The 71,844-nt window shown below is 37.0% G+C and overlaps 6 protein-coding genes and 1 pseudogene across 6 annotated transcripts; 2 read left to right on the top strand and 5 right to left on the bottom strand.

Annotated features, from left to right (window-relative positions):
- Positions 1–10,806: 10,806 nt before the first annotated feature.
- LOC129247870 (odorant receptor 33b-like) lies at positions 10,807–12,169 on the top strand. The gene is made up of 2 exons (XM_054887230.1): positions 10,807–11,564; positions 11,622–12,169. Exons 1-2 carry the CDS (start codon positions 10,807–10,809, stop codon positions 12,031–12,033), a joined length of 1,170 nt encoding a protein of 389 aa, XP_054743205.1. The 3' UTR covers positions 12,034–12,169.
- Positions 12,170–12,550: 381 nt separating this feature from the next.
- LOC129248971 (odorant receptor 33a-like) lies at positions 12,551–16,121 on the bottom strand (annotated as a pseudogene).
- A 6,337-nt stretch (positions 16,122–22,458) lies between these two features.
- On the bottom strand, positions 22,459–25,997 carry LOC129248970 (odorant receptor 33b-like). Its single transcript, XM_054888577.1, has 3 exons — positions 25,279–25,997; positions 22,935–23,666; positions 22,459–22,870 (listed from the first exon to the last, which is right to left on the bottom strand). Exons 1-3 carry the CDS (start codon positions 25,995–25,997, stop codon positions 22,459–22,461), a joined length of 1,863 nt encoding a protein of 620 aa, XP_054744552.1.
- A 7,841-nt stretch (positions 25,998–33,838) lies between these two features.
- On the bottom strand, positions 33,839–37,377 carry LOC129248969 (odorant receptor 33b-like). Its single transcript, XM_054888576.1, has 3 exons — positions 36,659–37,377; positions 34,315–35,046; positions 33,839–34,250 (listed from the first exon to the last, which is right to left on the bottom strand). The coding sequence occupies exons 1-3, from the start codon at positions 37,375–37,377 to the stop codon at positions 33,839–33,841; spliced, it is 1,863 nt and encodes a 620-aa protein (XP_054744551.1).
- A 9,289-nt stretch (positions 37,378–46,666) lies between these two features.
- Positions 46,667–47,867, bottom strand: LOC129249116 (odorant receptor 33b-like). The gene is made up of 2 exons (XM_054888767.1): positions 47,143–47,867; positions 46,667–47,078 (listed from the first exon to the last, which is right to left on the bottom strand). Exons 1-2 carry the CDS (start codon positions 47,865–47,867, stop codon positions 46,667–46,669), a joined length of 1,137 nt encoding a protein of 378 aa, XP_054744742.1.
- A 9,829-nt stretch (positions 47,868–57,696) lies between these two features.
- Positions 57,697–58,893, bottom strand: LOC129248968 (odorant receptor 33b-like). Its single transcript, XM_054888575.1, has 2 exons — positions 58,175–58,893; positions 57,697–58,111 (listed from the first exon to the last, which is right to left on the bottom strand). Exons 1-2 carry the CDS (start codon positions 58,891–58,893, stop codon positions 57,697–57,699), a joined length of 1,134 nt encoding a protein of 377 aa, XP_054744550.1.
- Positions 58,894–66,672: 7,779 nt separating this feature from the next.
- Positions 66,673–67,889, top strand: LOC129248967 (odorant receptor 33b-like). The gene is made up of 2 exons (XM_054888574.1): positions 66,673–67,415; positions 67,478–67,889. The coding sequence occupies exons 1-2, from the start codon at positions 66,673–66,675 to the stop codon at positions 67,887–67,889; spliced, it is 1,155 nt and encodes a 384-aa protein (XP_054744549.1).
- The last annotated feature ends 3,955 nt before the right edge of the window (positions 67,890–71,844 follow it).

Here is a 71,844-nt window from a genome sequence, read left to right as displayed (position 1 = left end):
TCTTTTCATAAAAAAACTTAAAAATAAAATAAAAAAAATTATTTTACTTGATATATATTTTTTTCAAATTGTTTTTTAATTTTTCTCAATACTGGAAATGTTCAATTGTTCGTTTCTCTAACTTTGCTCTTCATAAAAAAAACTCACAAATAAAATTAAAGATTTTTTTATTTAGTATAGGTTTTCAATTTTGAATGTTCTTGTTTTAAGGTTGCTCTTCGTAAAAAATTAAAAAAAAATAAGAAAGGAAAATTAAAAAAAATTTTTTTTTGGTATTCACACATACACACATGTATTTTTAAAATTTTTTTTTTTTAATTTTGCTCAATAAATGAAATTTTCGATGAGTTTTTGTTTCTTAATTTTGCTCAAATGTATGTATGGAATTTTTTCTTTACATGATTTCTAAGTAGCTGGAGAAAAAAAAAATCCTCATGGAATTTTGACCTTGAACGAAATCTCCCGTCATTTCGCTGTACATTCGATCAACGTACATAAATCAAAGCAAGTTTGGCCGACGCACCTCGATTTGTTCTGCCCTGTTTCAGGATGTCGCTCTCGCCTAGCCAACAATACAACATCACTCTTTGTTGAGTCCCCGGCCACTCTGGAGTGAAGGGAAATGAAAGAGCGGATGAGTGTGCAAGGAAAGGTTCTGAACTTGACATTCAGCGACCGGTAGAGGACATAAGCATTCCTTTGAACTGTGCGCTGCGATTGACTTGAGCGGTAGCGCGCAACCAATAGAAGGTGGTCGCTGACTACTGACTGCAGGGTGTCTAAAGCGATCTGGCCTAAACTGAATCTTAAAAGGACAAAATGTCTGTTTAGTCGCTGCATTATTGGGATCCTAGACAGTAGAATGGGTGTACCTCACAATGGCTTCTGCAGAAGTGGTGGAGATGAAGAGGGAATTGAGTCGTTACAAAACCTGCTTTGTAAATTTCCTACAGTTCAAATCATATCCTGGCTATTATTTCTTTGCAGACCTGAGGAATTTGTGCAATGCCTCACTGCAAAGAATAGTTAGCTTCTTAAAAAGATCTAAAAGGTTTAAGCAACTGAGTTAGGGGCTGTAAATGAAATACAGATTTCACAACGTGTTTTAGGGCCACCGAGTGTCTTGCCTTAGACAAGAAACCTGGCTAATTTACCTCTTTCATGGTCCAGAAAAGCGCAAGCGATCCAGAAAAGCGCACTGTTTATGCCACCTTGATGGAAGTATGCGCCATGGCGTATACGTAATGTACTTCCTATCACACAATCCCTCAACGCTCGTTGCTTCCCTGTAGTGCTCCTTCACCTTTATTTCTCGTATACCTTAGATAAATACATATAGTAATTTTTATTGCGAATGTTAAACACCATTTATCCTCATATCTTTTTTTTACTTTTTACTTTTAATTTTTTTCTTTTTTAAATTTTTTTTTATTAATTCCACGTTGACACAATTGCATTGCGGCTCCAGTTATATTTTATTATCGGTCGGTGATTTTAATTTACACAGTTTTACACTCCCGCGTGGATTCCGCAGCGCGAGTACGCAAGGTACTTTCGAACTTAAGTACACATGTTAAAATTTCACATTAATATGCATTTAATTAAGAGGCGTCATTCAAGTAGAAGAGGCACCGCATTGAGTGCTGCCTTTGCATAACTCAACGCTTACGCGCCGCGTAACTGGTGGCTTAATGTTCAAGTGAATGAATTTAAGTGCGTTTGTATGAAAGTGTCCACATGCAAATCCACACATACCTTCGTGCATGTGGGTTAAGTCCTTGGTAATCATGAAATTACGAGTTTTTTTTTTTTTTTTTTTTTTTTGGAGGTGGCAAAAAGCATTGAAAGCCGAAAAGTGTGAGACTTGTCTTTCGACTCACCCACTAAAAACCCCACCCCAGCTCCGTTTCCCTCCCGCGGGACGACCGTTAGGTAATACTTCACGGGAGGGGGAGCGGCCTATTGCCTCTTCATGAAATTCTGCGCTGATGTTCAGCACGTCGCACTTTGGTATTTACTTATCGTTAAGTGTTAATTCTGGGAGGTGAGCGGCCTATTGCCTCTACTTGAAAATCTATGCTGCTGTTCAGCGTGACGCAATTTGGTGATTCCTAATACCGTTAAGTATTACTAGGTACTACTTCACGGGAGGGGGTGTGGCCTATTGCCTCTACGTAACAATCTGCGCTGCTGTTCATTGCGACGCAGCTTGGTAATTACTATCCTTGCCATGTTACTGACAGCGGACCAATGTTCTTCTGAGTCAAGCATGATGTCTACTAGGTTGCTAACCATTATTGGCTTCCCCACCCTATCACTCAATTCTACTCTTTCCAGCTCGAAACGAGGGCAGACAAAGAAAACATGTTCTGCATCTTCAACTAGACTGTCGCAAAAGGTGCAGTACGGGTCATCTTCGTGCTTAAATCTATGCAGATAAGCCTTAAAGCATCCATGCCCACTAAGTACTTGGGTCAGGTAGAAATCTATCTGACCATGCTTTCGATTTATCCATCTTGCGATATTCGGGATCAATCGATATGTCCATCGTCCGTTCGTCGAGTTCCTCCATTCCTCCTGCCAAGTACGGATGCTTCGCTCCCGTTCAGTCCTTCGGTTAGACAGCTGCGCTGGATCCGCTCGATGTTTTTTTATTTCGGCGAATTCCAGTGCAGTCAGCTTAACTGGTAGCATACCCGCGAGGACTAATACAGCATCTTCCGATACTGTGCGGAATGCACAGCACACCCTGAGGGCACATAACCGGTATACCGAATTAATGCCTTTCATGTATGTGCTGCAGTTACTTGAAATTACGAGTGAGTGAAGCTGAGTGTCGCAGCACGCTGTAAAAGTGAGTAAATGTTGTAAATAATTGAAAATGAAAAAAATCTTGTATCGTACAGGTGTAAGTGCATATCTTTAACAGCAGCATTCACATTTTATATGTGGAAGAAGTGACCTTAATTTGCATATACTCCATGGCGTATGAGTAATATTTACACTTGAGATTTTATAAAAGTATGAGTATGTAAGTATGTATGTGTGTATACAGACACTTGAATTTGCTTCTACCTGAATGATATTCTGCGAACTGGAAATATAATGCATACTCAATTCAAATAAAACAAAAGCTGATTTACAGAAAATGATTGAAAAAATCCTTTTATTCGAGAGCATTTCGGAAACTGTGTCAATCACAAGAAAGAATTGCTAAAAATCAGTCCCTGTTGTATAAATATTAGTTTTTGTTTTGAATGTGATAAAGGTATGAACATTTATGAATTGACAGCTGTCAAGTTGAAATGTTTGTGTTTTTGTGCCGGCTATTGTGCCTTGATGGAAATCTTAATTGCTTAAATATAGATTTTGTGCCCTAAAAGCTTAATACTGTGAGTGTAAAAATAAGCTAAAATGATGAGAAAAAATTAATTAAAAATTGACTCATTTTTGCTCAAAAGATAGCTTATTTGATAAAAAAGGTATACTGAAAAGGTTGCTGGTGGCAAAATGTTTTAGTTTCGTATTTCGAACTGTGGCACAGCCTCTCTCATACGTGCTGCACCGAAAACTTTGAACACTTTTTTCACGAAACTATATTTTTCTACATGAACGGATTTACAATTTGCGCAAGTCCTAACCTGAAATTTTATCTATACTTATGTATGTATGTTAATTAGGTTAGAAGAAATATTTGTGAGATAAGCGAATCAACCAAGCAGATAGATTATTTGCATACTAGATTGAGTAAGATTGAGATTGACTAAGATCACATAAAGGACACAAAAGGTTCAGAGGGTGAGTCCACAATACGGTGGCATAGAAATCGCTTTTTTCAGCTTAAACAGTAACTTATTGCTCCGAAAACATTGTCCTGTTGGATCTACACTACGTTAAATAATTACAATGCTAAGCCTTGTTGAAAAGTTTTGACTTTTTTTTCAGCATTTTTTTATAAAAGTTTAGTGCATATTCATATAAAACTTACAAGAATTCCAGTTTTAACCCTTGGTCAAATTAGAAAAAAAAATTGTTTTAAATTCCATGAAAAATGCACATCTTTTAATGTGAGTTTTTAGAAAAATTTTGAGTACGCAGATTTAAAGGCCATTAAATCTTGTTTTTTAAGTTGTACCTGTAAGTTAGAAATGACGAAAAATTATCCAGACTTTTGAACTTTGTTTCTTTGCAGGCGGAATTATGCATTTTGTCCTTTTCTTAGGTAGAGTTTTTTTGAAATATTTCCAGTTTGCAGTTTTATACTCCCTTTAATTTTTTACGATAATAAGGTGGGAATTTCAAGTGACACAAAAATTTCATTAAGTTTTGATACTTTTTTTAATGCAGGGTCGGGTATTGTCTTCCATGGAAAAAGAATTCGAAATTTTGTTTCAAACGTGGCTAAAGATTTGATAAAAAGTTGGCCTTGTGTACTTTCATAGGCCGTAGTACTTCTATAGATTATTACAAATATTTGCCTTACACTTTACTGGACAGGACTCGTGTAGAAATTTCAAAGATTAGCTCTGCCAGCATCATTTTGCATTGGAATAATAAGACACATTTTTTTATTTATCAATCCCTTGAAAAATGAACCCCTTTCGTATTTCCATAGTATTTCGTTGGGGGGCAATTCGAGCATTACACTCAACATCAGTTACTGTCCTGATGCATTGCGTCACCCAATGTCCCTCCTGTTACTACCAAGCGTAAAATCATTTTAGGAGTGAGTCACCCTTGTCGGATCTGTATACCGAAGAAGTGTATGTGTATGTGTGAGCACAAAAATATTTAAATAAATATTAACCCCCCGTTGTACACCCTGCTCTGGCTAGATCTTTTTTGACTTTGTACGTGAATTTAACATATTTCTTTTATAGTTTACGACTTGTGCTTCTAGGTAGCCTCCTAAAAATTAATTTTCTATCCACGTATGAATGCAACTATTTTAACAGGATCTTCGAACAGGACGAAAAAGAGGATGTGAAAAGTTGCACCTTTGGTTGTGCACCTCGAGCTGGACTCCTATACAAAATGCATAGAAACATATGTGATATGATACATTTTGACTATTTTACCTGCTTTTTTCTTTTTCATGAAAAATCTAAATCTATGGGGTGTAACACACAATAATACGCAGAAAGCGGTAGTTTTGTGGCGCTCAGATTCATTGCCCATTTTTCGTTCAGCTATGTCTTATCATCAGTTCAGAATTTTGGGACAATATATTCGTTTTGATAATAGTCAAACTGTGAACCAACAAAGATGCGCCTATTCGTGATCTATGGAATATCTTGAATGAAAACCTCAAAGATAATTATGGCTCGCATGAAAATATTACTATCGATGAGCAACTATTTCTATATGGAGGCCGAACAAAATACACGGCATAAAAATTTGGTGGGCATGTGACTCCAAAGCAAAATATCCGTTGCAAGGAAAGTTGTATTGTGGCCGAAAAGAAGGAGAAGAGCGTGAAGTTGATCAAGGGGAAAATGTGATGCTGCAATTATCCAACCGATATGTAAAAAGCGGCCGTACTAATGCCGATAATTTTTTCGTCACATTGAATGGAGCTAAGCGTCTCGCTGATATAGGACTCGCATTAGTTGGCACCAAAGGATCTAACAAACGTTGTCTTCCACCAGATACGAAAAAGAACAATTCTCGACCAGTGCTTTCGTCATTATTTGGTTTTCATGAAAACCTTGTTTCAATCAGCAGCTATATACCAAAAAAGAATAAAGCGGTCAATTTACTTTCCACTGTTCATTTTACTAAAGAGTCTGAAGGCGAGGCAAAAAACCATAACCACATAAAGCTGGCGTCGATTGTATGGATCAAATTGTCACACATTTCACATCAAAACGGCCAACATGTCGATGGACCTTTCTTCTGCAACATGTTGGATGTCATGGCCTTGGCACCTTTTTGTATTTGCAAGGAAGTCGATGGGCTTAGAAAAAGTGATGCTAGGCGTAATTTTTTGACGACTTTATGGAATACCTGCATTGCAAACATCAAATATCGTATGAATAATCAAATCATTATTTCTCAATTTACTACTCGCGTGGCTGTGGAATCATTTTTCAACAAAAAAATAAATATCCCTGTGAATATCGTAGTTATCAACCAACCGGTGCCGATATAGCCTCAGCAAAAAGAGATTGTCGTCTTTGTTTACAAGGGGGCGATAAAGTTCGTCGAAAAACTCTTTTTTATTGTACTGCATACATGAATCCAGTATGTAAACAGCACTCAAAAGTCTCATATACATGTTTTGCTTGCCTTCCCCCGAGCCCATAATAAAGATTATTTCATATTTCATCATAAATTTTATTGCTATCGCATTTTGTTTCTTCAACCTGCATCGAAATGAGTCAAAATAAAGAACACAAAAAAAAAACAAAAACTAACAAAAAGGTTTTTCTTTACAAACCGAAATATTTTCAGCGAATATTTTTTCTTCCGTATGTAGCTCAATGCATGCCAAAACCAATGAGAAAGGTAAGAAATTAAAAAAAAAAATTGCCTGCGATGCTTATAAATGATCGCGCATTTGCCATATATTCCCATACGAATGCATGTAAATGCATAGGGTTCTAGTTAGACCCGAGGTGTACAGTTAAAAAGTGGTGTATAACGGAGGGTTAAATATCAAATCGCCTATACCATATACTACCACTAACCATTTTCAATTGAATATTCAAAAAAGCACAAGGAGGTATATAATAAAAGTATTGAACAAACGCTTACACAGAAGCAAGGCGGATATGTAGACAGTGGCTCACTCGAAAGACAACAAATTTTGTGCTGGTATCTAATGCTTTTTGACCTTCATATTTTAACCTTTAGTAATATTAATATTGACGTTTGACTGCTTGACAGACTGTCGAAGATTTCTACGCTATTAATTGTTGAACACTTCATTGGGAATTTCCAAGTTAATGGCGGTATTGGCGTAGTACGCGGGAATGCAGACGATGCGCCAAATAGCAAATGGGTATGCGTGTCTCAATTATGCCGGAGATTTTTATCTTTTCACGTGGGAAAATAAAGATTTAAAAAAAAATATTGATGCGAATTTATAATTAAAAATTGTATCGTCCAAATTTCAGGGCCCGAATTCCCTTCTACAGGGTTGCCCATATTCCACGGACCCATCTGGAAACCCTGTATCTTTTGACAGAGACGTCAGATCGCTTGATGACATACCGCGTTGGAAGCGTCAATCCAAGCAGATTTTTACCATGGAACAGTACACGTCACGCTAGCGCTCCAAAATTGTTGAAATTTACATTCAACAAAAGAAGTCAAAAGAAGAAGAAAAAGAACAAAATCATCACGTAATGCCACTGAAAATCCTCATGAAATTCAAGAGGTACCTCTTTACGACGAAAAAGTCACTGTTTCGTGCGGTGTTAGTGCGGAAACGATTATTGGGCCGTTTTTCTTCGAAGATGAAAATGGTCAAGCTGTTACCGTCAATCAGGAGCGTTATCGCGATATGATAACCACTTTTGTGATGCCAATTATTCGTCGAAAGCGTATGAGGCAGTTATAGTTTTAACAAGACGGCGCTCCACCACACACAGCTTGCACCTCAATCGATTTTTTGAAGATATTGTTTCCTCGTCGTTTTATGTCGAAAAATGGCGATTTTGACTGGCCACCTCGTTCGCCCGATTTAACGCCACCTGACTTCTTCTTGTGGGGATATTTAAAATCAAAGGTTTATATTAATAAGCCAAAGACCATAGAAGAGCTCAAGAACAACATCCGTGAGGAAATAGCCGCTATTCTAGCCGAAATGTTAGCTAAAGATATGGAAAATGCTGCAAAACGGGCACAATACGCCATACAGGCTCAAGGCGGCCATTTGAGAGATATCATATTCAAAAAGTGATGCCAACAAATCTACTTGAACCAAATAAAACGATTATTATCGTCAACATAAAAAAAAAGTGTTTTTCTTTGATTTACAATAAAAAAAAACATGGGTGGGTAACCCAGTATGTCTTACATCGACTGAAACAGGTGTCTTATGGTGATAATTTGAGTTTTGGAAAAAACAAATATCAGCCGGGATCACAGCGGGTGAGCATGGCTCGTTAGGTGATATTTGTTGAGTCCTTGGTGAGACATTCATTCATAGTCCCGTGAGTTAGTGAGTTTCGTGATGCGAGTTTTCTGCTTCTTTAAATATTTAATTCTGCTTCAAACTCAATAAATCTGCTTCTTTCTACAAAAATTCTATTTAAACGTTGTGTAACGTCTAGGTCATATACTTTATTTATCGTCTGACCTGTTTCTTTTTGAATTTGAGATGATTTTTAAATAATAATTTTTCAATACTTTCCTGGCCGAATGTACATTAATTTCTAGTAAAGCGTTTTTCAGTAAGAGCGCTTCAACTTTTTTTTTAATAAAACACAAACGGTTTGACTTTTTTAACTAATTTTTTTTATTATCGAGTTTGAACATATACATTTAAGTATGAAATTCGATTTCTTTTGCATGACCACCGCGTGTACGTTTTACGAAGTCCAATCGTTGAACCCAATTCTCGACCACTCTTTTGCATAAATCGGCCGAAATTCCAGCAATTTCGTGTTCAATATTGGCTCTGAGCTCACAAATCGTCGCCGGCTTGTTACTGTAGACCAATGACTTCACATAACCCCAAAGAAAATAGTCTAGTGGCGTCAAATCACACGAGCGCGGCGGCCATTCGACCGGTCCATTTCTGGAAATAATGCGCTCATCGAACTTACTCTTCAACAAATCAATTGTAGCGTGTGCTGTGTGGCTTGTGGCCCCGTCCTGTTGAAACCACATGTCGTCTAAGTCCATACCATTCAATTGCGGCCAAAAATAATCGTTTATCATGTCGCGGTATCGATTTCCATTCACAGTAACGTGGCGATCGTTCTCGTCAACGAAAAAATATGGGCCAATTACGCCGCCGGCATCTAAACCGCACCAAACAGTGATTTTTTCGGGATGCAACGGTGCCTCATGAATAACGTGTGGATTGCTTTCTGCCCAGTAACGCATATTTTGCTTGTTGACAAAGCCATTGAGCCAAAAGTGAGCTTCATCACTGAAGATGATTTTTTGGAAAAAAGTAGTCTTAAAGTAGCAGCAACAGAACGATTATTTTCATAAAAAATTTGCACGATTTGCAATCGTTGCTCAAGTGTGTAGCGTTCCATGATGAAATGTATACTAATGAAGTTTACAAATGACAAGCGAAAAATAAAAAATATTGCGTTGTTCGCCCTCCCTATCGGAAAAAAGTTGAAGCGCACCTATTGAAAAACGCTATACATATAAATGTATGGGTCTTAACACATGAGCTGAAAAGTCCGGAGCCTTACACATAGGTGTCCTCTAGTTTAATTATATTGACCTCTTTTTCAGATAGTACCAACCTTAAAGAGTCGGCTGTTAAAATTTGATGATATCCTGTTTATTAGGTCGTGAGTTATTGTGCTAAGAGGGACGCTACTTTTGTTATTTCCAAAGAAAGGATCAAAAATAATTTTTTTAATTTTTTTAATTTTTTTAATTTTACAGTGCTTGATGGGAAAATATAGTTCAAGCAAAGGATTAGCTAGAAAAGTTTTATGGGAAGTCCGCTCCATTAGAAACAACAATAAATCGCTGGTTTACTGACTTCTTATGCGATCGTAGAGACCCCGATGATGAACGTCCAAATGAGGCGGTAACACCAGAAAACATCAAATATACCCACAAAATCATTTTGAATGATCGATAAATGAAGTTGTGTGAGTTCGCTGACATCGTAGAGATAGCAAAAGAACCGCTTGGCTTTAGATTGCATGAGCATTTGACAATGAGAAAGATTTGTTCAAAGTGAGTGCCGTGTTTGCTTACTGTTGACCAAAAACAAGACATTTTGATGAAGCTGAGCAGTAGCAAAACTACATAAATTGAACCTTGAATTTCACCCACATCCACAGTATTCGCCAGATTTGGCTCGGGCGTCTGACACGCTTTTCGTCGTTGACATCTTCTCGGCCTTCTGAGAACATTTGGTACCACCGATAAACGTTGCTTTGGTCCAAAGTAGCCTCTCCGTATGACACCGTCAACATTCGGAATGCATCCGCGCACTTATATTCGTTTTTCACACAAAATTTGATACGGGTTCTTTGATCCATCTTTTTGAATAGGTAAAAATCGAAGACGAGCCGAAACACGTGCAAGCAAAGCAGCTTTCAACAACTGAACATTCAATACGACCGAACTCGTTGGCATGAGTGAGACATGAGTACCAACATATAGCCAAAAAAAAAAAAATCGAAATGCGAATATACGTAAACTGCGAAAATTAAAAATTGGCGATACTTTTTGAACACACCTCGTATGCAAAAAATTATCTGTGGCAATGCTTTACTTCCCTCCACATTCTATAATTCCATAATCCCTGAGTATGTCATGCCATATAATTGCTTAATTTTTTGCAGCCATAGCCAGTAATTTTAAATCCATTTGCCTGAAGCCAGACCAAAACAGTAATTAAAAATCAATGTACGCGCTGGAGTATATGGAATTCTAATACAAGTCCACAACTGTGGTTCTCACAATAATCAAGCACACGCAGCTACTTGACTTGGAAACAGTATAAAATAGAAATTCCACCATTTCTAGCTGTGCAGGTCGAAATAAACTTTAGCGAGTTTTATTCAAAAAAAAAAAAAAAATTATATATATTAAATATTAAAAATAAAATAAAATAAACTAATAAAAAAAACAAGAAACTGTTCTACAAATTCAAAAATGTTGCGGGATTTGTTTATATCTAAAGCTGTGCGCAATGTACCAGTGGATTCTGACTCGTTCTTCAAAATTTTCTGGATGTGTTGGAAGTTGATGGGTATCGGGATCGAGTCCAACAAATGGTACATCTGGGTCTACGATATCATGGTGAACCTCTTCATTACCATATTTTATCCGATACATCTGACTATTGGCCTATTCCTGGTACCAACACTTGCGGATGTCTTCAAGAATTTGACCATAAACATAACCGATGTCACCTGCAGCGTAAAACATTATCTATTTCGCTACAAGCTGGGAAAAATACGCAAACTTCAGGGTCTACTGAAGCAGCTGGATCAGCGAGTTGTGGCCGAAGAAGAACGCGACTACTTCCACAGAGACATACGCATTGCCGTGCGAAACATTATGTGCGTTTTTTGCATCTCTTATTTCGCCGATGCGCTGGCCTCCACCGTGGATGTGTTGACCAAAAAGGAGCGAGAGCTGATGTACCCAGCTTGGTTTCCATTCGATTGGGCCGCAAACAGGTACAGATATTACGGTGCGGTCTTCTATCAGATCTTCGGCGTGTCCATGCAGATCACACAGAATTTGGCTCACGATACTTTTGCGCCTATAAGTTTGTGTGTGATGTCGGGCCAAGTGCGTTTGTTGGCCATGCGCGTGTCAAGGATCGGCTATGATAAATCAAAGTCGCGTTTGACACATGAGCGTGAGTTGAACGAGTGCATTGAGGATCACAAGATATTGCTAAGGTTAGTTGAAAGAAAATGTATGTATTCTATTTTCATAAATCACAAATTTTTTTAAAGGAGTTTCGACTTGTTGCAAGACATATTTTGGTACACTCAAATGGTGCAATTCTCCTCGGTTGGGCTGAATATTTGCATGACCGTTGTGTTTATGCTGCTGTTCGTGGACAATCTTTTCGGTTACGTCTATTATTCGGTCTATTTTTTCTCCATGGCTATAGAGCTGTTGCCAGCCTGCTATTATGGCAGTAAAATGCAGGAGGAGTTTCAAGATCTGCCCTATGCAATTTTCAGATGCAATTGGTTGGAGCAACGCAAGAGCTTTCAGCAAAACCTACGAATCTTCACGGAGCTTTCGAGGAAGCAACTAACGCCCACTGCTGGAGGAATCATCAACATACATTTGACTTCATTTGTGGCTACTTGCAAAAGTGCTTACTCACTTTACACTGTGCTAATGAATATGAAGTAGAGTTGTTGTCGTGGAGTGGTAAATATGCAATGTTTTATTCAACTATGAGTTGGTGTAGAAATCGAATGTAGTTTGCACCGAATGTAGATTAATCAATAACTTTGTTTCAGCACTTGAAGTAGAAATAAAATAAATGGAAACCAGTAAAAAAATATTTTTCAATCAAAAGAGGAATAGAAATCGAAGAACTCCTGCTTACTATTGTACTTAATGTGAAGTATTTCTATTTTATTTTACTTTTTCGTTTTATATTTTTATTGAAATGTTGCCAATTATACCTAGAAACAACTAGCAAGCAATATTTTTCTTTTAATTAGAATGCGACAGTATTTACAGGAAATACATAAATATACTGAAAGACAACTGATAGAAAATTACATTTCCTGGCCACTCATTCAAATTTCTGGTGCGAGGTTATGCGTTTTTTTTCGTTTAAGTCTTCTGGGTTGGCAAATCGCCGGGCCTCTGGGTTGGTATGTTTTACGAGTTTTTTGGATATGAGCTGCTGCATACTGTTTCACAACTTCAGATATCGACCTCTAGGATCACGATGCCCAGAAAGCATACATAGCACCACCATTAGCCATAAGCGTCGTTAGCTATATTCTGCACGATTTGTAGCGAAACGCCCGCGAATTGAAACAGTATGGCCACAATATATTGCGAAATCGAGGTGCGCCAGGCCAGCGGCACAAATGCGGGATAGAGCAGCTCGCCGGTGACTAAGGCCGTGAGAAGCGCCGTTATGCTGACCGCGAAGTAGCAGCGCGTGAAGAAATTGATCATAAAATTACACGGGTGCTCTATAGTCCGTATTGGTGTGCACGCGTTCAACCAGACGTGCAAGAATTTCATTTACCATAAGCATTTCACTCAGGCGATATCGCAGCAACAAATGCTTTAACGTGAATAAACGCTCGCAATGCCGATGACCAGATTGATGAAGAATTGCTCCTGAGTACTGCTGAAAATGATGCTTAGCACCAAATGCAATGGAAAGCCGAAGGTAACGAAAATGTTCATCAACAAATCGTAGACAATGCGCAGATATTTATTGAATGGCCATAAGATGATGCCCAGTACGCGCCATGTGATAAATAGACGACGGAAGATGGCTATTGTGTCGATTTGACGCATCAGCATTTTGTGGCTGAGTGAGTTCAATGCGAGTCCAAATAACTTAATAGAGAAATATTGCAAATTTTCTTGCTTTTTATATGAATCAATAAAGTCATTAGCGCGAAAATGCTTTTATAGGCTGTAATTAAGGAATGAAGGCGTGGAGCTATTTGCTAATATGGGCTGCAAACTTGACTTTTCGTACACTCATGGGAAGATAGTAATTGGGCGCAATTTGTGCAATATTTATTGGCGCACTTTATATTGCATTGCAAACGACGAAAATAAAGCAAAATTCCCAAAAAAGGAAGTAGTTTAAGTAGAATGCTTTGAACTTTTATTTCATTGACTTACATTAAATTTGAAGCCACAAATTTGAATGACGAGTGAGTTTTTGGTACTCTCGACAAATATTTATTGATTAATATCTATTGGGTCCTCGTTCAATTATAATACACTCGTGCCAACGTTTTTTCCAATCCTCAAATCAACTCTGACCAAAAAGTGCTTTTGTATGGCCATACAAGACCACGGGGGCTGGTGGAATCCGCCCGGTAGTACTACAGCAAAGCGAAGAGCTAATTACACCACATCTCGTTGGATAAGTGCGATACAGTTTTGCGTTGGCATACATACCAACAGTGTGGAGAATACGTCTGTATTTAGTAAAAAATATATTTGAAAATAATAATAACAACGAAATAAAATGAATAATAAAAAAATAATTTTAGTAAATAAATAAATTTTGAATAATTTATTGTTTTTTTCTTAGTAAAAAAATTAACAAAAGCTTGCAAACTAAACAGCAGCCGCAAGAAAAACGGAAACATTGTTTTTTGTTCTATTTAGTAGAGATTTTATTTAGTTGGCGCAAAATTAGTCATCCAATGTGCTTTTGAACAATTTTTTTTTGTTTAGTATAAATATTTAAATAATAATGATAATATGAAACAAATAATAAAAAAAAATTTAATTTACAACCTTTTGAATAATATTTTACGAAATAAAAAAAAATCTAAATTTTAATTTTAAATTTTAATTAAATTTTTGTTTATTTATTAAAAAAATATTCAAAAGGCTGAAAACTATGCAGCTGCCGCATACCTCTAAAAAAGCAGTGAAGCGTGCAAAAGTCAGGATAAGCGTAAAATATTTTTCGTGTTTATTTAGATGGCACAAAATTAATCACCCAAGAATTGTTTTATTTAAACAACATATTTTGCTTTTTATATTTAATAAAAAATATATTAATTGGGTAGCGTAAAATTTTTGATTTGCATTCAAATTTGCATTTAAAAAACTTTTTTATTACTTTTGCAGTTTTTTTTATTCTTCTATTTAATTAGTAAAAAAAAATATTCTAAATACATTATCTTTTGTTTAGTAAATAAAATATTCAAACTATTTGAAAACATTTTTTTTATTTTTTTTTACTAAATAGAAGAATAACAAAAACTGAAAAAGTAATAAAAAAGTTGTTTAAATGCAAATTTGAATGCAAATGAAAAATTTTGCGCCTCTCAATTAATATTTTTTTATTAAATACATTTTTTTACTAAATAAAAACAAACATTTTTTTTGCGTGATGGTAATCTTTATTTTGACTGTTTCTACATGGCAGCTGTTTAGTTCACAAGTGTCAAATATGATTCACGTACGACGCCATTTACAAAAATTATAAATCTTCCGAAAGGATGACTAATTTTGCGCTACCCTGTGGGATAATTTCCTTGAAAAACTACACAACTGCCACTAATCGATACGCCTTCACTGTCACATCACTATTTCAGACTCTGCAAGACGGTGAAAAAGGAGTAACCCATTTTGCAGGTCTTAAAAAATGAATCCAAATGTATCCGCATCATGCCACCCGCCGTTACTGTGACATCCATCAAAGATAGCTCCACAAACGTAATAAGATTGCGATGGTAGGGACGTGGCTGTGTCAACCAATTACTGGTGAAAATGGCATACGACAGCGCATGAAATTCCGCCTGCACCAAACTGCCATAGTAGCAGCAAGGGAAAATTTCGATCATTATGGCCAAAATATGAAAAATATAGTAGCCATAAGAGAAGATATTATCCGCATAGAAAAGCAGATATATCAGACAAACCACGACATTAATTCCAACAGCAGTAAACTGCACCATGTAGCTGCTCGAAATGATGCCTTCCACGCGCTTGGTTGTGCTGAGAAAAGAGAAAAAAAGTGGGAGGAGTAATATAATATTTGATTGGTATTTGTACCTCATCAGCAGTTTGTAGTCCTCAATGCAAATCACAAGTGCTCTGTAGTTTTCATCCATTTCGCTTGTGATCTCATGACCTATACGCGCAACACGCCTGGAGAGCAAGTGCACATGGCCGGCGAGTAGGCATAAAACTATTGGCCCATAAGCATCGTTGGTGAGATTTTGTGCGACTTCCATATTGAAGCTGTACGATTGATAAAGCATTACCACCAAATATTTCCACGTCGTGCTGCGCCAGTCCACGATCACATATCCGGGGTATAGTATTTTTCCAGTCCACAAAGCTGAAAGCACCGCCATGACGCCCACCGAGAAGTAAACGTAGACGTAAAAACGCATCATAAAAACTGAACGGTTGCGCATATATTTTATGTAGTAGTGGGTGTCCTCATCACTTCGCACTCGTTCATCTAATTGTTGGAAAGTTTTATTCAAAGCAACAATTCGTTTCAAGTGCGGACGTAGCATGAAATGTTTAATTGTGCAGGCAATTGAGGAAATGCCAATTGCTAAATTGCTGAAAATGTCCTCTCGCTCGTCAGTAAATATTGCGCCCAGAATTAAATGCGCAGGAAAGGCGAGAGAGACGACGATGGTCACAAATACGTCGTAGAGGCCGATGAGGTACTTATTGCAGCTGGTGGTGAAACCCAAAATGCGCCAGAAAAATAGTAAAGGGCTAAATATTTTCACTGTATTGATTCGCGAGTCCATTGCGGAGGTTTAAACTGCCTGTTGACCGATCGGATTACGCAAAGATTGTGAGATGTCATTTGTGATGCGTTGACGTATTTATGTCGCTGTTTTAGGTTAAGGAACTAGAAGAGGCTGAGAAATGTGTGTCTGCGTTTCAAAATTACAATGTGAAAGCATGTAATTAATACGCATAAATACTGTTTTCAATCAGCAATTCAGCAGCTGCAATTAGTAAATATTCGACACTCTTAAAATACTCCAAGGATATAGGCACGTGTACCCCCATGCCACTAATTGAAGCAGAAGCGTTGCCTGCTCATGCAATTCATTAATGTAGTGATAGAGAATGGAGAATAACCAGAGTCAGAGAATAGTTGGGGGTACTAATCGGCGTACTTGAAGTTACATTTTGATACTAAATTTTCTTTTATATAAGGGGTCTTTCAAAAGTGTCGCCAGATGCCAGACGGTCGGTACCTTTTACACGTAGTTTTGCCATTTTTGACATTTGTCAAGTAGACATGTTCAATTTTACGCCATAGCACAACGCGTTGCAATTATTGAAACTTGTTATAAAAATGGTCGATCTTTAAGAATAAAATATCCCAAAATTCCTAATTTTTTTGAATGAAATAATCATCCCACTGTGTCGTCAATTTAAAGGTTGGTAAAAAAATTTGAAGAAACTGGTTCTGTTGAGGTTAGAAAAAGGACTGGCTGGCTAAAAACTTGATGCTCTGTTGAGAAAATTCCTGATGTAACGCAACGAGTTGCTGAACCACCTTCAAAATCGATATTTCGACGTTCTCAACAATTTGGCATTCTTGAATCGACTGTTTGGAGGCTGAGTTTAGCTGTAGAGGTGCTCATGGTGGTCACTTAAATGATGTCATTTCATAATTCTTTCCAATATATAATAATTCCATCTAATTCCTAAGAGCTCTATTTTGAATAAAAGTAGTGAAACCTGATGGAATCTAAACTTTTACATGTTTTATTTTAAAACAATGTCTAGGCGCGTCTTTTGAAGCACCATTTGTAACTGCGATAGTTGGGCGCATGTCTGGGAAAGTTTATGTGACCCATTGGTTATGGCTGGGGTCAAGATATTCATACAAAATCATATCTATAATCCACTTTAGTCTTTTTTATTATCCAATAAACATTTTGGCATTGCGCTTGAAACTACAGAATAAATTTTACTATTTCACGGTGATGTACAAGGTGGTGGAAAATAAACCAATCAATTTGTTTCTGAATAACTGTTTTTATTAAATAACAAAAAAACAAAACGATATCCTCCCCAGTATTAGACTAGAATGCGAAAGGGGAGACCAGTCAACACTTGGAAACGGCAGATTGACGCAGAAGCGCAGAAAGCAGGCCATTTACGGAGACAATATAATTTTCTATCTATGAAAAAATCAAATTATGAAGTATTTGTTTAAACCCTACGTTCCACCTAGGACTCGATTTATAAAAATTATGAAATTTCCGATAGGGTGACAATTTTGCGTCCATACATTAATCACCTAGAGGGGAATGTTTATACTTGAATAAATAAATAAAATATATAAAAATTTTTGAGAAAAATATGCCCGCAGAGTGGCGCTGGGGTCGAGATACTCTAAAGAATTCTATTTATGGATGGATTGTGGCTTGATGTGACTTGTGCGACTTGAAATGGTAGAAAAAGTTTTTCCTAAAAGCCGTCGTCCCTCGACGGGTATTTGCAAGTTTCCGGGTGGTTTTCTGCCACATAAAACTCCTCACAAAAATTCATCTGTCGTATGGAGGCGGCATAAAACTACAGATATCGACCTCTAGGGTCACGATGCCCAAATCATTCAATTTTCTTGAAATGTGTACCGTCAGCGAAGGTGGCCGTTCTGTTCTTTTTAGAAGTCGGAAGGTCAGATGTGAAAAGCATTTAAAGTATAAGTCTAAGAATACTTCCTTGTGAAATTCCGGCATTTATTGGCTTAAGGCTTGAATAAATGACATGGCACTTCATCCCGAAATATCTATTGCTTAGATATGAAGTTAAAATGTTCGAAAATTACTTTGGAATGATTTTGCCATTAGCTTAGGTTGCAATCCGTCATACCGTACTTTATAGAAGGCCGGAGTAACACCGATAAAATGGAAGGGCATACGTTTTTCTTTCCGATTGCTTCTTTTACGGTTGTGATTCAATTGCTGAGTGCTTTTTTCGAAATCCGAAATGGGTTTGAATAAAAAGGTACAATCACTGCAAAATTATTTTTTCGAACAACTTAGACATTATAGGTAGCAAAGAGATCGGACGGTATGACGAAACTTCGTCAAGGCTTTTGCCAGGTTTTTCTATCATTATTACAGTCAGTGTCAGAAGAATGGAGCCGCGATTAATCATGAAGTATAAAATATATACATATATTTAAAATTTTCTTTACATGAAAGTGTGTACTAAACAAGGAGTCGCAATTACTTAATACGCCGTATAGTCTCCAACGTTGCCGAGTATAGCCTGGCATCTTCTCGGCATGCTTTGAACTAGCTTTTCTGCGTAGCTCGTCGACCAAGAGGACCAGATCTTGTGAACTTGACGCACGATATGCTTTAAATCAGGGGCTGGCTTTGAGGCAAGATGGATTTTCATAATTCTCCACACATTTTCAACGGGGTTAGTGTCTGGAGACTGAGAAGGCCAGTCTATTACTGTGACGCTATTTTCTGGTTTCCAGGCCTTACAGAGTCGACTTTGGTGTTTTGGGTCATCATCCTCTTGCACGATCCAATCATTGCTTCTTCCTGGATACATCTTTTTCACCGGAGAAGCAACACTAAAAATTCACTTTCACCGGGTGTTTAACAGTGCGCTGTACGATATTAGTATGGCTCGTGGACCCAGCTCGCTTAAGTGGAACCCAAGCCCAAAAAGTTGCTGCATCCGAGGAAACAACCTTACTCCAATCGCGTTCCATGTTTTCGGTAGCCCAAGACTTGCGATTCTCAGTGTAATTTTCCGAGAGCAGTGGTTTTGATGATGTGGGACGGTAGGATACGTTCGCCTCCTTCAGTCGTTGTTCGCTGGTGTTGATACTCACATCTATTCCATCTATTCGGTATTTTAACTAGAATTGTGTGCGCTTAGTGTAGTCGCAAAGAAGGGTCCCATTTAAAAAGTTGGACGATCATTTTATTCTTTATCACTTTATTTTTTGTCAACATTTTTGTGCTCTTTGTACCACTGATTCCACATCACAACAATGTTTTTGATTTTTTTATTCTTTTTGCAGCCGCGGCGTAAGATACTTTGGAATGCGGGCATAAAAATACCGCCTCGAAACGCTTCGCGCGCTTCTCACTAATTTTTGTTTGGTTGCGTTTACGGGAAAGTTTCGAACGACACTAACCTGTGTTAGCACTGGCGTCATAGCCGTTGAGAGGGACTGTTATGCAGCAAAAAGCAGAACGAAATATATTTTGAAGTTACAAGAAAGAAACCGGTTCTTTGATATTTAATTCGATTTTATGAGTTAAAGCTATATTTTGAACTCGTATGTTTAGAAATTCTACCTTCAGGGACTTTAGTGATGGCTGGGTATTTCGTTGAAAAAAATCCAGTGAAGCACTAAAGCAGAAAGAATTGATTTAAGAAGTGAATACAAAGAGTAATATTATCAGTTTCAAACGCCTTAGTACAATTGGATGGTAAATTACACTTGATTTGGAGAACCAGATATCCTAAGAAGAACCGAAGCTATTATTTTCCAGAGTTTCAACTCACGTTTTTCATATATTCCGGGCAGAAAAACCAGAAACATAATTTTTGGATATATTTGAGGTTATGTAACATCAATCAATATTTTTTAAGGGTTGCAATAGTAACAGCAGCCGCCGTAATCCAATTGGTTTTGCAACAATGTTTGGTACGTTTGATTGTTGAATCAGAAGCAAAGTGTTGACAAAGTAGAAAACGAACAATGAATTCGCCTTGTTTCCTTCTAAGCTGACAACCATATGAACAAGGCGAAAAAAAACAAATCAACTGACTTACCGCTAACACCTTCAGCATTTTGGCGTCAGTAAAACTACAATACGGCGCATTTTAAAGGATGATTTACACTTTTTTCCGTATAAAGTACAATTGTCACAAATAATATTGCCGACAGAGCATGTACGTCGCTTGGAATACGGCCAAACAATCGCTCGAATGGTTGACACTGACCCAATTTTTGGAAGCAAATTTTAATGACTGACGAGACACATTTTAACCTCTCTGGCAGCGTGAATAAACAAAATGCCGCATTTGGGGAACTGAGAATCCACACGAGACACATGAAACGCCATTACATGACCGGAAAGTACCTGTTTGGGCCGGCATTTGTGCCTAAACCATCTTTGGGTCATATTTTTACCGGGAAAGCGAAACGGTCGATGGTGCCAACCGATATCGATGGATGTTGCCTCATTATGTCTGCCCGCAAATGCGTGAGAGAGGTTTAGACGGTTACTGGTTTCAACAAGACGGTGCGCCATACCACAATGCGAATGCAACAATTAAATTTCTGCAACGAAAATTCTCGGGACGTCTAGTGTCAAAAAGAGGCGACATCGACAGGCCCCCCAGATCAACTGACTTAACCCCCTCCCCCCCCACTGCTTTTTGTGGGACTATCTCAAAAATAAGGTTTACGCCAACAAGCCGCAGACTATTGACCAGCTTAAGACACATTTTCGTGCCGAAATCGACGCTATAAAACCCGAAATGCTTGACAAGGTGAGGACAAATGCAGAAAAAGATTGCAGTCTGTGATTGCTAATAAAGTTTTAATAAATTGTTAATAACCAAATCAAATAGAAATACCTCACTTATACAAATCAATTGCTGTTTTTTCAAAGTTATTCAATGTTTTCATACCGACATAAAAGATGGTGCACCCTGTATACAGTAGCGGGCACTGAAATCCGGACAACTGTGTAGCTTTCAATTACAAATTAATTACAAATACAAATTAAATTTTCACGGAATCTAGTGAGCTTACACATTTTTTATGCCACTTGGTTCACACGACTTCCACTTTACGATACCAAAATGTAATAAGCCATGCAAGTACATATTTGAAATTTTTTAAGAAATTAAAAGGATTGAATTTTCGATAAAAATTTTCCGAATTTTTATAAACTCTGTACAAAGTGTGAAATTTCGCTTCATATGTATTTTGCAGTAGTCAGAACTATAAATAAATAGTTAAAACTTGTTAATATGTGGTGTATACCTTCTTTTGATGTTGACTGTATATGCATTTCTAAAATTAATTTAATTTCAACCCATGTGTTATATCAGATGTACAAAAATGGAACAAAAATTTTGTGGATTGCATATTCAATTATTTATTTATGTCTGATTTATACAAAATACAATTGAAACTTAAGTACCAAATAAAAATTAAAAAATTGTTACACGAAAACCCCTTTTTTATTTCTAATTGTCTTAAAAATTTTGTATAAAATATATGTAAATCAAAAAAATGTTGGGTTTGGTTAGGTAAGCCAGGTTGCTTGTCTAAGACAAGACAATCGGCTCTTTGTGATACCTGCATTTGCTTTCCTTCCCCTACCTAAAATGCTTAAACCACTTGGATATTTTTAATATGATAAGTAGTTCCTACAGTGAGACATGTTGCAAACTGCCCAGGCCTTCAAAGATATAATCGCTTAGATATTTGGCACGGCTTCTTTGAAGTGCAGGACATTCACAGAGGAGGTGTTGTACTGACTCAATTTCTTCTTGATACAAAATTTTAGAAAAAGGTAAGCTGACTTAGAGTTTCATTTTTCAGGGTGTTAGTATCGTAGACTATCTGTACATCCTGTGATGCGTATTTGGCAGAGCTCCTCCATTAGTGGTGTGCTTGTTGATGTTTTTTCACAAACGGAGAAATCCACAGTTTAATGCCACCTCTGATGTTTTTTATTTGGAGCTTTTTCATGGCAGAAATACACTATTTTCCACCGAGTGGCGACCGTTAAAAAAAAAAATTTGGTGTTTTATGTAATTACACAAACCTATTCCTTTACGGTGACAGCTGAATAAGTAATATATAATAAAAAAGTGGGGTAGAAAAAAATGTGTCACATATGAAACGTACACAGAGTTTTAAGAGCTTCGCTTCTTATTTAATTTTTTTTCAAACTGCGTGCCGCTAATTAGTATATAAGTAATTGCATTACGAACTACGATCTATGAATCTACTTGTGTTTTTTTAAGATTTTTTAATTTTTCTTCATTCTTCATTCTTCATTCTCCATTTGCAATTTGTTATTTTCTTTTTGAGTCTCCCCCTTGTCGATCTCACCCCATCTCTCTTTACTTCATGCTTTGTATAACGGTGAAGAATGAGTACCCCATTTTACATGTGGCAAAGAAGGAATCCAAATTGATTCGTATCATACCGCCAGCATACAGGGTGACCTCTCTTAGCGTCAACTCTGTAAAATTAACAACATTCCGCCGAAATGCGCGTGGCTGAGTAGGCCAGTTGCTCCTAAAAATTGCATAAGATAAATCGTGAAATTCACATTCCAGCATACTGCCAAAGTAGCAGCAAGGAAATAACTCAATCATTATGGCCGTTACGTGTAGGCTGTAGTAGACATAGGCAAAATAGTTGTCAGCGAAGAAAAGCAAATAGACGAGGCCAACGCACAGATTGATGCCAACACCAACAAATTGCACCAGATAACTGGCCGAGACGATGCGCTCCACTGTGTTGGAGGTGCTGTGAAAAAAACGGAAATGATCACTGACATATGAAACACACTGTACATTTAGTGGCACATTACCTCCGCAGCAGTTTGTGATCCTCGATGCAAAGTGCCAAATCACTACTATTTTCTGCGATGTTTTCTTCGCTGCTATGGCTAACACGCGACACCCGATTCGCTAGCAGGTGCACATGCCCAGAAAGCATACATAGCACCACCGGACCATAAGCGTCGTTAGCTATATTCTGCACGATTTGTAGCGAAACGCCCGCGAATTGAAACAGTATGGCCACAATATATTGCGAAATCGAGGTGCGCCAGGCCAGCGGCACAAATGCGGGATAGAGCAGCTCGCCGGTGACTAAGGCCGTGAGAAGCGCCGTTATGCTGACCGCGAAGTAGCAGCGCGTGAAGAAATTGATCATAAAATTACACGGGCGCTCTATAAAGCGCTTGTAGTAGTCATAGTCCGTATTGGTGTGCACGCGTTCATCCAGACGTGCAAGAATTTTATTTACCATAAGCATTTCACTCAGGCGATATCGCAGCAACAAATGCTTTAACGTGCACGAAACGCTCGCAATGCCGATGACCAGATTGATGAAGAATTGCTCCTGAGTACTGCTGAAAATGATGCCTAGCACCAAATGCAATGGAAAGCCGAAGGTAACGAAAATGTTCATCAACAAATCGTAGACAATGCGCAGATATTTATTGAATGGCCATAAGATGATGCCCAGTACGCGCCATGTGATAAATAGGCGACGGAAGATGGCTATTGTGTCGATTTGACGCATCAGCATTTTGTGGCTGAGTGAGTTCAATGCGAGTCCAAATAACTTAATAGAGAAATATTGCAAATTTTCTTGCTTTTTATATGAATCAATAAAGTCATTAGCGCGAAAATGCTTTTATAGGCTGTAATTAAGGAATGAAGGCGTGGAGCTATTTGCTAATATGGGCTGCAAACTTGACTTTTCGTACACTCATGGGAAGATAGTAATTGGGCGCAATTTGTGCAATATTTATTGGCGCACTTTATATTGCATTGCAAACGACGAAAATAAAGCAAAATTCCCAAAAAAGGAAGTAGTTTAAGTAGAATGCTTTGAACTTTTATTTCATTGACTTACATTAAATTTGAAGCCACAAATTTGAATGACGAGTGAGTTTTTGGTACTCTCGACAAATATTTATTGATTAATATCTATTGGGTCCTCGTTCAATTATAATACACTCGTGCCAACGTTTTTTCCAATCCTCAAATCAACTCTGACCAAAAAGTGCTTTTGTATGGCCATACAAGACCACGGGGGCTGGTGGAATCCGCCCGGTAGTACTACAGCAAAGCGAAGAGCTAATTACACCACATCTCGTTGGATAAGTGCGATACAGTTTTGCGTTGGCATACATACCAACAGTGTGGAGAATACGTCTGTATTTAGTAAAAAATATATTTGAAAATAATAATAACAACGAAATAAAATGAATAATAAAAAAATAATTTTAGTAAATAAATAAATTTTGAATAATTTATTGTTTTTTTCTTAGTAAAAAAATTAACAAAAGCTTGCAAACTAAACAGCAGCCGCAAGAAAAACGGAAACATTGTTTTTTGTTCTATTTAGTAGAGATTTTATTTAGTTGGCGCAAAATTAGTCATCCAATGTGCTCTTGAACAATTTTTTTTTGTTTAGTATAAATATTTAAATAATAATGATAATATGAAACAAATAATAAAAAAAAATTTAATTTACAACCTTTTGAATAATATTTTACGAAATAAAAAAAAAATCTAAATTTTAATTTTAAATTTTAATTAAATTTTTGTTTATTTATTAAAAAAATATTCAAAAGGCTGAAAACTATGCAGCTGCCGCATACCTCTAAAAAAGCAGTGAAGCGTGCAAAAGTCAGGATAAGTGTAAAATATTTTTCGTGTTTATTTAGATGGCACAAAATTAATCACCCAAGAATTGTTTTATTTAAACAAGATATTTTGCTTTTTATATTTAATAAAAAATATATTAATTGGGTAGCGTAAAATTTTTGATTTGCATTCAAATTTGCATTTAAAAAACTTTTTTATTACTTTTGCAGTTTTTTTTATTCTTCTATTTAATTAGTAAAAAAAAATATTCTAAATACATTATCTTTTGTTTAGTAAATAAAATATTCAAACTATTTGAAAACATTTTTTTTATTTTTTTTTACTAAATAGAAGAATAACAAAAACTGAAAAAGTAATAAAAAAGTTGTTTAAATGCAAATTTGAATGCAAATGAAAAATTTTGCGCCTCTCAATTAATATTTTTTTATTAAATACATTTTTTTACTAAATAAAAACAAACATTTTTTTTGCGTGATGGTAATCTTTATTTTGACTGTTTCTACATGGCAAATATTTGATTGGTATTTGTACCTCATCAGCAGTTTGTAGTCCTCAATGCAAATCACAAGTGCTCTGTAGTTTTCATCCATTTCGCTTGTGATCTCATGACCTATACGCGCAACACGCCTGGAGAGCAAGTGCACATGGCCGGCGAGTAGGCATAAAACTATTGGCCCATAAGCATCGTTGGTGAGATTTTGTGCGACTTCCATATTGAAGCTGTACGATTGATAAAGCATTACCACCAAATATTTCCACGTCGTGCTGCGCCAGTCCACGATCACATATCCGGGGTATAGTATTTTTCCAGTCCACAAAGCTGAAAGCACCGCCATGACGCCCACCGAGAAGTAAACGTAGACGTAAAAACGCATCATAAAAACTGAACGGTTGCGCATATATTTTATGTAGTAGTGGGTGTCCTCATCACTTCGCACTCGTTCATCTAATTGTTGGAAAGTTTTATTCAAAGCAACAATTCGTTTCAAGTGCGGACGTAGCATGAAATGTTTAATTGTGCAGGCAATTGAGGAAATGCCAATTGCTAAATTGCTGAAAATGTCCTCTCGCTCGTCAGTAAATATTGCGCCCAGAATTAAATGCGCAGGAAAGGCGAGAGAGACGACGATGGTCACAAATACGTCGTAGAGGCCGATGAGGTACTTATTGCAGCTGGTGGTGAAACCCAAAATGCGCCAGAAAAATAATAAAGGGCTAAATATTTTCACTGTATTGATTCGCGAGTCCATTGCGGAGGTTTAAACTGCCTGTTGACCGATCGGATTACGCAAAGATTGTGAGATGTCATTTGTGATGCGTTGACGTATTTAAGTCACAGCTTTAGGTTAAGAAACCAGAAGAGGTTGAGAAACGTGTGTCTGCGTTGCAAAATTACAGTGTGAAAGCATGTAATTAATACGCATAATTACTGTTTTCGATAGCAGCTGCAATTAGTAAATATTCGACACTCTTAAAATACTCCAAGGATATAGGCACGTGTACCCCCAATGCCACTAATTGAAGCAGAAGCGGTGCCTGCTCATGCAATTTATTAATGTAGTGATAGAGAATGGAGAATAATCAGGTATTCAAATGATTCGGAAAATAGTTGGGGTATGTATCTGCGTGCTTGAATTTACATTTTGATACTAAATTTTCTTTTATGTAAGGGGTCTTTTAAAAGTTGCGCCTAGATGCCAGTAGTGAATCATTCCTAGACGGTACCTTTTATTTATGTCATTTTTGGCATTTGTCAAGTAGGGGGAATGTGCAATTTTACGCCATAGAACAACGTGTTACAATTATTGAAACTTGTTATAAAAATGGTCGATCTTAAAGAATAAATGGCAAAACTTTCCTTTGCTACCACGATATATTTGTATGGGGGGCGGGGGGAGAGGGGGCGTGGCACCCCCCACCAGGTCCATTAGAAAGAGCAAGGTCACACCATTTTAACTGTGAAAGTCCCAACCTCCGAGGGTCCCTATAGAACCCCCAGGAGAAGTTTAAAAATATGGGTTTTTCCGACCGCATTTGCAGTTTGTACTGAAATACAGTTGAAGAGAAGAGTATACAGCAGTCGTCAACCCAGCAAGCATTTAACTTAGGTTTTATAATTCATAGCACTTATGGAAATGTTGTTTTATCGTAAAAGTTATGAGTGAGGCCAAAAATTGTCCGATTTTGCACTATTTCACTATTTATAAAAAATTTTTTTTGTAACATGTATGTATGTATATTTGAAATCAGAAAAGCGCCGCAGGCGAAAATTTGGACTAAAAAGCGCGCGATTTTTATTCCACATTTTCAGTATTTGTAAAAATATTTGTTTTTGTAGTATATATGTATATTTAGGCAGCCGCCGTAGCCGAATAGGTTGGTGCGTGATTACCATTCGGAATTCACAGAGAGGTCGTTGGTTCGAATCTCGGTGAAAGCAAAATTAATAAAAACCTTTTTCTAATAGCGGTCGCTCCTCGGCAGGCAATGGCAAACCTCCGAGTGTATTTCTGCCATGAAAAAGCTCCTCATAAAAATATCTGCCGTTCGGGGTCGGCTTGAAATTGTAGGTCCCTCCATTTGTGGAACAACATCAAGACGCACACCACAAATAGGAGGAGGAGCTCGGCCGAACACCTAACAGAAGTGTACGCGCCAATTATTTATTTATTTTATGTATGTATATTTGAAATCAAATCGCGCGATTTTTATTCCAAATTTTCAGTATTTGTAAAAATATTTGTTTTTGTAATATACATGTATATTTGAAATCAAAAAAGCGCCCCTATAAATAATAAAAATAATAATAAAAGAATTGTTCCCTTTTGGTTGACTGGGTTTTTCTTATTTCGCTCTGTTCTTCTCTCTCTCATGGTTCGTTTGACAGTTCGCATCTCACATTTATTCTGCACGGTATTACAAACGGTTAGAAGAACATTTGTAATAATAGAATTTTAATAGAATTTGGAGTATTATTTGGTAAAAATAGCTTTAAATCGAGTCCTAATCTAATAAAGAATGTTTATAAGTGATTTTTTTACTTTTCTGTGTTTGTATTTAAGTGAAATAAGCGTCTGTAATAGGGTATTTTTTCAAGCTTATGCAAAAACGATGCATTTTTAACGTTAAATATTGCTATTAATTCTTAATTTTAATTTATAAAAAGTAATATAAATCAAAAGGCTGATATAGTGACTACATTTGCGTGTTATAATGTTTTAATTCAGTCCACGCACTTAGACATTATAAGCAAATATATCGTGGTAGAAATGGAAAGCACAGCCGAATAAAATATCTCAAAATTCGTAATTTTTTTGGTGGAAATAATCGTTCGGCTGTCATTAATTTAAAGGTTGGTGAAAAAATGTGAAGGTTCTGTTGAGGTTAGAAAAAGGACTGGCTGGCTAAAAACTTGATGCTCTGTTGAGAAAATTCCTGATGTAGTGCAAAGAGTTGCTGAACCACCTTCAAAATAGATATTTCGACGTTCTCAACAATTTGGCATTCTTGAATCGACTGTTTGGAGGCTGAGTTTAGCTGTAGAGGTGCTCATGGTGGTCACTTAAATGATGTCATTTTATAATTCTTTCCAATATATAATAATTCCATCTAATTCCTAAGAGCTCTATTTTGAATAAAAGTAGTGAAACCTGATGGAATCTAAACTTTTACATGTTTTATTTTAAAACAATGTCTAGGCGCGTCTTTTGAAGCACCATTTGTAAATGCGATAGTTGGGCGCATGTCTGGGAAAGTTTATGTGACCCATTGGTTATGGCTGGGGTCAAGATATTCATACAAAATCATATCTATAATCCACTTTAGTCTTTTTTATTATCCAATAAACATTTCGGCATTGCGCTTGAAACTACAGAATAAATTTTACTATTTCACGGTGATGTACAAGGTGGTGGAAAATAAACCAATCAATTTGTTTCTGAATAACTGTTTTTATTAAATAACAAAAAAACAAAACGATATCCTCCCCAGTATTAGACTAGAATGAGAAAGGGGAGACCAGCCAACACTTGGAAACGGCAGATTGACGCAGAAGCGCAGAAAGCAGGCCATTTACCGAGACAAAATAATTTTCTATCTATGAAAAAATCAAATTATGAAGTATTTGTTTAAACCCTACGTTCCACCTAGGACTCGATTTATAAAAATTATGAAATTTCCGATAGGGTGACAATTTTGCGTCCATACATTAATCACCTAGAGGGGAATGTTTATACTTGAATAAATAAATAAAATATATAAAAATTTTTGAGAAAAATATGCCCGCAGAGTGGCGCTGGGGTCGAGATACTCTAAAGAATTCTATTTATGGATGGATTGTGGCTTGATGTGACTTGTGCGACTTGAAATGGTAGAAAAAGTTTTTCCTAAAAGCCGTCGTCCCTCGACGGGTATTTGCAAGTTTCCGGGTGGTTTTCTGCCACATAAAACTCCTCACAAAAATTCATCTGTCGTATGGAGGCGGCATAAAACTACAGATATCGACCTCTAGGGTCACGATGCCAGTCAGTGCTCTTCACGTGCAATGCTTTACTGCGGTTTTTCGAAACATCTTTTCAAATCGTTCAATTTTCTTGAAATGTGTACCGTCAGCGAAGGTGGCCGTTCTGTTCTTTTTAGAAGTCGGAAGGTCAGATGTGAAAAGCATTTAAAGTATAAGTCTAAGAATACTTCCTTGTGAAATTCCGGCATTTATTGGCTTAAGGCTTGAATAAATGACATGGCACTTCATCCCGAAATATCTATTGCTTAGATATGAAGTTAAAATGTTCGAAAATTACTTTGGAATGATTTTGCCATTAGCTTAGGTTGCAATCCGTCATACCGTACTTTATAGAAGGCCGGAGTAACACCGATAAAATGGAAGGGCATACGTTTTTCTTTCCGATTGCTTCTTTTACGGTTGTGATTCAATTGCTGAGTGCTTTTTTCGAAATCCGAAATGGGTTTGAATAAAAAGGTACAATCACTGCAAAATTATTTTTTCGAACAACTTAGACATTATAGGTAGCAAAGAGATCGGACGGTATGACGAAACTTCGTCAAGGCTTTTGCCAGGTTTTTCTATCATTATTACAGTCAGTGTCAGAAGAATGGAGCCGCGATTAATCATGAAGTATAAAATATATACATATATTTAAAATTTTCTTTACATGAAAGTGTGTACTAAACAAGGAGTCGCAATTACTTAATACGCCGTATAGTCTCCAACGTTGCCGAGTATAGCCTGGCATCTTCTCGGCATGCTTTGAACTAGCTTTTCTGCGTAGCTCGTCGACCAAGAGGACCAGATCTTGTGAACTTGACGCACGATATGCTTTAAATCAGGGGCTGGCTTTGAGGCAAGATGGATTTTCATAATTCTCCACACATTTTCAACGGGGTTAGTGTCTGGAGACTGAGAAGGCCAGTCTATTACTGTGACGCTATTTTCTGGTTTCCAGGCCTTACAGAGTCGACTTTGGTGTTTTGGGTCATCATCCTCTTGCACGATCCAATCATTGCTTCTTCCTGGATACATCTTTTTCACCGGAGAAGCAACACTAAAAATTCACTTTCACCGGGTGTTTAACAGTGCGCTGTACGATATTAGTATGGCTCGTGGACCCAGCTCGCTTAAGTGGAACCCAAGCCCAAAAAGTTGCTGCATCCGAGGAAACAACCTTACTCCAATCGCGTTCCATGTTTTCGGTAGCCCAAGACTTGCGATTCTCAGTGTAATTTTCCGAGAGCAGTGGTTTTGATGATGTGGGACGGTAGGATACGTTCGCCTCCTTCAGTCGTTGTTCGCTGGTGTTGATACTCACATCTATTCCATCTATTCGGTATTTTAACTAGAATTGTGTGCGCTTAGTGTAGTCGCAAAGAAGGGTCCCATTTAAAAAGTTGGACGATCATTTTATTCTTTATCACTTTATTTTTTGTCAACATTTTTGTGCTCTTTGTACCACTGATTCCACATCACAACAATGTTTTTGATTTTTTTATTCTTTTTGCAGCCGCGGCGTAAGATACTTTGGAATGCGGGCATAAAAATACCGCCTCGAAACGCTTCGCGCGCTTCTCACTAATTTTTGTTTGGTTGCGTTTACGGGAAAGTTTCGAACGACACTAACCTGTGTTAGCACTGGCGTCATAGCCGTTGAGAGGGACTGTTATGCAGCAAAAAGCAGAACGAAATATATTTTGAAGTTACAAGAAAGAAACCGGTTCTTTGATATTTAATTCGATTTTATGAGTTAAAGCTATATTTTGAACTCGTATGTTTAGAAATTCTACCTTCAGGGACTTTAGTGATGGCTGGGTATTTCGTTGAAAAAAATCCAGTGAAGCACTAAAGCAGAAAGAATTGATTTAAGAAGTGAATACAAAGAGTAATATTATCAGTTTCAAACGCCTTAGTACAATTGGATGGTAAATTACACTTGATTTGGAGAACCAGATATCCTAAGAAGAACCGAAGCTATTATTTTCCAGAGTTTCAACTCACGTTTTTCATATATTCCGGGCAGAAAAACCAGAAACATAATTTTTGGATATATTTGAGGTTATGTAACATCAATCAATATTTTTTAAGGGTTGCAATAGTAACAGCAGCCGCCGTAATCCAATTGGTTTTGCAACAATGTTTGGTACGTTTGATTGTTGAATCAGAAGCAAAGTGTTGACAAAGTAGAAAACGAACAATGAATTCGCCTTGTTTCCTTCTAAGCTGACAACCATATGAACAAGGCGAAAAAAAACAAATCAACTGACTTACCGCTAACACCTTCAGCATTTTGGCGTCAGTAAAACTACAATACGGCGCATTTTAAAGGATGATTTACACTTTTTTCCGTATAAAGTACAATTGTCACAAATAATATTGCCGACAGAGCATGTACGTCGCTTGGAATACGGCCAAACAATCGCTCGAATGGTTGACACTGACCCAATTTTTGGAAGCAAATTTTAATGACTGACGAGACACATTTTAACCTCTCTGGCAGCGTGAATAAACAAAATGCCGCATTTGGGGAACTGAGAATCCACACGAGACACATGAAACGCCATTACATGACCGGAAAGTACCTGTTTGGGCCGGCATTTGTGCCTAAACCATCTTTGGGTCATATTTTTACCGGGAAAGCGAAACGGTCGATGGTGCCAACCGATATCGATGGATGTTGCCTCATTATGTCTGCCCGCAAATGCGTGAGAGAGGTTTAGACGGTTACTGGTTTCAACAAGACGGTGCGCCATACCACAATGCGAATGCAACAATTAAATTTCTGCAACGAAAATTCTCGGGACGTCTAGTGTCAAAAAGAGGCGACATCGACAGGCCCCCCAGATCAACTGACTTAACCCCCTCCCCCCCCACTGCTTTTTGTGGGACTATCTCAAAAATAAGGTTTACGCCAACAAGCCGCAGACTATTGACCAGCTTAAGACACATTTTCGTGCCGAAATCGACGCTATAAAACCCGAAATGCTTGACAAGGTGAGGACAAATGCAGAAAAAGATTGCAGTCTGTGATTGCTAATAAAGTTTTAATAAATTGTTAATAACCAAATCAAATAGAAATACCTCACTTATACAAATCAATTGCTGTTTTTTCAAAGTTATTCAATGTTTTCATACCGACATAAAAGATGGTGCACCCTGTATACAGTAGCGGGCACTGAAATCCGGACAACTGTGTAGCTTTCAATTACAAATTAATTACAAATACAAATTAAATTTTCACGGAATCTAGTGAGCTTACACATTTTTTATGCCACTTGGTTCACACGACTTCCACTTTACGATACCAAAATGTAATAAGCCATGCAAGTACATATTTGAAATTTTTTAAGAAATTAAAAGGATTGAATTTTCGATAAAAATTTTCCGAATTTTTATAAACTCTGTACAAAGTGTGAAATTTCGCTTCATATGTATTTTGCAGTAGTCAGAACTATAAATAAATAGTTAAAACTTGTTAATATGTGGTGTATACCTTCTTTTGATGTTGACTGTATATGCATTTCTAAAATTAATTTAATTTCAACCCATGTGTTATATCAGATGTACAAAAATGGAACAAAAATTTTGTGGATTGCATATTCAATTATTTATTTATGTCTGATTTATACAAAATACAATTGAAACTTAAGTACCAAATAAAAATTAAAAAATTGTTACACGAAAACCCCTTTTTTATTTCTAATTGTCTTAAAAATTTTGTATAAAATATATGTAAATCAAAAAAATGTTGGGTTTGGTTAGGTAAGCCAGGTTGCTTGTCTAAGACAAGACAATCGGCTCTTTGTGATACCTGCATTTGCTTTCCTTCCCCTACCTAAAATGCTTAAACCACTTGGATATTTTTAATATGATAAGTAGTTCCTACAGTGAGACATGTTGCAAACTGCCCAGGCCTTCAAAGATATAATCGCTTAGATATTTGGCACGGCTTCTTTGAAGTGCAGGACATTCACAGAGGAGGTGTTGTACTGACTCAATTTCTTCTTGATACAAAATTTTAGAAAAAGGTAAGCTGACTTAGAGTTTCATTTTTCAGGGTGTTAGTATCGTAGACTATCTGTACATCCTGTGATGCGTATTTGGCAGAGCTCCTCCATTAGTGGTGTGCTTGTTGATGTTTTTTCACAAACGGAGAAATCCACAGTTTAATGCCACCTCTGATGTTTTTTATTTGGAGCTTTTTCATGGCAGAAATACACTATTTTCCACCGAGTGGCGACCGTTAAAAAAAAAAATTTGGTGTTTTATGTAATTACACAAACCTATTCCTTTACGGTGACAGCTGAATAAGTAATATATAATAAAAAAGTGGGGTAGAAAAAAATGTGTCACATATGAAACGTACACAGAGTTTTAAGAGCTTCGCTTCTTATTTAATTTTTTTTCAAACTGCGTGCCGCTAATTAGTATATAAGTAATTGCATTACGAACTACGATCTATGAATCTACTTGTGTTTTTTTAAGATTTTTTAATTTTTCTTCATTCTTCATTCTTCATTCTCCATTTGCAATTTGTTATTTTCTTTTTGAGTCTCCCCCTTGTCGATCTCACCCCATCTCTCTTTACTTCATGCTTTGTATAACGGTGAAGAATGAGTACCCCATTTTACATGTGGCAAAGAAGGAATCCAAATTGATTCGTATCATACCGCCAGCATACAGGGTGACCTCTCTTAGCGTCAACTCTGTAAAATTAACAACATTCCGCCGAAATGCGCGTGGCTGAGTAGGCCAGTTGCTCCTAAAAATTGCATAAGATAAATCGTGAAATTCACATTCCAGCATACTGCCAAAGTAGCAGCAAGGAAATAACTCAATCATTATGGCCGTTACGTGTAGGCTGTAGTAGACATAGGCAAAATAGTTGTCAGCGAAGAAAAGCAAATAGACGAGGCCAACGCACAGATTGATGCCAACACCAACAAATTGCACCAGATAACTGGCCGAGACGATGCGCTCCACTGTGTTGGAGGTGCTGTGAAAAAAACGGAAATGATCACTGACATATGAAACACACTGTACATTTAGTGGCACATTACCTCCGCAGCAGTTTGTGATCCTCGATGCAAAGTGCCAAATCACTACTATTTTCTGCGATGTTTTCTTCGCTGCTATGGCTAACACGCGACACCCGATTCGCTAGCAGGTGCACATGCCCAGAAAGCATACATAGCACCACCGGACCATAAGCGTCGTTAGCTATATTCTGCACGATTTGTAGCGAAACGCCCGCGAATTGAAACAGTATGGCCACAATATATTGCGAAATCGAGGTGCGCCAGGCCAGCGGCACAAATGCGGGATAGAGCAGCTCGCCGGTGACTAAGGCCGTGAGAAGCGCCGTTATGCTGACCGCGAAGTAGCAGCGCGTGAAGAAATTGATCATAAAATTACACGGGCGCTCTATAAAGCGCTTGTAGTAGTCATAGTCCGTATTGGTGTGCACGCGTTCATCCAGACGTGCAAGAATTTTATTTACCATAAGCATTTCACTCAGGCGATATCGCAGCAACAAATGCTTTAACGTGCACGAAACGCTCGCAATGCCGATGACCAGATTGATGAAGAATTGCTCCTGAGTACTGCTGAAAATGATGCCTAGCACCAAATGCAATGGAAAGCCGAAGGTAACGAAAATGTTCATCAACAAATCGTAGACAATGCGCAGATATTTATTGAATGGCCATAAGATGATGCCCAGTACGCGCCATGTGATAAATAGGCGACGGAAGATGGCTATTGTGTCGATTTGACGCATCAGCATTTTGTGGCTGAGTGAGTTCAATGCGAGTCCAAATAACTTAATAGAGAAATATTGCAAATTTTCTTGCTTTTTATATGAATCAATAAAGTCATTAGCGCGAAAATGCTTTTATAGGCTGTAATTAAGGAATGAAGGCGTGGAGCTATTTGCTAATATGGGCTGCAAACTTGACTTTTCGTACACTCATGGGAAGATAGTAATTGGGCGCAATTTGTGCAATATTTATTGGCGCACTTTATATTGCATTGCAAACGACGAAAATAAAGCAAAATTCCCAAAAAAGGAAGTAGTTTAAGTAGAATGCTTTGAACTTTTATTTCATTGACTTACATTAAATTTGAAGCCACAAATTTGAATGACGAGTGAGTTTTTGGTACTCTCGACAAATATTTATTGATTAATATCTATTGGGTCCTCGTTCAATTATAATACACTCGTGCCAACGTTTTTTCCAATCCTCAAATCAACTCTGACCAAAAAGTGCTTTTGTATGGCCATACAAGACCACGGGGGCTGGTGGAATCCGCCCGGTAGTACTACAGCAAAGCGAAGAGCTAATTACACCACATCTCGTTGGATAAGTGCGATACAGTTTTGCGTTGGCATACATACCAACAGTGTGGAGAATACGTCTGTATTTAGTAAAAAATATATTTGAAAATAATAATAACAACGAAATAAAATGAATAATAAAAAAATAATTTTAGTAAATAAATAAATTTTGAATAATTTATTGTTTTTTTCTTAGTAAAAAAATTAACAAAAGCTTGCAAACTAAACAGCAGCCGCAAGAAAAACGGAAACATTGTTTTTTGTTCTATTTAGTAGAGATTTTATTTAGTTGGCGCAAAATTAGTCATCCAATGTGCTCTTGAACAATTTTTTTTTGTTTAGTATAAATATTTAAATAATAATGATAATATGAAACAAATAATAAAAAAAAATTTAATTTACAACCTTTTGAATAATATTTTACGAAATAAAAAAAAAATCTAAATTTTAATTTTAAATTTTAATTAAATTTTTGTTTATTTATTAAAAAAATATTCAAAAGGCTGAAAACTATGCAGCTGCCGCATACCTCTAAAAAAGCAGTGAAGCGTGCAAAAGTCAGGATAAGTGTAAAATATTTTTCGTGTTTATTTAGATGGCACAAAATTAATCACCCAAGAATTGTTTTATTTAAACAACATATTTTGCTTTTTATATTTAATAAAAAATATATTAATTGGGTAGCGTAAAATTTTTGATTTGCATTCAAATTTGCATTTAAAAAACTTTTTTATTACTTTTGCAGTTTTTTTTATTCTTCTATTTAATTAGTAAAAAAAAATATTCTAAATACATTATCTTTTGTTTAGTAAATAAAATATTCAAACTATTTGAAAACATTTTTTTTATTTTTTTTTACTAAATAGAAGAATAACAAAAACTGAAAAAGTAATAAAAAAGTTGTTTAAATGCAAATTTGAATGCAAATGAAAAATTTTGCGCCTCTCAATTAATATTTTTTTATTAAATACATTTTTTTACTAAATAAAAACAAACATTTTTTTTGCGTGATGGTAATCTTTATTTTGACTGTTTCTACATGGCAAATATTTGATTGGTATTTGTACCTCATCAGCAGTTTGTAGTCCTCAATGCAAATCACAAGTGCTCTGTAGTTTTCATCCATTTCGCTTGTGATCTCATGACCTATACGCGCAACACGCCTGGAGAGCAAGTGCACATGGCCGGCGAGTAGGCATAAAACTATTGGCCCATAAGCATCGTTGGTGAGATTTTGTGCGACTTCCATATTGAAGCTGTACGATTGATAAAGCATTACCACCAAATATTTCCACGTCGTGCTGCGCCAGTCCACGATCACATATCCGGGGTATAGTATTTTTCCAGTCCACAAAGCTGAAAGCACCGCCATGACGCCCACCGAGAAGTAAACGTAGACGTAAAAACGCATCATAAAAACTGAACGGTTGCGCATATATTTTATGTAGTAGTGGGTGTCCTCATCACTTCGCACTCGTTCATCTAATTGTTGGAAAGTTTTATTCAAAGCAACAATTCGTTTCAAGTGCGGACGTAGCATGAAATGTTTAATTGTGCAGGCAATTGAGGAAATGCCAATTGCTAAATTGCTGAAAATGTCCTCTCGCTCGTCAGTAAATATTGCGCCCAGAATTAAATGCGCAGGAAAGGCGAGAGAGACGACGATGGTCACAAATACGTCGTAGAGGCCGATGAGGTACTTATTGCAGCTGGTGGTGAAACCCAAAATGCGCCAGAAAAATAATAAAGGGCTAAATATTTTCACTGTATTGATTCGCGAGTCCATTGCGGAGGTTTAAACTGCCTGTTGACCGATCGGATTACGCAAAGATTGTGAGATGTCATTTGTGATGCGTTGACGTATTTAAGTCACAGCTTTAGGTTAAGAAACCAGAAGAGGTTGAGAAACGTGTGTCTGCGTTGCAAAATTACAGTGTGAAAGCATGTAATTAATACGCATAATTACTGTTTTCGATAGCAGCTGCAATTAGTAAATATTCGACACTCTTAAAATACTCCAAGGATATAGGCACGTGTACCCCCAATGCCACTAATTGAAGCAGAAGCGGTGCCTGCTCATGCAATTTATTAATGTAGTGATAGAGAATGGAGAATAATCAGGTATTCAAATGATTCGGAAAATAGTTGGGGTATGTATCTGCGTGCTTGAATTTACATTTTGATACTAAATTTTCTTTTATGTAAGGGGTCTTTTAAAAGTTGCGCCTAGATGCCAGTAGTGAATCATTCCTAGACGGTACCTTTTATTTATGTCATTTTTGGCATTTGTCAAGTAGGGGGAATGTGCAATTTTACGCCATAGAACAACGTGTTACAATTATTGAAACTTGTTATAAAAATGGTCGATCTTAAAGAATAAATGGCAAAACTTTCCTTTGCTACCACGATATATTTGTATGGGGGGCGGGGGGAGAGGGGGCGTGGCACCCCCCACCAGGTCCATTAGAAAGAGCAAGGTCACACCATTTTAACTGTGAAAGTCCCAACCTCCGAGGGTCCCTATAGAACCCCCAGGAGAAGTTTAAAAATATGGGTTTTTCCGACCGCATTTGCAGTTTGTACTGAAATACAGTTGAAGAGAAGAGTATACAGCAGTCGTCAACCCAGCAAGCATTTAACTTAGGTTTTATAATTCATAGCACTTATGGAAATGTTGTTTTATCGTAAAAGTTATGAGTGAGGCCAAAAATTGTCCGATTTTGCACTATTTCACTATTTATAAAAAATTTTTTTTGTAACATGTATGTATGTATATTTGAAATCAGAAAAGCGCCGCAGGCGAAAATTTGGACTAAAAAGCGCGCGATTTTTATTCCACATTTTCAGTATTTGTAAAAATATTTGTTTTTGTAGTATATATGTATATTTAGGCAGCCGCCGTAGCCGAATAGGTTGGTGCGTGATTACCATTCGGAATTCACAGAGAGGTCGTTGGTTCGAATCTCGGTGAAAGCAAAATTAATAAAAACCTTTTTCTAATAGCGGTCGCTCCTCGGCAGGCAATGGCAAACCTCCGAGTGTATTTCTGCCATGAAAAAGCTCCTCATAAAAATATCTGCCGTTCGGGGTCGGCTTGAAATTGTAGGTCCCTCCATTTGTGGAACAACATCAAGACGCACACCACAAATAGGAGGAGGAGCTCGGCCGAACACCTAACAGAAGTGTACGCGCCAATTATTTATTTATTTTATGTATGTATATTTGAAATCAAATCGCGCGATTTTTATTCCAAATTTTCAGTATTTGTAAAAATATTTGTTTTTGTAATATACATGTATATTTGAAATCAAAAAAGCGCCCCTATAAATAATAAAAATAATAATAAAAGAATTGTTCCCTTTTGGTTGACTGGGTTTTTCTTATTTCGCTCTGTTCTTCTCTCTCTCATGGTTCGTTTGACAGTTCGCATCTCACATTTATTCTGCACGGTATTACAAACGGTTAGAAGAACATTTGTAATAATAGAATTTTAATAGAATTTGGAGTATTATTTGGTAAAAATAGCTTTAAATCGAGTCCTAATCTAATAAAGAATGTTTATAAGTGATTTTTTTACTTTTCTGTGTTTGTATTTAAGTGAAATAAGCGTCTGTAATAGGGTATTTTTTCAAGCTTATGCAAAAACGATGCATTTTTAACGTTAAATATTGCTATTAATTCTTAATTTTAATTTATAAAAAGTAATATAAATCAAAAGGCTGATATAGTGACTACATTTGCGTGTTATAATGTTTTAATTCAGTCCACGCACTTAGACATTATAAGCAAATATATCGTGGTAGAAATGGAAAGCACAGCCGAATAAAATATCTCAAAATTCGTAATTTTTTTGGTGGAAATAATCGTTCGGCTGTCATTAATTTAAAGGTTGGTGAAAAAATGTGAAGGTTCTGTTGAGGTTAGAAAAAGGACTGGCTGGCTAAAAACTTGATGCTCTGTTGAGAAAATTCCTGATGTAGTGCAAAGAGTTGCTGAACCACCTTCAAAATAGATATTTCGACGTTCTCAACAATTTGGCATTCTTGAATCGACTGTTTGGAGGCTGAGTTTAGCTGTAGAGGTGCTCATGGTGGTCACTTAAATGATGTCATTTTATAATTCTTTCCAATATATAATAATTCCATCTAATTCCTAAGAGCTCTATTTTGAATAAAAGTAGTGAAACCTGATGGAATCTAAACTTTTACATGTTTTATTTTAAAACAATGTCTAGGCGCGTCTTTTGAAGCACCATTTGTAAATGCGATAGTTGGGCGCATGTCTGGGAAAGTTTATGTGACCCATTGGTTATGGCTGGGGTCAAGATATTCATACAAAATCATATCTATAATCCACTTTAGTCTTTTTTATTATCCAATAAACATTTCGGCATTGCGCTTGAAACTACAGAATAAATTTTACTATTTCACGGTGATGTACAAGGTGGTGGAAAATAAACCAATCAATTTGTTTCTGAATAACTGTTTTTATTAAATAACAAAAAAACAAAACGATATCCTCCCCAGTATTAGACTAGAATGAGAAAGGGGAGACCAGCCAACACTTGGAAACGGCAGATTGACGCAGAAGCGCAGAAAGCAGGCCATTTACCGAGACAAAATAATTTTCTATCTATGAAAAAATCAAATTATGAAGTATTTGTTTAAACCCTACGTTCCACCTAGGACTCGATTTATAAAAATTATGAAATTTCCGATAGGGTGACAATTTTGCGTCCATACATTAATCACCTAGAGGGGAATGTTTATACTTGAATAAATAAATAAAATATATAAAAATTTTTGAGAAAAATATGCCCGCAGAGTGGCGCTGGGGTCGAGATACTCTAAAGAATTCTATTTATGGATGGATTGTGGCTTGATGTGACTTGTGCGACTTGAAATGGTAGAAAAAGTTTTTCCTAAAAGCCGTCGTCCCTCGACGGGTATTTGCAAGTTTCCGGGTGGTTTTCTGCCACATAAAACTCCTCACAAAAATTCATCTGTCGTATGGAGGCGGCATAAAACTACAGATATCGACCTCTAGGGTCACGATGCCAGTCAGTGCTCTTCACGTGCAATGCTTTACTGCGGTTTTTCGAAACATCTTTTCAAATCGTTCAATTTTCTTGAAATGTGTACCGTCAGCGAAGGTGACCGTTCTGCTCTTTTTAGAAGTCGGAAGGTCAGATGTGAAAAGCATTTAAAGTATACGTCTAAGAATACATCCTTGTGAAATTCCGCAATTATTGGCTTAAGGCTTGAATAAATGACATGGCACTTCATCCCGAAATATCTATTGCTTAGATATGAAGTTAAAATGTTCGAAAATTACTTTGGAATGATCTTGCCATTAGCATAGGTTGCAATCCGTCATACCGTACTTTATAGAAGGCCGGAGTAACACCGATAAAATGGAAGGGCATACGTTTTTCTTTCCGATTGCTTCTTTTACGGTTGTGATTCAATTGCTGAGTGCTTTTTTCGAAATCCAAAATGGGTTTGAATAAAATAAATCACTGCAAAATAATTTTTTCGAACAACTTAGACATTATAGGTAGCAAAGAGATCGGGCGGTATGACGAAACTTCGTCAAGGCTTTTGCCAGGTTTTTCTATCATTATTACAGTCAGTGTCAGAAAAAAGGAGACGCGATTAATCATGAAGTATAAAATATATACATATATTTAAAATTTTCTTTACATGAAAGTGTGTACTAAACAAGGAGTCGCAATTACTTAATACGCCGTATAGTCTCCAACGTTGCTGAGTATAGCCTAGCATCTTCTCGGCATGCTTTGAACTAGCTTTTCTGCGTAGCTCGTCGACCAAGAGGACCAGATCTTGTGAACTTGACGCACGATATGCTTTAAATCATGGACTGGCTTTGCGGCAAGATGCGTTTTCATAATTCTCCACACATTTTCAACGGGGCTAGCGTCTGGAGCCTGAAAAGGCCAGTTTATTACTGTGACGCCATTTTTCTGGTTTCCAGGCCTTACAGAGTCGACTTTGGTGTTTTGGGTCATTATCCTCTTGCACGACCCAATCATTATTTCTTCCTGGATACATCTTTTTCACCGGAGAAGCAACACTAAACATTCACTTTCACGGTGTACGATATTAGTATGGCTCGTGGACCCAGCTCGCTTAAGTGGAATCCAAGCCCAAAAAATTGCTGCATCCGAGAAAACAACCTTACCCCAATCGCGTTCCATGTTTTCGGTAGCCCAAGCCTTGCGTTGCTCAGTGTAATTTTCCGAGAGCAGTGGTTTTGATGATGTGGGGCGGTAGGATATGTTCGCCTCCTTCAGTCCTCGTTCGATGGTGTTGATACTCACATCTATTCCATCTGTTCGGTATTTTAACTAGAATTGTGTGCGCTTAGTGTAGTCGCAAAGAAGGGTCCCGTTTAAAAAGTTGGACGATCGCTTTATTCTTTATCACTTTATTTTTTGTCAACATTTTTGTGCTTTTTGTACCACTAATTCAACATCACAACAATGTTTTTGATTTTTTAATTATTTTTGCAGCCGCGGCGTAAGATAATTTGGAATGCGGGCATAAAAATACCGCCTCGAAACGCTTCTCACTAATTTTTGTTTGGTTGCGTTTACGGAAAAGTTTCGAACGACACTAACCTGTGTTAGCACTGGCGTCATAGCCGTTGAGAGGGACTGTTATGCAGCAAAAAGCAGAATGAAATATATTTTGAAGTTACAAGAAAGAAACCGGTTCTTTGATATTTAATTCGATTTTATGAGTTAAAGCTATATTTTGAACTCGTTTGTTTAGAAATTCTACCTTCAGGGACTTTAGTGATGGCTGGGTATTTCGTTGAAAAAAATCCAGTGAAGCACTAAAGCAGAAAGAATTGATTTAAGAAGTGAATAAAAAGAGTAATATTATCAGTTTCAAACGCTTTAGTACAATTGGATGGTAAATTACACTTGATTTGGAGAACCAGATATCCTAAGAAGAACCGAAGCTATTATTTTCCAGAGTTTCAACTCACGTTTTTCATATATTCCGGGCAGAAAAACCAGAAACATAATTTTTGGATATATTTGAGATTATGTAACATCAATCAATATTTTTTAGGGGTTGAAATAGTAACAGCAGCCGCCGTAATCCAATTGGTTTTGCAACAATGTTTGGTACGTTTGATTGTTGAATCAGAAGCAAAGTGTTGACAAAGTAGAAAACGAAGAATGAATTCGCCTTGTTTCATTCTAAGCTGACAACCACATGAACAAGGCGAAAAAAAAACAAATCAGCTGACTTACCGCTAACACCTTCAATAGATTTGCCTTGATTCAGACGGAAAGAATTTAATTGAGTAAAAAAAACATTCAATGTCTAAATAGGACTTAAATAAAATCTTTTTTTTGATAATTTCCTGTATAACAGTAATAAATGCTGGTATTGGAGAAATGTTTTTTTCAGTTGGAGGGTACAATAAAATTATTTCCTCCGATTTGGAATTCACGAACTAAATTGTAGGGCTGCATCACTGAACAGTGGTTTAGGCAATTTGATCAAGCCTGTAGACAATTATGCTTTAAAGGTTCGAGTTGTGGAGGAAACATGGCATACACCAAATAGTTTTAATCAAGTATTTATAAATAAAATATAAAAATTTTAAACTAAACTACATCGAGTTTAATTAATTAAAAAATATATATATGTATATATAGTTTCGAACGAGACTAATATATATAAAGGGTCCGCCATATAACTTTAGGAATTAAAAATGCTATAAAAAAGAAACTACTCAATATTTTTCCAAACAGTTTTTTTTTATTTTGAAGTACAATCCTTCCGGTTAATGATGGAACACAACTTTATTCATTGGACTTTGTACGGCGTCATACCAAGGTCTTTACGCAAAATTCGTCTCAATGATGTCTCCGAAATGTCCAATTGTTGAGAACGACGGAGAACTGATGTTCCTGGTGATTCACGAACACTCTCGGCCACAGCAGCAATATTTTCGGGTGTACGCACGGTTTTTGGTCGGTCACGCGTTGGTTTGTCAATAAGCAACCCAGTTTCTCTTACTTTTTTCGCAAAGTAACGCACATACGCTTCATTCGGTGCTTTTCTTCTTCCCATTGCCGTATGTAATTTTCGTACACATTCTGCAACATTACCATGATTTTCAAAGTAATGTCGCAATATTTCCCAGCGTTCTTTGAGCGTATACACAACCATTTTCGTTCAGCGGAAGAATAAAACGAATTTTCTGTCAAATCAGATGACAGCTAAGTGTTACCATTCTTCAAATAATACCTAGTTCAAATCCGTAACGATAGATGGCGGGCCCTATTTATATAAAAATATGGTTCTGTTGGGTTATATATATGTATATGATAAGAATTTCATTTGCTTCCATTGAGTTTTATTTTAATATTATTCTGTCAGTGGAGTTAGCCGGTGTTGAAATTCAGTTGTGTTGAATCGTTTAGCAGAATTTTCGATAAGTTCTTCTTCTTCCTACGTACTACCATTTTGCAATATGTGTGGATCATTTCTTTATTAAAATTCATACCGGAAAGATACCGAGCCTAATCCATCTGTCGTTTGAAACAGTCCACTGATTACGTCGTAAGCAAATATCACAGAGTCTTGAAACTATTTAGGATACGAGGGTTGTTTGAAAATTAAGAGCAAATTCACTCGTACGAACTATCAGTACCATTACTGGATATCCATTGTATACGAAATATCACAGACTTTTGACTCTTTCTTTCCCTGAAATCATCAAGTAACATATTTTATATATACAACGAATTAATAACTTTGTCATTTACCAACCGATCGACTTCACACACATGTTTTCGATACGTCAATTCAGTATAACTTCAACCATGGATCGCTTTACACCGAAACTATGCGCTGAAATAGTGACACTTTACATCGAAAATAGTCGTTCTATTGTTCTAACTCAACGCGTATATCGCAAAAAGTATCGTGGCAAACAGGCAACATCTAACAGAACTATTCGTCTTTTGGTGCCGAATTGGTTTGGGCACGGGACAGTAGGATATCGTCAACAAGCCGCTCATCAACGACCAAGACGTTCTAATGAACTTGTTGAAGCAGTGAGGGAGAGCGTTGTCCAGGAGCCAACAGTGCCGTATCGTCGTCGAGCTCAGCATTTTGGCGTCAGTAAACCTACAATGCGGCGCGTGAGAGAGGTTTAGACGGTTACTGGTTTCAACAAGACGGTGCGCCATGCCACAATGCGAATGCAACAATTGAATTTCTGCAACGAAAATTCTCGGGACGTCTAGTGTCAAAAAGAGGCGACATCGACAGGCCCCCCAGATCAACTGACTTAACCCCCTCCCCCCCCCACTGCTTTTTGTGGGACTATCTCAAAAATAAGGTTTACGCCAACAAGCCGCAGACTATTGACCAGCTTAAGACACATTTTCGTGCCGAAATCGACGCTATAAAACCCGAAATGCTTGACAAGGTGAGGACAAATGCAGAAAAAGATTGCAGTCTGTGATTGCTAAAAAAGTTTTAATAAATTGTTAATAACCAAATCAAATAGAAATACCTCACTTATACAAATCAATTGCTGTTTTTTCAAAGTTATTCAATGTTTTCATACCGACATAAAAGATTGCGCACCCTGTATACAGTAGCGGGCACTGAAATCCGGACAACTGTGTAGCTTTCAATTACAAATTAATTACAAATACAAATTAAATTTTCACGGAATCTAGTGAGCTTACACATTTTTTATGCCACTTGGTTCACACGACTTCCACTTTACGATACCAAAATGTAATAAGCCATGCAAGTACATATTTGAAATTTTTTAAGAAATTAAAAGGATTGAATTTTCGATAAAAATTTTCCGAATTTTTATAAACTCTGTACAAAGTGTGAAATTTCGCTTCATATGTATTTTGCAGTAGTCAGAACTATAAATAAATAGTTAAAACTTGTTAATATGTGGTGTATACCTTCTTTTGATGTTGACTGTATATGCATTTCTAAAATTAATTTAATTTCAACCCATGTGTTATATCAGATGTACAAAAATGGAACAAAAATTTTGTGGATTGCATATTCAATTATTTATTTATGTCTGATTTATACAAAATACAATTGAAACTTAAGTACCAAATAAAAATTAAAAAATTGTTACACGAAAACCCCTTTTTTATTTCTAATTGTCTTAAAAATTTTGTATAAAATATATGTAAATCAAAAAAATGTTGGGTTTGGTTGGGTTAGGTAAGCCAGGTTGCTTGTCTAAGACAAGACAATCGGCTCTTTGTGATACCTGCATTTGCTTTCCTTCCCCTACCTAAAATGCTTAAACCACTTGGATATTTTTAATATGATAAGTAGTTCCTACAGTGAGACATGTTGCAAACTGCCCAGGCCTTCAAAGATATAATCGCTTAGATATTTGGCACGGCTTCTTTGAAGTGCAGGACATTCACAGAGGAGGTGTTGTACTGACTCAATTTCTTCTTGATACAAAATTTTAGAAAAAGGTAAGCTGACTTAGAGTTTCATTTTTCAGGGTGTTAGTATCGTAGACTATCTGTACATCCTGTGATGCGTATTTGGCAGAGCTCCTCCATTAGTGGTGTGCTTGTTGATGTTTTTTCATAAACGGAGAAATCCACAGTTTAATGCCACCTCTGATGTTTTTTATTTGGAGCTTTTTCATGGCAGAAATACACTATTTTCCACCGAGTGGCGACCGTTAAAAAAAAAAATTTGGTGTTTTATGTAATTACACAAACCTATTCCTTTACGGTGACAGCTGAATAAGTAATATATAATAAAAAAGTGGGGTAGAAAAAAATGTGTCACATATGAAACGTACACAGAGTTTTAAGAGCTTCGCTTCTTATTTAATTTTTTTTCAAACTGCGTGCCGCTAATTAGTATATAAGTAATTGCATTACGAACTATGATCTATGAATCTACTTGTGTTTTTTTAAGATTTTTTAATTTTTCTTCATTCTTCATTCTTCATTCTCCATTTGCAATTTGTTATTTTCTTTTTGAGTCTCCCCCTTGTCGATCTCACCCCATCTCTCTTTACTTCATGCTTTGTATAACGGTGAAGAATGAGTACCCCATTTTACATGTGGCAAAGAAGGAATCCAAATTGATTCGTATCATACCGCCAGCATATAGGGTGACCTCTCTTAGCGTCAACTCTGTAAAATTAACAACATTCCGCCGAAATGCGCGTGGCTGAGTAGGCCAGTTGCTCCTAAAAATTGCATAAGATAAATCGTGAAATTCACATTCCAGCATACTGCCAAAGTAGCAGCAAGGAAATAACTCAATCATTATGGCCGTTACGTGTAGGCTGTAGTAGACATAGGCAAAATAGTTGTCAGCGAAGAAAAGCAAATAGACGAGGCCAACGCACAGATTGATGCCAACACCAACAAATTGCACCAGATAACTGGCCGAGACGATGCGCTCCACTGTGCTGGAGGTGCTGTGAAAAAAACGGAAATGATCACTGACATATGAAACACACTGTACATTTAGTGGCACATTACCTCCGCAGCAGTTTGTGATCCTCGATGCAAAGTGCCAAATCACTACTATTTTCTGCGATGTTTTCTTCGCTGCTATGGCTAACACGCGACACCCGATTCGCTAGCAGGTGCACATGCCCAGAAAGCATACATAGCACCACCGGACCATAAGCGTCGTTAGCTATATTCTGCACGATTTGTAGCGAAACACCCGCGAATTGAAACAGTATGGCCACAATATATTGCGAAATCGAGGTGCGCCAGGCCAGCGGCACAAAGGCGGGATAGAGCAGCTCGCCGGTGACTAAGGCCGTGAGTAGCGCCGTTATGCTGACCGCGAAGTAGCAGCGCGTGAAGAAATTGATCATAAAATTACACGGGCGCTCTATAAAGCGCTTGTAGTAGTCATAGTCCGTATTGGTGTGCACGCGTTCATCCAGACGTGCAAGAATTTTATTTACCATAAGCATTTCACTCAGGCGATATCGCAGCAACAAATGCTTTAACGTGCACGAAACGCTCGCAATGCCGATGACCAGATTGATGAAGAATTGCTCCTGATTAGTGCTGAAAATGATGCCTAGCACCAAATGCAATGGAAAGCCGAAGGTAACGAAAATGTTCATCAACAAATCGTAGACAATGCGCAGATATTTATTGAATGGCCATAAGATGATGCCCAGTACGCGCCATGTGATAAATAGGCGACGGAAGATGGCTATTGTGTCGATTTGACGCATCAGCATTTTGTGGCTGAGCGAGTTCAATGCGAGTCCAAATAACTTAATAGAGAAATATTGCAAATTTTCTTGCTTTTTATATGCATTAATAAAGTCATTAGCGCGAAAATGCTTTTATAGGCTGTAATTAAGGAATGAAGGCGTGTAGCTATTTGCTAATATTGGCTGCAAACCTGTCGTACACTCATGGGAAGATAATAATTGGGCGCAATTTGTGGGATATTTATTGGCGTACTCTATATTGCATTGCAAACAACGGAAAAAAGAAAAATCACAAAATGGAAGTAGTTTAAGTAGAATGCTTTGAACTTTTATTTCATTGACTTACATTAAATTTGAAGGCACAAATATGAATGGCGAAGTTTCCTCAACAAGCAAGTGGCTCTTTGGTACTCTAGAAAAATATTTATTGATTAATATCCATTGGGTCCTCCTTCAAAGTAGCCTCCCTCGTTTATAATACACTTTTGCTAGCACTTTTTTCAACTGTCGAACCACCTCTAACCAAAGAGCGCTTTTGTATGGCCCATACGAGACCACGGGGGCTGGTGGAATCCGCCCGGTAGTACTACAGCAAAGCGGCGAGCTAATTACACCACGTCTCGTTGGAATAGCTGGCTAAGTCTGGCTAAGTCCTTTAGACCAATTACTCTCCTACTTACTCTTACTTACCGACACCAAAATGTTGCGCCAATCGCCTTTGCATTGCGCGCGTGGTCAGGTCGTCGACTTGGTTTCCAAACTTGAGAGCGTTATTGTCCATTCGCTCACTAGGTCGATGTCGGCATACAGCTCGTGGTTCCATCTTATTCCATATGCATTATTCACACAAATCGGACCATGGATCTTGCGCTGTTTCAGCTATGTATGGATATCCAGAGTACCTTTGACTGTAAGGGAGCAGTTTTCTGCGTCTTCCTCGATATCGAGGGAGCTTCTGACAATGCCCCTCACTCGGGGGTATGTCATGCACTAGAGAAGAGGAACGTGCAGAGACCCATCTGGTACAGAAAAGAATAACTGAAACCGGACAGTGCTATCCAGCTCCAAACAAGCAAGGCGTGTACGCAGGGGGAAGTCTTATCACCCCTTATGTTGAGCCCGGTAGTTGACGACCTGCTTCACTTGTAAACCAGCAACGGAATCCGCTGTCAGGGATATGCAGATCACGGTGTGATTATAACGAGAGAATAGTTCGAGAACACTCTTTCCGACATACTGCAAAGAGCTTTTAACCCGATGAAGAGATAGTGTGTTTGAGTGGGTCTGGATATAAAACCCTTATAAAACAGCCATTATTCCTTTCATCAGCAAAACAGTTTTACCAGGATTGAGAGAGATAAGCATGGACGGCGTTGCTGCTGGTATGGTCAGCGAAGTTAAGTATATTGGCCTTATCCTGGACAGCAAGCTCAGCTGGAGGAGTCATGCTGACGCAACATTGTCCAAAGCAACAAAGACTCTCATGATCTGCAAACGTCTATCAGGAAAGTACTGTGGTTGTAGCTCAAGCATCCTGAGATAGATGCAAATCATGATAATAAGACAAATGAAAACGTATGCGATCGCTTGCGCAACATGAGCTGTGCGGGTAGCACTAACTAAGCTTCAGCGCTTAGCATACGTTTGCATCACGGGGATGATACGGAATTGCCGCCGGACAGTTGAGATGGAGGTGGTGCTCGAACTGACGCCGCTTCAAGTAGTCAATTAGCAATAAGCCAAGCGTACCCAGGGTAAGTTTCGGTAGAGCAAAAGTCTTCTAAAAACATGCAATTGCTGAGCCTGCAGCTGCCACCCAGAAATGATATCACTAATGTCACACGAATTAAATAACCACGACAGTTGCATCACCTCATTGCTTCGTTTGCTGTCTTGCTAGCGATGCACACGCCGCCAAGTAGGTGCATAAACATCTGGCAGCACTCTACAGACAGAAAAGGAAACGAAAAAACGAAAAAATCAACGCAGCAAGTCGAAAAGTCAGTCGTGACTCTCTCCCTCTTCAATCAACAATTTTGCTAAATAAATAACTTTGTATAGCCTGACAAAATTTATTACTAAATAAAAAAGAAAATAACTTTGTTCGCCTGACAGTTCCGAAGTAGGATTCGCCTATTTGCCTACACGTTCGCGGATATAGAGGTGCAGTTTTATAATCGGTTTATAATGCATGAAAACGTGTGCATTAATGTCTGAATGCATTTGCAAACAAAATAAAAGCTGTGCTAAGCATTTTGTTGGTGAAGAAAACGTTTTCGGAAAACGTACGTTTAACTTTATGTTCATAACCTCACATTTGGTGAGATTTCTTTAAGCAACGGAGCTCCAGTTGGCAAACGTGGTGTCGCTGAGCTCAACGGCTTAAATTCAAATTTGTGGTTTTGTTGCCTGCGAAGTTCGGTTTTTACTTTGTCTTTCATCGAACGCATAATAGTGTATAATTGAAACGAAGAGCGCGATCAAAACAAAAAGCAAAATGTCGCAAACGAACGTAACACTTAAAGAACTTAAGAAGAAGTGCAAAGAAGCTGATTTGCCTACGTCTGGCACGAAAAACCAACTACTTAAACGTTTACAAACGAATATCGAAGACGCGAGTGAAAGTGAAGAGGACCGAGAAGCAACAATGATACAGCGAATATCATTACTAGAAAAAACAATTGATCGCTTAGTAGGTATGCAAGCTAGTGCTAGAATAAATACTAATGCGCCACATACTTCGTGCCAACAACATTTTCAGCCGACGTTGTCGTCATCGCCGGTCGGTACAGTGTATACGAGTATGGCAAATATGCAACAGTATGCGACAACAACAACTAGTGCGAATTTTAAGCCAGCCATTTTTAGAAGTGGTATTTACAATCTATCTAACGATCCGATTCCAGTAGGAAATGCATATTCTCATTCGACATATTATAGTGTTAAAGACATAGTAGAGTTATTGCCGGAATTCAACCCAACGAGCGAAACGTCGATTAATTCGATACAATTCGTTAAGCGTGTTGAAATGTTAAAAAGTGCCTACGAATGGCATGAATGCCCAATTATATTTGCGGTACAACAGAAAATGCGGGGATCTGCAAAATTGTGGATCGATTCGCAACCGTGCGCATTTGTAAACTGGGCTCAATTCGTCCAACAGTTTTTAATCGACTTTCCGTGTTTTTCTAATAAAGCTGATATACATATAAAACTTTCAAAAACAAAACGTCAACTATCCGAGTCGAATATTATTATAAAATGTTAGCACTCGGGAATAAAGGTGGGTTAGCAGAATCGGGTATCGCGCGACATATTGCCAACGGTATAAACGATAATGATTTAAAACGCAAAATATCAAATCAATATTAAAGGACATAATGAGCTATGGTATGTATAATGACATATATCAAAATGCGAGTAAACCGAAGAACGCACCATCTGCTATAAAACCAAATACGTTAAATGAAAAAAATATCTCCGTTTTGCCTAACAAACAAAATTCAACAAACAGTGTTAAGTGTTTTAACTGCGGCAAAATCGGTCATTTTGCTGTTAAGTGTCCTGATCCACAGAAAAAACCCAGATGTGCAAATTGTCAACGCACAACACACAAAACCGAAGAGTGTCCTAATCAAAAGAAAGCAAACGTCAATAATATTTTAGATTCAAAAGCGCGAAAAGCTGAAAACGTAAATGATGGTATATCTAAACAAATTTGTGTAAACGGAAATTCTACAAAAGCTTTTGTTGACCCTGGTAGTACACGTACACTTGTGCGCGAATCGTTTGCTGACAAAATAGGTGCGCATAAAAATGAATTAACAGTGCTGAGAGGTTTCGGTGGTGAAGAATACGTTTCTACTCGCAAATTGAATGTTTTGTTAGTAATTGATGGTCAAAAGTTTGATGTAAATATGGTTATTGTAAGGGACGGGTTAATATGTGAAAACGTACTCCTCGGCAAGGATGTACTTTGTAATTCAAACAATCGTGTTATAATCGAAAATACTGACTGCCGCGTTGAACAAGTTCGTAAAATAAATGTACCCGAAGGTTTGAATGAAAATGAAAATAAACAATTTGAAATGTTAATGGGAAATTTTGGTGATTTGTTCGCTAATGATATCGCTAATATCGGAAAGTGCGGGGTATCGAAAATGAATATAGTTCTAAATAATGACAAACCAATACAACTAAAACCTTATCGTGTTCCTTTTTCAAAACGATCGATTATCACGCAAATAATTACCGAGTTATTACAGAATGATGTAATTCGTCCCAGTGAATCACCGTATTCCTCCCCAATAGTTTTAGTCGAGAAAAAGAATAAAGAACATCGACTTTGTGTAGACTACCGTTGTCTCAATAAAATGACAGTGAAACAACCATTTCCCATGCGGAACATGGAGGAGCAATTCGCGCAACTGGCCGGAAATAAATATTTCACTACTCTTGATCTTCGTTTGGGCTATCACCAAATTGAGATTGAAGAGTCGTCAAAACATTATACCGCGTTTGTATACTTGGATGATATTGTAATCCCAAGTAAAACTATTAGTGATAAACTTCTACGATTAGAACGTTTTTTCAAACTTTTAAAAGAAGCCGGACTTACTTTGCGTCCCGATAAGTGTAAATTTCTGGCAACGCGAATCGAATATCTCGGGCACACCGTAGACGAAAGAGGTGTAACACCAGGATTGCATAAGGTAGCTGCTATCCGAAATTTTCAACCACCGACCACCGTAACAGAAGTAAGAAGATTTTTAGGCCTTACTGGATTTTTTAGAAAATTCGTACGTGATTATTCTATTATTTGAGTCAAACCACGTCAAGTGGGCCCCGAATTTTCCTTCAAATTCCCGATTTTAAAATCAAATGCATTTTTGGATAGAGAATTTGTCACATAATAATTGCTGTGAATAGTTTTATTTTTATTTCGCATTTTGTTTATATTATTAACAATTGAATTTTTTTGCATGATATTCTTGTAAAATCAATATCTCAGAAACTACAATTGATATTTTGATGAAATTTATTTCGGTTGCCGAAAAATGTTTACTCTACCGATTTAACGTCCAAAGACTGTGTATTTGTTGAAACAATAATTTTTAACAATAATTTTTATGAAAAATCGCAATTATTTTTGCGTTCTTCACGCTCTAAATGGACAATATCACAGTCAGATTAAGCGCACAATGCTCACCTTTAATAATCTGTAAAATCTGTAAAAAAAACTTTGTTCATCCAATCCGTTCTGAAGATATCGAATTTTTTGTCAGTCGAGGCACTACGTACGAAAACGAACTTGCATGAACATGGCTTTGCAGAGTCGTACAGTCGCCGCAACTTCTAGTGTCAGTGTGCTGTGATTCCTAGTATGTTGTCTATGCTTTGAGGTTAGAAAAAAATTATTATGTATTGTTATGAAAATGGTTCGACCTGATGAGTGTTGCAGTCCGTTGGGGGAAAAAGTCATAATTGCGTACGTCATAATTTATTCCAAATAACCGCTCACTGGGATGTAAAATTCAAACAATATATCGGTAAATACGTTTGCAAATCATGTCGTATGAAGATACATAGAAATGGAAGTGTTACTGAAAGTGCAGCGTATATACGTCCAAGTCCACAGTGGGTATAATCTTCATATTTATATACATATATTGTTCATTGAATAGTTATTATTTAGGCAAATAGAGTCAATTAGTTCTCAAAATTTGTGGCAGAAAATTTTGATTAATTTATTCTAGTCCTGACCCAGGAGCAGAAAACGATGAGTCTGAAGTTTCTTCTGATGCAGAAGAATGTTCGGATAGTGAAGCTAATTTTGAAAACCAGGAAATTCAGAATGACCTAAAATTAGAAAAGGTGAATAATATTTTACAGGAACTTGGTAAACCGCCAATAAAAAAAGACGTTTTTCAAAATTAAGTGATATGAATCTCAAAGAGATAATAGCAGAAATCATCAACGAAAAAAAAGGTGCGTTTAAATCGATAGATTTTGTTTTTTGTTTGCAAAAAGATCATGATGCACATGAAAAAAAATTTCCAAACGCTTTAATGAGGCAATAGCTATAAAAAAACGCGGCAATTTCATCACTACGAACCTGCAAGTAACAAAAAGATTCGAAGTAAAATCTTCTCCGAGGACACATCTTGTTTCGAGACTATTATTACTAATTAAATTTTGTATGTTTTCATGTAGATATTGATGTATGTAATAAAAATTCTAGTAATGAAACACCTCAATTTTGAATTCTTAATCCTTTTGTATGTCTTTTTTAAGTGCTACACGTTTTAGCGTATGATCCCATGGGACAATGCAAGGCCAACTGCGAAGCGCGTCGCGTTGCACTAAACCATACTGCGCATCAAAACTTTACACAGTTTGACAAAAAATTCGATATCTTCAGAACGGATTGGATGAACAAAGTTTTTTTTACAGATTTTACAGATTATTAAAGGTGAGCATTGTGCGCTTAATCTGACTGTGATATTGTCCATTTAGAGCGTGAAGAACGCAAAAATAATTGCGATTTTTCATAAAAATTATTGTTAAAAATTATTGTTTCAACAAATACACAGTCTTTGGACGTTAAATCGGTAGAGTAAACATTTTTCGGCAACCGAAATAAATTTCATCAAAATATCAATTGTAGTTTCTGAGATATTGATTTTACAAGAATATCATGCAAAAAAATTCAATTGTTAATAACATAAACAAAAAGCGAAATAAAAAAAAAACTATTCACAGCAATTATTATGTGACAAATTTTCTATCCAAAAATGCATTTGATTTTAAAATCGGGAATTTGAAGGAAAATTCGGGGCCCACTTGACGTGGTTTGACTCATTTCCAAACCCCTTACCACGCTGTTAACGAAAGCTAATGAGTCAAAATTTTCATGGGGTTCTGAACAGCAACGTGCTTTTGAAAACCTAATTAACATCCTTACCCATGAACTAGTTCTGGTTTTATACGACTACAACGTTAAACATGAAGTACATACTGATGCTAGCAGCATTGGTTTAGCAGGTGTACTTTTGCAGTCTGCAGATGGATCTGAATGGCATCCGGTTTTATACTATATTCGCCATTGTACAGATACAGAAAGTCGATACCATAGCTATGAGCTTGAAGTTCTTGCTATCGTAGAGACCCTAGAACGTTTCCGTATTTATTTGATTGGTAAACATTTTAGACTTATCACTGATTGTTCCGCAGTTGCTCATGTAAAAGAAAACAAAGAAATGAAACCTAAGATTGCACGTTGGTGGCTGAAATTGCTTGAGTACGACTTCGAATGCATACATCGACAAGGTAGCCGCTTGCAGCACGTCGATGCTTAGAGTCGGATGCCAGATCAACCTGCGCAAGACGTTGAGCCTGCTGGCATGGTCATGAATATAACTGATAATATAAACGATTGGCTACTTACAATGCAACTGCAAGATGAAAAACTTCGACAAAATATTAACATTTAAATGGAACTAATAAATCACCTCTAGAAAGCACGGCAAAAGCTGAATATGAACTACGTAACCACCGCCTATATAAGAAAACACCTGATGGCCCTAAATTTGTTGTACCAAAGGGTGTGCGCTGGCGTGTAATACATTTTTGTCACGATCAAACTGGGCATACTGCTCTAGAAAAAACACTTGAGCGTATTTACTAGACCTACTGGTTTCCGCAGATGAGGAGACATGTCAAAAGCTACATCGCAGCGTGTGTCAAATGCTGTTATCAAACACAACGAACCGGTAGAAAAGAAGGAACTCTTCATATCGATACAGTCAAACCTTTGCCCTTTCATCGCATTCATTTGGATCACATGGGTCCATTTGTAAGTAGCAAACGAGGAAACTGTTATGTACTTGCTATATCCGACGCTTTCAGTAAATTTTTGGTAGCAAAAGCAGTTCGAGATACAAAGACAATCTATGTTGTTAAAGCACTAAATGAAATTACATCGTATATTGGTCTTCCGTCTCAAATTGTAACCGACAGAGGAACGTCTTTCACTTCGAAAATTTTTGAAAATTTCTGTAATAAACATAATATCCAACACGCTAAAACAGCAGTTCGAACACCGCGTGCAAATGGCTAAGATGAACGGGCAAATCAAAGTATTTTACAATATCTACGAACGGCCACCGATAATCCAAAAGATTGGGATCTCATGTTATGAGATCTTCAATGGCCAGTAAATTCTCGACGAAATACAACGACGGGTTTTAGTCCAAATGAACTCGTCTTTGATTTCAAACTGCGTGATGTAGTAACCAATCAATTGCTTGCTGCGGTTCATGATGATTTGGATGACGAAATCGCGACGTTAACTACCACAGAAAAACGAAATCAAGCTATCGTAAATATTGCTAATGAACGGGAAAAATGGAAAAAGCACTTCGATCAACGGCACCAAAAACCAAGAATATATGCAGAAGAAGATCTCATAGTTATTGAGAATGAACCAGCTTCGACGGTTGAATCACGCAAACTTGAACCCAAATATCGCGGTCCATATATCGTACGAAAAGTTTTGCGAAATGACCGCTACCTAATCGAAAATATTCCCGGTCTACAAATATCAAACAAGAAGTTTTCGTCAGTATACGCTTCCGATAAATTTAAGCCTTGGTGCAGAAGCAGTCCTGAGCTTGACTTAGATGATGAAATCGAGGGCGATTTAGGTCAGGAACGGCCGAGCTGTCACACGAATTAAATAACCACGACAGTTGCATCGCCTCATTGCTTTGTTTGCTGTCTTGCTAGCGATGCACACGCCGCCAAGTAGGTGCATAAACATCTGGCAGCACTCTACAGACAGAAAAAGAAACGAAAAAACGAAAAAATCAACGCAGCAAGTCGAAAAGTCAGTCGTGACTCTCTCCCTCTTCAATCAACAATTTTGCTAAATAAATAACTTTGTATAGCCTGACAAAATTTATTACTAAATGAAAACGAAAATAACGACACTAAAGTCTTCAAATTCTGAGTTGAACTGCGCGATAAGTTAAATTCGAGTAGACCTGCATTTAGAAGGAAACTCCAGGAGTGTACCCCCGCACGGGTTTGAACCAAGACTAGACAATCTACTTGCAATCAGAACTTATCTGCCAAGAAAACAAAGAAAAACCAAAATCGAATGTACATTGTCTGCGAAATTTGAGAATTCACTTTACTTTTTAAACACACCTCGTACTTATACAAGTTGGCACAAAATTAACCATCCAATGTGCTTTGGTATATTTTTTTTGAACTTAGTAAAAAATAAATTTGAAAATAATAATAACAACGAAATAAAATGAGTAATAAAAAATAATTTTAGTAAATTAATAAATTTTGAATAATTTATTGTTTTTTCTTAGTGAAATTATTCTAAATGTATTATGTTTTGTTTAGTAAATAAAATATTCAAACTATTAAACATTTTTTTGTATTATTTATATATTTGCATTTAGTAAAAATTATATTCAGAAGCAAATCGGATGATTAATTTTGCGCCACCTGAATAAAAATTTATTACTAAATAAAAAAGAAAATATATTTCTATATGTACTAAAAACAATTATTATTGGATGACTAATTTTGCGCCAATTAAATAAATTTTTTTGCTAAATAAAAAACAAAAATTTTCTTTGCGAGATGGAAATCTTTATTTTGACTGTTTGTACATGGCAGCTGTTTAGTTCACAAGTGTCAAATATGACTCACGTACGACGCCATTTACAAAAATTATAAATCTTCCGAAAGGATGACTAATTTTGCGCCACCTTGTTGGATAATTTCCTTGAAAAACTACACAACTGCCACTAGTCGATACGCCTTCACTTTCACATCACTGTTTCAGACTCTGCAAGACGGTGAAAAAGGAGTAGCCCATTTTGCAGGTCTTAAAAAATGAATCCAAATGTATCCGCATCATGCCGCCCGCCGTTACTGTGACATCCATCAAAGATAGCTCCACAAACGTAATAAGATTGCGATGGTAGGGGCGTGGCTGTGTCAACCAATTACTGGTGAAAATGGCATACGACAGCGCATGAAATTCCGCCTGCACCAAACTGCCATAGTAGCAGCAAGGGAAAATTTCGATCATTATGGCCAAAATATGAAAAATATAGTAGCCATAAGCGAAGATATTATCCGCATAGAAAAGCAGATATACTAGACCAACCACGACATTAATTCCAACTGCAGTGAACTGCACCATGTAGCTGCTCGAAATGATGCTTTCCACGCGCTTGGTTGTGCTGGGGAAACAGAAAAAAAGTGGGAATGGGAGGAGAACTATAATATTCGATTGGTATTTGTACCTCATCAGCAGTTTGTAGTCCTCAATGCAAATCACAAGTGCTCTGTAGTTTTCATCCGTTTCGCTTGTGATCTCATGACCTATACGCGCAACACGCCTGGAGAGCAAGTGCACATGGCCGGCGAGTAGGCATAAAACTATTGGCCCATAAGTATCGTTGGTGAGATTTTGTATGATTTGCATATTCAAGCCGTACGATTGATAAAGCATTACCACCAAATATTTCCACGTCGTGCTGCGCCAGTCTACGATCACATATGCGGGGTATAGTATTTTTCCAGTCCACAAAGCTGAAAGCACCGCCATGACGCCCACCGAGAAGTAAACGTAGACGTAGAAAAGCATCATAAAAACTGAACGGTTGCGCATATATTTTATGTAGTAGTGGGTGTCCTCATCACTTCGCACTCGTTCATCTAATTGTTGGAGAGTTTTATTCAAAGCAACAATTCGTTGTAAGTGCGGACGTAGCATGAAATGTTTAATTGTGCAGGCAATTGCGGAAATGCCAATTGCTAAATTGATGAAAATGTCCTCTCGCTCGTCAGTAAATATTGCGCCCAGAAGTAAATGCGCAGGAAAGGCGAAAGTGACGACTATGGTCACAAATACATCATAGAGGCCGATGAGGTACTTATTGCAGCTGGTGGTGAAACCCAAAATGCGCCAGAAAAAGAATAAAGAGCTAAATATTTTCACTGTATTGATTCGCGAGTCCATTGCGGAGGCTTAAACTGCCTGTTGACCGATTGGATTACGCAAAGATTGTGAGATGTCATTTGTGATGCGTTGACGTATTTAAGTCGCTGTTTTAGGTTAAAGAACTAGGAGAGGGTGGGAAATGTGTACAGTTGTGTCCTGGCGTTGTAAAATTACAATGTGAAAGCATGTAATTAATACGCATAATTACTGTTTTCGATAGCAGCTGCAATTAGTAAATATTCGACACTCTTAAAATACTCCCAGGATATAGGCACGTGTAAGGAGGGTGCGTACCACTAATTGAAGCGGAAGCGCTGCCTGCTCATGCAATTCAATATGGTAGTGATCGAGAATGGAGAGTAACCAGGTATTCAAATGACCGATTTCTTTCTATTTGGCATTCGATTGAATCAAGAAAGTCGAGCGATTTTCAAAGAATGCACAACAATTGGATTGCTATTTTTTAGACTTGGACAAATCGTATTATTCGGTAGGGATCAATGACTAGACCGAAGTGTATAAGTTAAAAGCAGACTATGTCAAAAAATAAAAATGGTGTATGCCAAATATTTAAGCAGTTTTTATTTTTGCATGGAATTTTCATATAACCCCTATATATGCTATTCAATGTTTCAATGAAAGTTTCCAACATACTTGCAAAAAATCTTAGCTATTCCCACTCATTGCACTGCCAACAATTGCCAATGATTTGAAGGTCTCTGAAGTTAGCTTAGTTTCAGTCAGTATTTGCACGGAAGCTAAGAAGCACAGACGAAAGTAGTTGGCTTATTTGTGTAAAAAAAATTGAAAATTAGGAAAATATAAAGCTCGCCAATATATGTTTGAAACCTTACTATTGCTCTTTACGCATTTCCGGGTGAGCACAACCATTTGTATTGTTTGGGACTCATTTTCCATCATTAGTGCCTGATCTGGCCATCATACGCGGCAGAGAAAACACTTGTACCGATCTGGCTCAGATTTAGTAGACTTAGAACCAAACTTAGCTCTCTTTTACAGGAACTTTTTAAAAGTAGGTATTGAATTTTAATCGACGCGGTACAGTGGGATATGCGAAGAGTCTTTCACTGCACGTGTTTTTCGATAGGTAAAAAACAGTGTTAAAGTTTATTTCAATAATCAGCTATTAATAATTTAACGTTTTCTAAAATTCAAAGTGATACTCTCAAATATAGAATGCGAAAAACCACATCATCTACCAGGATGTCTCGAACTAGCAACTTACCATCTCAGCAGTCACAGTTACTAAATGCATCGTATTTCCGAATTTGACTTTAACACTGAACATAGATATCGCTATTCGCCACATGAATGGAAAAGTACATTCCAATTGGTGAAGGCGTATTAATTCTGTACCAAAAATTTGTTATATTAGTTGAACTTATCCTTGCAGGGTAACTTACAGCTGAATAAATATGAGAATATATCTATGCTGTGGCATGTAGGTGAGACTTTGAGCAAATTGAGTTTCTTAAATTTGGACTAGAAGTTTAATGAAAAAAAGTTGTGCGATTCCAACTTTCATTATACCACCACCGCACAAACATGAATTCTGGTACCTAACTTTGGCATAGAATTATACGCCCATATTAGATTTGGTGGCATAAATGTAGTAGCCAGAAGAAAACACGAAATCTTTGAAGCAGACACAAGCATGTGAAGAAGTTTTTCCATTCATAAAGGAAAATTAATAGAGAACAGAAAATGGAATTTAAAATCACACACACACCCACATGCAGGCAGCGAACAGTATAAATACGACCAAAAGTTAGTCCAAACGTTTGTAAGGCGCAGCAGTACACACATACATACAAACATATATCGTTTGAGAAAAAATATGTTGATGGAGAGAGAAAGCCAGGCGGTAAAGAGTAAGAGATGGAGTGAAAACTGTGCAAAGGGCAGTACCCTTAACTACTTTTCTATGCAGTTGCAGTCGAATTTTGAGGTTTTCTTTTAAATCAATTGTGAACAAATTCGCAAAAAGTTGTAAGGACAACTTTGGATATTTGTGGTCGATTAGTTACAAGTTCGAGTAATTTTCTACGCACTTTAGAGTGACAGTTTAAAAGATTGCAAATATATTTCACTTAAGTGTAAGTGTGTAGAATTATTCTGCTGGCAAAAATAAGGCCGTGGCAGCATAGATCTCGAATGGATTGAGAGCAGAATAATTTTAGTTTATAACCTTAGTTTATAATTAGTAACCCTTTTTTTGGGAGGTGTCATAGGCGAGTCTATAGCACGGAAAAGGTTTGCAAAATGCAATAATGACAACTTTGAAGTCAATGGCGTCCCATAGCGGAAGGCCTTCTGAGTTCGATGAAGAACGTCTCAAATCACTTTTGAAGGAGAACGGTCGCGAAACCAGTCGTGATTTGGCAGAAAAAATGAGCTGCGATCATAAAACGATTCTCAGTCACCTTCATTCAGTGGGAATAAAATTGGGAGCCTGGATGTCTCACGAGCTCAACGGAAAAAAACCAAGAAAGTCACCATAAAATTGCTTCTCAGCATATCACCCGCCATCGAGCAACACGCGGTCGTAAATAGCGCTTTTTGTATCGAATCGTCACAGGAGATAAGAAATGGAGCCTGTACATCAATTTGAAGCAAAAAAATGGATATTCCAGGAGATACCTCAAAGCCGAGAGTCAAGCCCAATGTGGTACTGGGAAATGCTCGAAAAGAGTACCACGGTCAACAAGGAGCTCTACATCGCGCAGCTACACCGCGTGAATGAAGCTATTCGACTGAAAAGACCTGATCGACATGATCAAACCCTACTTCTTCACGACCACGCCTGGCCCCATGTTGCACAAGTAGTGAAGCCTTATTCCAAGAGCTCAAATGGGAGGTCCTTCAGCATCCGCCGTATTCTCCGGCCCTTGGACCGACCGATTTCCCTTTTTTCTGTTACCTTCGTTAAAAAAGAGATCCTTAAAAACTGACTCAACAACTTCAGACCATTCGGTTTTTGACGGAACGGCATCGACAAATTTGTCGAGAGGTGGGAAAAGGTTCTAAACAGCAACGACGATTATATAATTGACTAGTTTATTGATATAGTAATTGTTTTTGTTAAAATAAAAGTTTTCGGTAAAAACGCTACGAACTTATTCCCCAACCAATATTTTAGCAACTTTCCAGGTTTCAGGAAATCGCATTGAAGTTACTGGAAAATTTATAAATTTATAAAATAAAACTAATCTTATCGTAATATTTTCCTAAATATTTTTGCAGAAGTTTTAAAATAATAAATTTTATAATTCCGGTGAAAAACAATTTCTTTTGGGTAGCCACTCTAATGCACATATAACGCAAATTTTTTTCAAATTAAATCAGTCGAGTATTTTCCTCTTCAACTGTGACAATATCGGCATCGAAAGACTTTTTATGGATAAAGTCGAATGAGTGGGTAAGAAGATTGGCAAAGGTTTGCATTTAAAGGCTTGAGAACTAGCACAATTACTTTTTGCACATTCTAGGCTTATAAATACTAACAATTACTTTTTGCACATTCTAGGCTTATAAATACGTGCGACTGTAGCGGCTACTAAAGGGATATGCAGGTACCAAAATTCGCTGTACAGGCAGTAACCCTTTCGCCTTCGTTAATGTCTTGTTCGACACCTGCTTAACATTTAAGTATTCCCACGTATTAGCGGTTGGTTTTATGGTTTAATTATATGGTATAATCATAAACAAAATATGTAAGTGGGCGGAAATACAACACCCATTTTAAGTGCTCTTTTCTACACTGTGCAACGTGAATTTACGTTAATTCGGAAAATTTGTAGTGGCTACTTGAGCGTCATCAGAAATTATAAAACTAATTATAAAACATATAGTTTATTTTTTAAGGTAGTTTAATAAAGAAATGAGAAACAACAACATCTCATTCATATATTGGCATTTTCAAATGTTCTACGAGAACTAAGGCTTATGGCAAATACTGGGTATACCCGTTTTCGGTTAAGGGGTGGTAGGGTTTAGCGCTAAAAAAAACACTTTTTTTTAATTTTTTACAGAAATATGGCTTAAGATACTTTAATAAAATCAGTTTTCTGTTCAACAGATTTGAAAAATGTGCCACTTATAATATGAGGCACGTTTGCTAAGTTCGCAGGCTAAAGTAAATGATAAATAAATATTATGATTTAATATTTACATTTTATTTCTCAAATAAATCCAAATTACACTTGAACTTACTTTTCACATCACTAATATAACGCCACCTGATGCCACTGAAAAACTATCCTTTGGATTTCAAAATGGTTTTCAACAGCTGCCTTCATCTCACCTTTCATACTCATAAATGCTTTTTAAATAAAAAAAAATTTACTATCAATCAGGTCCGGTGGTAAATTTCTGTGAATTACATATATAGCTTTTAAGGCATACCAAGCGAAAGAAAAGATGTGCAGATGTTAGTTTCTTGGAGAAACAGTTCTTCGCGTGTTTTCACTGTATAATTGTCGTATGTGTATGTGCTTGTCCCAGTAACTTAGTGTAGCTCTAATCGTCCTTGTATAGGGTGGGCCATGTAAAATTTGCTTTTTGAATCGGCTATAAAAACAAAATTAATCAGTATTTTTTCAACCTTTTTTTTATTTTGAAGATTAAACATTGTCATTTATGAATGAAAAATAATATCGTTCAAATGACTGCCACGACTGGCTTTACAGTAGGCCATTCGATCAACCCAATTTTTAAGCACATTTTCGATTGTTTGGGCTCCAATTTCATGAATGGCAACTTCGATTTCGTATTTTAAAGAATCGGTCATCTCTGGATGGTTCGCATAGCATTTGTCCTTAACGGCTCCCCACAAAAAATAGTCCAACGGGCTTAAATCACAGCTCCTAGGCGGCCAATTGATATCGGAATTTCAGCTGATTATTCGGTTTTCAAAAACGGTAGCCAAAAGTTCGAGTGTAACTTTGGCAGTGTGACCAGTTGCACCGTCCTGTCGTCCATGTCATCCTCTTCAATTTTTGGAAATCTGGATTTTCTGAGCCCCAAATCCGAGCCCCAAATCCGATTATTTTGCTTATTGACGTAGCCACCGATGTGAAAAAGAGCTTCATCAGAAAAGATGATTTTTCAGTAAAAATGCTCATCTTCGGTCAAACGATTTTCTGCCCATTGAGCGAACCGAAAACGCATTGGATGGTCATTAGGCTTCAGTTCTTGCACCAATTGAACTTTGCTGGTGTTCGTGATTATTCGTATGTTATGTCTTAGCTTTTTTTACATTTTTTGCAAGTTTTTTCTTCCTCTTCTCCTGTGAACAGTCTAAATACTCTCGCAACTGCAGTCTTGTCGAGTTTGGTATACATATAAAAAAAACACTACTACAGGTCGTTATGATTTCTTCTGTATAAGCTGCTATTTTTGAAGTGAAACTTCTTAGACGTCCATGGACGAGCGATAATTGAGAGTAAATTTCAAGGCCATGCAACATTGTGAGACAAAAAAAATATAACGTAGAGGAAAGGGAGAGAGAGAGCTATCTATACCTTATATATATCCTAGATACATTTTAGGCTATTTTTCCTTGTGTTTAGTAATTTTTAGTAAGAAATAACACTGCCTACTTCTTGGCGCTTGTTTCTTGGTGCAAACTTGTAGGAAATATATTTTGGCGTTAAATTTCTTTGGTGCCTACTGTTTGGGGCGTTTTTTGGTCCCAATTTTTTTGGCTTTTTTAATTTGTGCCGTTGCTGTGCGGTCCTGAAATCGCTACGTTTGTGCGAATGAAACGCTCGGAGTAGTGCGCGTTGTTGCCACGGTTTGTGTCCGGCGTTTACCTACACCGGTCGATTCTTTTCCGTTTTTTTTTAATTTTGTCTATTTGTGAATTTATTTAGATATAAATTCTTTCTCTCTCTATCTCTCTCTCTCTCATTCTCTCTCGAGTCTTTCCCCCTTCCTTTGTCTCCCTTGAAAGTTTCACTTCTGTTATGTGTACTACGCTACACGCACTGTTTTTTGTTTATTTTTACTATGAATATACCTCTATGACTTTAATTCGTATCCAGTAAATGCAAAGGCATTTCAAAATTTTTTAAATATTAAGCAGAGTTGAGAGACGAAGGTCCAATACTCTTGCATAACCTCAAAAGGAGCAAAAAATTAGATCTGCACTTTCAAAGCATCAAATTTATAGGAATCTACAAATTTTCAATAGCACTGAACTATTCTCAGCTTAAGCTTTAAATGCAAGTGTGGACTTTTTAGCCTTTTTTTTAATTATAATTTTTTTTTACTTATAATTTAGAAGCTCTTAATTAAAAAAAAAAACATCAAACTTAAAAATTTTTACGTTTTGGATATAAAAAACACTACATTTATTGCGAGGATCAAAGGGTTGGCGACACTGCGCAACTACACTAATGTGACGTTTCGAACTTTCTGTGGGGCGCAATTTTGTTTCTACTATTCTTGAATTTTAAGGGGTTATATACCTTGTGAGCCCGAAAAAATGGGCAAATGTCATAATTTTTTATATATGTTTTAGAACTTTTATTCTAATGAGGCATAGGTATATCATACTGAAGGGTAATTCTCGAAGAATACATTTTGGTGTTTTTATTTTAAAAATGTTATTATTTGTTGTTGATATCGCCCCTCCCCCGAAACGCTGTTTTTTAGAAGAGGCTTGCGGTGATCACGGTAGCGCATGAGCAGCTCAACTGGAATCAAAAAAATTAAATGATTATTGTAGAAAAATGTTTTTTAGTGAATTTGAACGGTTTATTTACCCAACAAATTTTTCTCGATATGAAAACCGCTTTGCACCAAAAAAACGATTTTTGAGGGGTTAAAAAATTAAAAAAAAAATAATTCCAGCCAACTATGCAAATATTAATAAAAAGTTAACCGTTCAGATTCACGAGGTTGTAACTTCGAAAAATTTAAAAAAGTTTATGCAAATTGGTCAACTAGTTTTTGATAAATAATGATCACCGCGACTGTAATTTTCAAAAAACACGACTTCGAGTTAATCGCGTCTAAAGTTTTACGTGCACGTCTCGTTCCAAGAAAGGTCGCGCGCTTCCACGGTCTGTAAATTTCGTTCTAGTGCTCCGATCTTTATGATTTTTAAATTTATATTTTTAAGATGATGTACTTTTAGAATATGCCATACAAATTTTCGATGTCTTAGTCGAACACAATTTATAATATATAACCCCTTAAGTTTACGCATTTTGAAAATTTATAATATATATTAGACATATTTTTTCAATACATTTTGTTTTGCTTTTTTTCTCAAATTAAAAAACTGTTAGAGACAAGGAAAATTAAAAAGAAATTGAGAGAGAAGAAAATTATTTATTTAAATTTTCAGTTTTAGCATTTTGAAAATTAAAAAAACCAAACATATTTTTTTACTTTATATTTTTTTTATTAAAACAAAATTCGGGATAGGAAAGAAAAAAAATATTTATTATCAATTTCCAGTATACAAAACTTCAAATTTTCGAAACTTTTTTTTTCGCATATTCAAAATGTTTAGAAGCAAGAAAAAAAGTAAATAAAAAAATGTTAGAGGCAAGGAAAATTAAAAAAAAAATTTAAGTTCAATAGCGCTCATGCGCATTTTGAAAACTTCAAAATTTGTTGAACAGTGTAATTGTAATATTTCCTTATGTGTGCTTTAGAATATAAAGTGCAGTATAAATAAATTCGAAGCTAGAAGTAAAATTTATCATAGTGAATTAACCATCTCATATTCCTCCTACATCAATTACTTGGAAGCTCTTAGTAGATATGGTCAGACCGTCAAAATACGCTCAGCCCGCCGACACCGTAAGTCTTTATCGCGCCTTTTGGGCTTATTGGCACGCACTTGGTATCTCAACAGCATACAATAAATACTTGTGCGGCGTTTACGATGTGTTCGTGAATATATTTGTGACCATTTTCTACCCAACGCATTTGATAGTCGGTCTCTTCCTCAATCCCTCACCAGCAGATCTCTTTCAAAATCTATCCATCGCCATCACTTGCTTTGCTAGCAGCGTGAAACATTATTTACTGCGTCGCCAACTACCAGAAATTCGAGACGTTCAAGCACTACTCGCCGAGTTAGATAAGCGTGTCGAGGATGCGGATGAACGCGAATATTTCCATCGTGAACTCGCCGTGGGAGCAAGGAATGTAGTGAAATTATTCACCGTCGTCTATGGAGGTGCGAACATTGCGGCAATTTCGGCTACACTGCTGAGCAAAGAACGTCGTTTGATGTATCCGGCGTGGCTGCCATTCGAATGGCAAGCGAGTGCGTTCACCTTCTACGCAGCGGTGATTTATCAGTTTGCTGGTGTCACAATACTAATCGTGCAGAATCTGGCCAATGACATTTATCCGCCAATGAGTCTCTGTATTATAGCCGGACAAGTGCATCTTTTGGCGAAGCGTGTAGCCAAAGTGGGGGCGGATGGCAAGAAGACGATGAGCCAACATAACCAAGCATTAATCGAATGTATCGAAGATCACAAGAAGTTGGTGCGGTGAGTGGGTTAAATGTTGAAGAAAATCATTGACTCATTTTTGTTCGTCTCCTTCCTTGCAGCATCTTCAAATGCACACAGGACACGCTTTCGCATACTCAAATGGCGCAATTCATTTCTAGTGGCTTGAATATGTGCATAGTGTTGTTCTATTTGATATTCTATGTGGATAACTTTTTCTCCTACATTTACTACGCACTTTATTTGGTTAGTATGGCCATTGAGTTGCTGCCGAGCTGTTATTATGGTAGCATCTTGATTTATGAGTTCCAGCAGCTACCGTCTGCCATCTTCGAGTGTTCTTGGCTTGGGCAGTCACGTGAATTTTATTTGAATCAACGAATTTTCATGGAACTTTCGCTACAGGCGATTACCCCCTTGGCAGGTGGCATCATTGGCATAAATCTCAATTCATTTTTGGGCACTTGCAAGATGGCCTATTCGTTGTATGCGGTGTGCAATCGAATGAAGTAGAGAAGAATGGGGAGGCGGGTGTTAGTTGCATGGAAAATGCCTGTTGGACGACTGAGATGTTTAGAGACGGAAGGAGAGGCCAGTTAGTATGATAGTTAAGAGAAATTCATGGTTAACTCTTGAAATTTAATTTCGCAAGGTGATACTTTTAGGAATATTTTGGCATTGGTGGTTAGAGAAGCTTTGTGTTAATACATCTATGAGTCCATACATATGCGTGAAAAAAGAGATTTTAATTTGCATAAAAAGTTATTTTCACTGGTTTTTCTGTTGTTCCTGGTGCTGAAGTTGGTCCTTTATGGCACCGAAGTTGGCCCTCCCGAAAAATTGGACCTGGCCGGTGTTATCCATGTTGGCTCTTTTATTTATCTGAAACACAAAAACCAAAAAAATTATTAATCAGTATGACTGGAGCTATGTTCCGCTACTAGAATAAAAAAAAATATGACAAAATGGGGTTTTGTTGTAAGTTTTTTAATAAAAAAATACGAAATAATGGAAATAATAAAATGATTCTTGTACGGGCGACAGCCATTGGTGTTGTGAGCAACATATTAAAATTTCACCCGATTCGGTTGAGTAGTTGTTTTTTTTTTTGACAAAACGAGACCGAGAAAAGTCGTTTCGAGATAAATGAGTTTAAGGTGTGAGGTACAGGAGCGCGCGGACCGCTCTCTACCTAGTTAATGGGCTGTAGAAGCCACAATATTAGGAATTTCTGCATGAAAATTTCACAGTCTATTGTTAAGATACTATACTTTCGAAATATCAGAAAAGCAAAAACTCAATTCTTTCAAATTTTCTAGACCACCAGGTCCCCTTAAGCACGTCTTGTAACATCCATACTGTTGATAGGTGTTTTGCTTCTGGTTGATATCAGTAGATCTAAGATTCCTCATCTGTTACGATGTCTTAGATGTGCTTTGAATCACATCTGCGAAATTTCTTTAAATTTTTTTTACACCACGGAATGTGTCTTTTTTGTGTATTTGTAAAATTATGTGATATCCAACAAGCCTGTCTCGATAATCCCTGTCGAAAATTGTAATACATAAATCATCCCACAAAAAATTGGGCGAGATGAAATTTTCAACTCACTGTAAGGTTCGTAAGAGAAAACATTAAGTGTAGGTTTGTGCTAAACAATATCAAATTTTTCGTTAAGTTACAATATTAACCCTCGTATATATTCACATGATTGCGTCATTTCACATTTCCTGCGCGAACTATCGACCGGTCCAAACAAAAGCTGTTGCGCAATGCAGCAGTGAAATTCAAAGCAAATATTGCTCTCGAACGTTAACAACACAATGGTCGCTAAATAAATTGAATATCAAATATGAGTTCCGGCCATAGCAAAGCAATTAAAATGGCAATCAAAATAGCAAACGGAGGCGCCACGAAATTTTCAAAAATCAAATTGAATTGCAAATGCGTGAAACTCTATTTATAGCGAAAATTCACCTGCGGCGAAAACCAAAATTTCCAAACAATAACAAAAGTGCAACAGCAGCAAAAATTTCTAGATTGAGAAGAGAAAGAGGAAAGCAATTAGAAATTTGCTATAAAAAAATGGAAAAGTAATCGAAAACACGTACGGCTACGTATATGAATTTTTGTACTTAGCAGTTGAACAAAGAACGCATTGAAAAGCATTTGAACAACAACAACAAGCATTAGTATTAAAAACAAATTATTGTGTGTTTAACGATGCATATGTGTGAATTATTTTGAAATAAATCCGAATACATAAACATACGAACTTGATGAAAAAGTTCCCATTCCCAATAAAATTGTATCGCCTGAGTTTCGTGCAAAAAAGCAACCGCTTTGATATTGTCAAAGACGTGATTTCCTAGGCTGAATCCGACTCTACACTCAACAAATGCATCTTTACTGGAGACAAGACTTGGGCTTATGGGGATGACAAGTAATCTACACATCAGGCGTGTGAGTGGGGAGCTTCGAATGAACCAAGGACAAAAAATCACGTCGTTTGCAGTCAGAAATGTTCTATGTATATGCTCACGATTTGTATGGATTATAAGAGTTCCAGAAATGTTTCGAGAGCTGTATCAAATGCTGGCTTAAGAGCCCTGCAGCTGATGGGAAGTATCGGTCAGTTCATAAGTTCGTGCGTATTTTACCCATAATTTCACTTTTGTACGATTTTTGCATACAAAAAATTATTCGCGGAATATAACGGAACTATTTATATTTTCTTTGAAATATTGTGTATTCAACAAGTGATTTTAATGGCGGATAGAAACACGTGTTGTTAAAAAATAAAATGGAATCTTCGAACGCGTATAAGAGGCATATTTTGTCCTTTTTTTATAAAAGTGGTAAAAATGCAACAACTGCTACTGCAGAAATAAACACTGTTCACGGAGCGGATACCGTGAGTGTAAGGACTGCGCAAAAGTGGTTTTCAAAATTCCGAAGTGGTAACTGCGACGTGGAGGATGCCCCGCGCGCTGGTCGTCCTGAAGTCTTTAATTCCGACGCCTTGTTCATCGCATGGGAAAGATTTCAAAGCTGGGAAAATGGGTTCCACATAGACTTTCCGTCGCCAGCCTTCAGCAGAGAGTGAATGTGTGTTCTCAGCTGCTGCAATGGCTTGAAAATTAAAGTTTTTTGAACCATATCGTTGCTGGTGTTGAGAAATGGGTCCTTTACAATAATCCTGTTCGCAAATGCCAATGGTTAGATAAAGATGAAACACCAGAACCGACCCCTAAAGATGGCCTTCACCCCAAGAAGATTCTCCTGTCTATTTGGTGGGATATGACCGGTATTGTTTATTATCAACTTCTGGAACCAAACCAGACGATAACTGCTGATTATTATTCCCATCAGCTATCAAACCTGAATGAGGCACTTAACAAAAATCGACCGTCTTTAGTGAATAGACGCAAAGTTTTGCTTCACCACGACAACGCAAGACCTCATTCCGCAAGGCAAGCATTAGGCAAGCTGAACGAGCTCGGATGGAGCTAATGCCGCATCCACCATACTCTCCGGATATTGCACCTTGTGATTATCGCCATTTCCGTGGACTTCAATCCCATATGAGTAACAAGAACTACTCCTCAAAAGAAGCTATAAAAAGGGATATCGAAGCGTATTTTGCCTCCAAGGACAGCAAATTTTTTGAGCAGGGAATTATAAGTTTGCTTCAACGTTGGGAAGACATTGTAAATAATGAAGGAAGATATATTATTTAATAAATACTTTTACCATCTTGTTTATTAATTTTAAAACCACTTTTATGAAGCATGAACTTGTGGACTGACCGATACTTTGAAGGCGATAATATAAATTTTGAGAAACAAACTTGCATTTTGAATTTCCTGAATATATTCTGAGAACTTTTTGATCAGGGTGGTATGTGGATATACCTATTCACTGAACAAGATAAGTTAACACTCTCTATACAGAAAAATTGAAAATGAATCTCTTATACCAGAAATATTAAAATGTATACTAAAGTCCTAGCATTTTTAAGCATCGAAGCCTAATATTATTATAAGTTCATAATTTGTTAGAAAAAGTTCAACTTGAGCAGCTTAAATTGTGTTGTTGTTTTAGTTAGAAAATTTATTTAATTTTAACTCAGCAATAAAGGATTAATTAACAAAAACATTCAGATAGTTTTCACTTTATTATAGTGAACAGAGTTTTTATTAAAAAAATAGTAAATATAAAAGGAAAATTAAAAAGTTTGGAGAATGAAAAGCAATGAGTGAGAAATTAAATACGTAACTAAGTTTCTCTTTAGGCGGAAACAAAATTTAATTTTTTTTGGATTTCAATTCAGAGAGCACTGAATTCAAATTTCGGCCTAAATAACTTTTTACCCTTCATAATTTTGAGAAAATGAATGAACGAGTTTAAAGGTATTCATGATGGATCCTTAATTAGCCTTTTAAGTACGCTATTTGTAGGTCGAACC

This window comes from Anastrepha obliqua, chromosome 5 (assembly GCF_027943255.1).
Source record: "Anastrepha obliqua isolate idAnaObli1 chromosome 5, idAnaObli1_1.0, whole genome shotgun sequence".
Lineage (NCBI taxonomy): Eukaryota > Metazoa > Arthropoda > Insecta > Diptera > Tephritidae > Anastrepha > Anastrepha obliqua.
Note: the sequence above shows the minus strand (reverse complement) of the source record. Positions and strands in the feature narration are given on the sequence as shown.

What these genes read in the sequence shown, in the direction of transcription:
- LOC129247870 (XM_054887230.1), top strand. Translation starts at nt 10,807, where the DNA reads ATGTTGCGGGATTTGTTTATATCTAAAGCTGTGCGCAATGTACCAGTG. An exon ending in GATCACAAGATATTGCTAAG is followed by an intron (nt 11,565 to 11,621) that starts GTTAGTTGAAAG and finishes ATTTTTTTAAAG; the next exon opens with GAGTTTCGACTTGTTGCAAG.
- LOC129248969 (XM_054888576.1), bottom strand. Translation starts at nt 37,377, where the DNA reads ATGGACTCGCGAATCAATACAGTGAAAATATTTAGCCCTTTATTATTT. An exon ending in GACTACAAACTGCTGATGAG is followed by an intron (nt 35,047 to 36,658) that starts GTACAAATACCA and finishes GAACTCACTCAG; the next exon opens with CCACAAAATGCTGATGCGTC. An exon ending in GATCACAAACTGCTGCGGAG is followed by an intron (nt 34,251 to 34,314) that starts GTAATGTGCCAC and finishes TTTTTTTCACAG; the next exon opens with CACCTCCAACACAGTGGAGC.
- LOC129248968 (XM_054888575.1), bottom strand. Translation starts at nt 58,893, where the DNA reads ATGGACTCGCGAATCAATACAGTGAAAATATTTAGCTCTTTATTCTTT. An exon ending in GACTACAAACTGCTGATGAG is followed by an intron (nt 58,112 to 58,174) that starts GTACAAATACCA and finishes CTGTTTCCCCAG; the next exon opens with CACAACCAAGCGCGTGGAAA.
- LOC129249116 (XM_054888767.1), bottom strand. Translation starts at nt 47,867, where the DNA reads ATGCTGATGCGTCAAATCGACACAATAGCCATCTTCCGTCGCCTATTT. An exon ending in GATCACAAACTGCTGCGGAG is followed by an intron (nt 47,079 to 47,142) that starts GTAATGTGCCAC and finishes TTTTTTTCACAG; the next exon opens with CACCTCCAGCACAGTGGAGC.
- LOC129248970 (XM_054888577.1), bottom strand. Translation starts at nt 25,997, where the DNA reads ATGGACTCGCGAATCAATACAGTGAAAATATTTAGCCCTTTATTATTT. An exon ending in GACTACAAACTGCTGATGAG is followed by an intron (nt 23,667 to 25,278) that starts GTACAAATACCA and finishes GAACTCACTCAG; the next exon opens with CCACAAAATGCTGATGCGTC. An exon ending in GATCACAAACTGCTGCGGAG is followed by an intron (nt 22,871 to 22,934) that starts GTAATGTGCCAC and finishes TTTTTTTCACAG; the next exon opens with CACCTCCAACACAGTGGAGC.
- LOC129248967 (XM_054888574.1), top strand. Translation starts at nt 66,673, where the DNA reads ATGGTCAGACCGTCAAAATACGCTCAGCCCGCCGACACCGTAAGTCTT. An exon ending in GATCACAAGAAGTTGGTGCG is followed by an intron (nt 67,416 to 67,477) that starts GTGAGTGGGTTA and finishes CCTTCCTTGCAG; the next exon opens with CATCTTCAAATGCACACAGG.